This window comes from Ictalurus punctatus, chromosome 26 (assembly GCF_001660625.3).
Source record: "Ictalurus punctatus breed USDA103 chromosome 26, Coco_2.0, whole genome shotgun sequence".
Taxonomy (NCBI): Eukaryota; Metazoa; Chordata; class Actinopteri; order Siluriformes; family Ictaluridae; genus Ictalurus; species Ictalurus punctatus.
In genome coordinates this window covers 14107926-14180014 of record NC_030441.2, presented here as the reverse complement: position 1 = coordinate 14180014, position 72089 = coordinate 14107926, and the positions used below count along the sequence as shown (strand labels likewise).

General features: G+C 38.7%; 1 protein-coding gene across 1 annotated transcript; it reads right to left on the bottom strand.

Annotated features, from left to right (window-relative positions):
* Positions 1–22658: 22658 nt before the first annotated feature.
* c26h3orf70 (chromosome 26 C3orf70 homolog) lies at positions 22659–52174 on the bottom strand. The gene is made up of 2 exons (XM_017458156.3): positions 51423–52174; positions 22659–25217 (listed from the first exon to the last, which is right to left on the bottom strand). The coding sequence occupies exons 1-2, from the start codon at positions 51595–51597 to the stop codon at positions 24589–24591; spliced, it is 804 nt and encodes a 267-aa protein (XP_017313645.1). The 5' UTR covers positions 51598–52174; the 3' UTR covers positions 22659–24588.
* Between the last annotated feature and the right edge of the window lie 19915 nt (positions 52175–72089).

The window sequence follows — 72089 nt, the reverse complement described above, 5'->3', positions numbered from 1 at the left end:
CCATACATCCCATACATCCATACATCCCATACATACATCCATCCATCCCATTAATCCATCCATCCATCCCATCCATACATCCCATTAATCCATCCATCTGTCCGTCCATCTGACCGTTCATCCATCCATCCATCCCATCCATCCAATTTCAGTACCGCTTATCCAACACAGGGTCACGGCGAGCCTGGAGCCTTTCCCAAGGAACTCGGGGCATGAAACGCCGGACACCCATCACACAGCACAATCACGGACACATTCACACACTACGGACAATTTGGAAATGCCAGTCAGCCTACAACGCATGTCTTTGGACTGGGTGAGGAAACCAGAGTACCTGGAGGAACTATAGAATTATATACTGTGAATTTTTCATGCCTAAGAACCTAATACAAAATCCTTGAACCATGTGAAACTATTAAAATGCCAGGAACTATGTAAGGAATTAAACACATAAGGGTGTGCTGTTATGGGAAAATAATCGACCCACAGGGTAGTGTGATGAGTTATTGTTACCACCATGGAATTGATTTATTTTCCAATAACAGCAAGTCCCAAAGTGTTATACTCCTCTTCTACTACAGCAATTTGTCAACAATTAGACGTTTTATTCTAATTATTAATGATACATCAAGATTTTTTAACCATTTATGGTTACATTTAATGTTGTGGAATGCCCACAAAGCAAGTTCTTGTTATGACATGAATTATAACAGCTACAAACAGTCATTCTCTCACGAGTCTCTCTTTTTTCTCTCTTTTACTTACGTTAATGACACACACACACACACACACACACACACACACACACACACACACACACACACACACACACAAAAAAAAAAAAACCTCATCATGTAACCCACTAAAGGGCAAACTATTCAGTCCTGAAAACTTTCCCATGGTGGATAACTTGCTGTTACAAAGTGCTGACACTAGAGACCCCTTACATAAATGTTAAATCTTTATCATTTAATCATAAATTGAATCTGTTTTTTATTAGTCTTAGATTCTGTGGAGTGTCATCCAAGTCCCTGCGAATGAGCTGTTCATTAATATAAACCTGTGATATGAATTACAGCTGGTACTACTGTCACAGCTGCTGTTTCCAGTCAGGATTTGCATTTTCATATCCTCAGCAGTTTATTTAACAGCTGTTAAGAAAATATAACAATTATTATTTTGATCACTAACCTGCTCAGATATTGCACCGAGCATATTATTTTTCCTGTGGTTAAGTCTCCAGGCAGGTCGTAATTCTCTAATATTTTTTCAATAATTACACATGATAGGTCGAAGCCATTACATTTGTGTAATATAATGTGATTTAACCGAATCACCAATGCGAATCACCGATCCACGAAGAGTTGATCATTTAAAAATCCTGTTTTTAAAGTCATGAATACTTTGGTCACGTGTTAAACCAAACCAAAGAGCTACATAAAGTTCAGTTCGTTTAAGTTCATTGTTTTCATTTTTCACTTTCTAGCATATTTCACTAGCTAGCTAGTGGCTTAGCAAGACATGCTGTAATGTTGCAAATATACTTCTGGAAACAAGGCTGTTGGACAAGCTAGCAGTTGCTATCATGGAAATGAAGGTGAACAAAGTGGTCAATAAAATAGCTGCTCTGAGGAGACACTCTGGTTTATATGTTGGACCAATGATGTGGACCAACAGCATCCAGCCAATCATCAATCATGTTGCCAGATCATTCAGAATGCTCCACATGTTACACTAGTATGTAAGTGTTCCAGGCTAGGGGGTGTAGCTTTGGTGGGGCTCCATTAGTCGGAGAATCAAAGCAGCTAACCAGTTGGAAATGAAAAGTTTCATGGACCTCAAAATGATCAACCGGCCTTCGTTTTCCATAGTTGATTGCGATTTTGTGCAGAAATAAATACCTCCTGCTGAACTGCAAGAGGTGTGCCGGGGGATAACTCATGATTAACAGCCTGTAATTTCAGTGGCTGTGTTAATACATTTGCAAGTGGCGTGGCATGAGTAGGATATTAGTGGAGGTTGTTTAAAAAGGGAATGTGAAAGTGAGAATAAATTTTTCGCATGAACAACCTCGCACCTTTTTAGCTAATAAGCCCTCAAATTTGGGAGACATTCAATAATAGCAAATACAGAGTGAGAATATCAGATATCTCCTGCAGTATGGCATTTCAGCTCCTGGAAGAAAGGATCCGCGTGCATTTCTGAGGAAATATTGTGCAGAGTCAAAACTGAGACTGTGTATGCACTTTTTCATTGGGGAGTCACTGGAGTGAAGGATCTGGGACACTCATGGAACATTCTAGAGTCTCAGAAATGGAAGAGGTCTCTGAAGCGCTGAGGCAAGCTGGGTGTGAGGCAGCCGTCAGGATCGTTTGCTGTGCTATAAATGTCTGTAGAAGTACTGGTTCTGCAGTGTGAAGAACATCAGCTTCTAATAACCTTGTGCATGGTTTTATTGTAGTGAGAAGCTCTCTCTCTGCCCTGTCAATCTCAGTGAGCCCATGTATTCGGAAGATAGCGGACGACTCTTTCCTCCACGTGTAGTATGCTGCTTTGGGACGTAGCATGACCAGCAGTTCAAAGAAATGCATTTGACTGGCTTCATGTGTCTCGGTGGAAGCACATGTTCGCCTTCACGCTCCTGTTGCTAGCTGTCATATGATAGTGGAGAGTTGGCCGGTGGGTGGTAACTGGCAGGTGACCAAAATTGGGGCAGAAAAGGGGTTGAAGTGTGGTCCAAGATGATCCTGAGACAACCATCTGACTAGCCATAGTGACACCATCCCTTAGCTGTAACTTGACTTCAAAAGTCAAATGATTGATTTGTGAGAATTATGGGGTGTAAAGAAGGTTCTTTCATTTTGATCACATCAGATTTTCAGGTCCAGTTAAGTCTGGCTAAGACATTAACTGTGCTGTAAAAGCTCTACAGTAGGAGCTTCAGCACCGAGTTCCAGAGGGAAGTACAACTTTTCTCATCGGAGACAAATGTCTCGGGCAGCTCGGAGGGATTTTGCTGCTTTTCATCTGTAGGCGGTTTCAGAGGGCAATTTTCTTCAATACTCTGAGGCTTAAGGGATCTTTTAGAAAGAGCAAATCACCACTACAAAAAGGGAAGCTCATCGCTCAAGGACAGCTCATGCTTGTTCCCATACAAAGTGTTTCAGTTCTGTTATTCTATTCATCTCTGGCCTTTTTCTTTCAAAATGCCTGGAATCATGTAATGATTTTGACGCCGAATTATCCTTAATAAGGACAGTCTTGAGTGCTAATAATCAAGATCTCAAGATGATGCATTTACTAATCTGACAAAGATGTAGTAGTTACGTCCGCTGTTTCAACACCTTTCTTTATGGGCCCTTTCTATTTCCCTTTGTCAGATTTGTCAGCTATTCCAAGCTCCCCCACCTGCAATTTTCATGTCATGTAAAGGGTTTATCACTATCCACTGAGATTTTAGGGTAACTCGCAATGTGGGTGGTCTCATAAATAGTTTTGATGGAAAAAAGAATAAATAACACCACCAGGGTGCATGAGTGTGCATGAGTGTGAAGTGTAATTTACAAAAGACAAAAGACTGCATTCTTTCATTTTATAGAAGAAAACCATAGAAACACATAGTGCTAATGCTAATAATATTATTACTATTAATCAGGCAGTCATGTTACAGCATGACGATTCATAAAATCGTACAAATACCGGTCATGAAGTTCACATCAAACATCAGAATTGGAAAGTAATTTGTCAACTCTAGGTGATTTTGACCATGGCATGATTGTCGCTACCAAACATGCCGGTTTAAGTATTTCCGAAACTGCTGATCTCCTGAGATTTTCATACGACACAACAGTGTCTAGAGTTTACCCCGAATGGTGTCGAAAAACATCCAGTGAAAGTAATTCTACAGGTGGAAATGCCTTGTTGATGAGAGAAGTCAGAGGAGAATGGCCAGACTGGTTTGAGCTGACAGGAAGGCTACAGTACCTCAAATAACCGCTCTTTACACACGTGGTGAGCAGAAAAGCATCTCGGAACGCACAGCACATCAAACCTTGAGGTGGATGGGCTTTAACAGCAGAAGATCACATCAGGTTCCACTCCTGTCAGCCAAGAACTGTGCACACAGCTTCACTGAAACTGGACAGGAAAACTTCCCAGATGTGAATATTAAACGAAGCTCTTGACCTGTAGCTTCATGATTTTATGCATTGCACTGCTGCTACATGATTGGCTGACTGGATAATGACATGAATGAGCTCATGAAATTTTTAAAGTGTCCCGTGAGTGTAAATATAAATGTTAAAATAGAGTTTTCAGTTACACACAAGAACACAATAGACAGTTGTGTATACTCAGAAATGGTCTAGAACGGTATAACAGTGTAAGTCTTGAGCAAGTAGGCCAGAAGAATTTTAGTAAAGTCTAACAGCATTCAAACAGAACGCTGAAAGGTAATTCTTTCTTAGCAAAAGCTCGTTTCAAAGAAAATCTATTAGCTAGGCTATTCCTTGCAGCTTTTCTTTTCTTTACCTGCCCTGGTTTTCTCGCCCCGACTAATTTCTGCCTTTTATCACTTCATAAGCACAGTGGCCGTGGCACACACGGGGGTCAACCGCTCCGCAGAACAGGAACAGAAAATCATGAGCTCCCAAAGGAAACAAAAGCTGCATTTCTGCCTCTTTTGATCTGATCAAAAGTAGTAGGTTGGCGTATATGGCAGTTCATAATCTTGTGATCCACAGCCAGTCGACTATTACACTTATAAAACACGCTTCACTCAGCGAGGCCTGTGTTTAATACTGGCATAGTGCACATTCACGGACCTTCGATTTTCGTCGCCTGTGCCTGATGGACTCCCAGGTTCAAACGTTCAGGATTAAGAGGATGAAAGTTTTAATTGTGTTGCTGTTGTTATTTTGATCTGCCCTGTGAAGCCATAGCCAGATACTAACCAAATGATGGAGGGGGAAAAAAGAAAAACTCTTTTGGGCTGGTGCTCTCGAAGAGGTTTTGTTTAGTGGTCATCAGATTTTCTAAACAGAGAATAGAATAGACTTTTATCAGAATAGAAAATAATAGATCATAACATTTCTTATAAGTGTTTGGACAGCACAACTTACTATTTACGTCTTTACAAAACACAGCATTTCTATCAAGAACAAGAATGTTTTCTTGTTGGGCACAATGGTGAACAGTGATTGATGGGTTGTTGAGAACATGTGTGTGGTGTAGCTACTCAAGACTGTGGCAGGATGAAGACAGACGCGTGGGAGGCAAAAGTTGGACAAAAAAAGTACTCTTTTAAATTTAATTAAAGTGGGGAAGGGGATGGTGAGGGAGTGTGGAATAAAGGTGAAGATGGGTGTCATCACGGTCGTCCCAGCGTGGGGAGCAGCATCGAGGCTGGACCCAGGAGGCTTGCAGCTGAACATGGGCGCGGGCTCAGGGAGCAGTGCTGCTAGGAAGCGTCATCTTCTTCGGGGGTAATATCTTGCCAAGCCTAAATTCAGCCCAAGAGCCGACCGTCTGATGCAAAAAGAAGTCTCCAAGAACCCCAAAATTTCATCATAGGCTCCGCTAGTAAGTCTTGTAACTGTTGGTGTCAAAATGCATGCTTCTCCAATCAGAAAGAAATTGCACAAATTTGGCCTGCATGGGAAGCATGCCAGGAAAAAGCCTTTCGGTTGGCCAATGAGCATATAGGCAAAGACCAGACCTTTTGGAATAATTTGTCTTGAACAGATGGATCAACAATAGAGTTGTTTGACCACAGTAACAGCAGACACTTTAGTGCAGACCAAAGATAGCTTTTCAGGAGAAGCACCTGATACCATTTGTGAAGCACGGTGGTGGAAATGTTAGGGTTTGGGGTGCCTTAGCCGCCTCAGGGACTGGACAGGTTGGATTAATTGATTTAACTATGAATTCTGCATCTTATCAAAGAGTGCTTGAAGATAATGTGAGGCCACCTGTCCAAAAGTTGAAGTTGAACCGAAAGTGGACCTTTCATCATGATAATGATCCTAAGCACACTGGCAAAACCCATGAAAGAATGGCTCTAAAAGAAGAGATGGAGGGGTATGGAATGGCCTAGTCAAAAGCCGGATTTGAATCCCATTGTAATGTTGTAGGTGGATTTGAAAGGGGCAGTACATGCAAGAAAACCCTCAAACATCTAGCAGCTGAAAGAATATTGCATGGAAGAGTATTTTAAAAAATCCAGCAAGTCTGGTGGACAATTCTGCAAAACACCTACAAGAAGTTGTTTCAGCTAAAGGGGGCAATACTAGCTTCTGAGGCCAAGGGTGTACTTACTTTTTCCACAGAAGAATATCACATCTATTGATATTTCTGTTGAATAAATGATTGAAAAATAGATATTTTTCCTTATGGTTTTGTTCAAGTATATCACCTTCATTAATAGGCACAAATATGATCAAATGTTTGTTCGTCCAAATATGCCAAAAATGCCAACCATTTTCATGGGGTGTTCTTGTTTTTTACATGATTGTAGGTGGTCTGACCAAGTGGAGGTGTGAATAATCACATCGTCCAGGTAGGTGGCTGTGAACTGTTGATGTGATCTCAGGACGATGTCCGTCAGGCGTTGGAAGGTTGCTGGAGATCCATGTAACTCAAAGGGGAGAACCCGGGAGAACCCGGTTCCCACTGCCAGTGGCCATTAGAATAAAAATTATAATATTTATTTTTTAAGTATGTATACTTACAATTCTAGTATGCCTACTTGTTTTTTAAGTTCAAGCTAAAAATTAACTAGCTTACCCTATGAATTAATTTACTAAGTAACATTGACCTAATTTACTAGTACATAGAAGTTTTAAGCAAAGAAATATGAAAGTAGAAATCTGTACAAATACTAAACAATAAGTATGCAAAATATGTAAGCTTTTTTTTAAAAAAAAATTGTACACAAATTAAGTATGGACACAAAGTTTATATGCATACTTAACAAATAAGCATGCATTCTAGAATTTTGAGTATGCATACTTAAAAAATAATTATGCCTTTGGTTGAAGGTTTTCATCCAAAAACTAGTTATTGTTTAGGTTCATTGGTTGAACCTTAGATTTTTACTATTACTTACATGTCAGTTTGAGCATCAGAATCATGCTGAAACAATTCATTCAATCATCTACATATTCGTCCTGGTCAGAGTCTCAGTCGTCTCACAAGTCAGACTTTTAGCTAAAGCATTAAATGCCATGTTTTGACTTGGTGGGCGAAAACTGGAGAACCTGTAGGAAACCCACACTGGCCCAGGAGCAAGCATGAAACTCTGCAAACATGACCCCAGTTGAGCTTTGAACCAGCAACCCTTGGAACACAAAGCAGTAACACTACTCACTACACTAACTCACAACTGCAGGAACAAGCTAAAGTTTAACTAGCTTACCGTATGCATTGTTACAACCCGCTATCTGGGACAGGAAGGTTTCTTTTTGTGTGCAGTGCCATATTTTGTGTGCAGGTCCGAACTCCCTCCCAGAGTTTCCAGCCTGCCTTGCTTCCACCTCCCAGGATGATGTCACTAAATGGCGGCCATGTTTAAAGAGGAAGAGGAGTGAGAATGGCGTGGGATGTTGGAGGTGGTTACATGTGTTTCTGTTAAGAGAGTGTGTTTGGTTGTGCTGCTTGTATGCTATTTTCTGACTGCTGTTCTGGTTTTTGGACTTTGAGTTTATTTGTACCTGTTTATGTGCATTCTATTCAGCATTGTATATATGATTCACTTGGTTCACCTGCAGTAGGGGTGTGGCTGCCATTTCTTTTGGGAGAGGGTCCTTTGTCTCTGTTTTTGGCTTAGGTAGTTAGGGAAGTACTTGTATTTTCTTTATGTTCCTTTTAGTTAAGCTAGGTACCTAACAAGAGAATTCTTTTGTCTATTATTTTGGCCTTGGCCCACCCTGAAGTTACTTCTGGTTTGGTTCCTTGTACAGTTATGTGTTTTTTTTATAATTTTGTGTTTTACAATATACCACAACCTTTTTGAACAACCCTGTTTGTGTTGTTATTCCTGGCTTCCCTTATTTAAAGGTCAAATTCCACTGAATTCTGAGCTGGTTACTCTGTGCGGCCTAACCTAGACTGGGCCGTAACAGCATTAATTTACCAAGCAACATTTACCTAATTTACTGATACATAGAAGTCTTTAAGAAATGTATACATTCAAGGCTATATAATGTATATGTACAAATACTAAACAATAGTATGCTAAATAAGTATGCTTTAAAAAAAAGGTTGTACACAAACTAACTATATACACAAAGTTTATATGCATACGTAAAAAATAAGTATGCATACTAAAGTTTTAGAGGTGGGAGAAAATTAGAGAACCTGTAGGAAACCCACACTGGCCCTGGAGGAAGCACAAAACTCTGAACCCATGACCCAAGTTGAGCTTTGAACCAGCAACCCTTGGAACACAAAGCAGTAACACTATCCACTATGCCAACTCACAACTGCTGGAGCAAGCTAAAGTATGCAAATAAGCATGCATACTAGAATTTAAAAAGAAGTATGCATAGTTAAAAAAATAAGCATGCAAATTAGAATTTTAAGCATGCATACTTAAAAAATAATTATGCCTTTGGTTGGCATTAAATGCCATGTTTTGAATCGGTGGGAGAAAACTGGAGAACCTGTAGGAAACCCAAACTGGCCCAGGAGGAAGCATGAAACTCTGCAAACGTGTCCACAGTCGAGCTTTGAACCAGCAACCCTTGGAACACGAAGCGGTAATGCTACCCACTGTGCCAACTCACAGCTGCAAGAGAAAGCTAAAGTTTAACTAGCTTACCGTAGGCAAATAACGTATACTAGAATTTATAAATAAGTATGCATAGTTTAAAAAAAAATAAGCACGCATATTAGAATTTTAAGCATGCATACTTATTTTTTAAGTATGCATACTTATTTCTTAAGTATGCATACTTAAAATTCTTGTATGCACACTTATTTGCATACTTTAGCATGCTCCAGCAGTTGTGAGTTGGCATAGTGTGTAGTATTACTGCTTTGTGTTCCAAGGGTTGCTGGTTCAAAGCTCAACTGTGGAATTTTAAAATTTGTAGAATTACTTAAAATAAGTATGCATACTTAAAATTCTAGTATGCATACTTAAAAAATAAGTATGCATACTTAAAAATCTAGTATGCATACTTAAAATTCTAGTATGCATACTTAAAAAATAAGTATGCATACTTAATCTAGTATGCATACTTAAAAAATAAGTATGCATGCTTAAAAATCTAGTATGCATACAAATCTAGTATGCATACTTAAAATTCTAGTATGCATACTTAAAAAATAAGTATGCATACTTAAAAATCTAGTATGCATACTTAAAAAATAAGTATGCATACTTATTTTTTAAGTATGCATACTAGATTTTTAAGTATGCATACTAGATTTGTAAGTATGCATACTTATTTTTTAAGTATGCATACTAGAATTTTAAGTATGCATACTTATTTTTTAAGTATGCATACTAGAATTTTAAGTATGCATACTAGATTTTTAAGTATGCATACTAGATTTTTAAGTATGCATACTTATTTTAAGTAATTCTACAAATTTTAAAATTCCACAGTTGAGCTTTGAACCAGCAACCCTTGGAACACAAGTAATACTACACACTATGCCAACTCACAACTGCTGGCACATGCTAAAGTATGCAAATAAGTGTGCATACAAGAATTTTAAGTATGCATACTTAAGAAATAAGTATGCATACTTAAGTATGCATACTTAAAAAATAAGTATGCATACTTAAAAATCTAGTATGCATACTTAAAAATCTAGTATGCATACTTAAAAAATAAGTATGCATACTTAAAAATCTAGTATGCATACTTAAAAAATAAGTATGCATACTTAAAAATCTAGTATGCATACTTAAAAATCTAGTATGCATACTTAAAATTCTAGTATGCATACTTAAAAAATAAGTATGCATACTAAAAATCTAGTATGCATACTTAAAAATGCATATTAAAAATCTAGTATGCATACTTAAAAATCTAGTATGCATACTTAAAATTCTAGTATGCATACTTAAAAAATAAGTATGCATACTTAAAAATCTAGTATGCATACTTAAAAAATAAGTATGCATACTTAAAAATCTAGTATGCATACTTATTTTTTAAGTATGCATACTAGATTTTTAAGTATGCATACTTATTTTTTAAGTATGCATACTAGATTTTTAAGTATGCATACTTATTTTTTAAGTATGCATACTAGATTTTTAAGTATGCATACTAGATTTTTAGTATGCATACTTATTTTTTAAGTATGCATACTAGAATTTTAAGTATGCATACTAGATTTTTAAGTATGCATACTTATTTTTTAAGTATGCATACTAGATTTTTAAGTATGCATACTTATTTCTTAAGTATGCATACTTAAAATTCTTGTATGCACACTTATTTGCATACTTTAGCATGTGCCAGCAGTTGTGAGTTGGCATAGTGTGTAGTATTACTTGTGTTCCAAGGGTTGCTGGTTCAAAGCTCAACTGTGGAATTTTAAAATTTGTAGAATTACTTAAAATAAGTATGCATACTTAAAAATCTAGTATGCATACTTAAAATTCTAGTATGCATACTTAAAAAATAAGTATGCATACTTAAAATTCTAGTATGCATACTTAAAAAATAAGTATGCATACTTAAAAATCTAGTATGCATACTTAAAATTCTAGTATGCATACTTAAAAAATAAGTATGCATACTAAAAATCTAGTATGCATACTTAAAAATCTAGTATGCATACTTAAAAAATAAGTATGCATACTTAAAAATCTAGTATGCATACTTAAAAAATAAGTATGCATACTTAAAAATCTAGTATGCATACTTATTTTTTAAGTATGCATACTAGATTTTTAAGTATGCATACTTATTTTTTAAGTATGCATACTAGATTTTTAAGTATGCATACTTATTTTTTAAGTATGCATACTAGATTTTTAAGTATGCATACTAGATTTTTAAGTATGCATACTTATTTTTTAAGTATGCATACTAGATTTTTAAGTATGTATACTTATTTTTTAAGTATGCATACTAGATTTTTAAGTATGCATACTTATTTTTTAAGTATGCATACTAGAATTTTAAGTATGCATACTAGATTTTTAGTATGCATACTTATTTTTTAAGTATGCATACTAGAATTTTAAGTATGCATACTAGATTTTTAAGTATGCATACTTATTTTTTAAGTATGCATACTAGAATTTTAAGTATGCATACTAGATTTTTAAGTATGCATACTTATTTTAAGTAATTCTACAAATTTTAAAATTCCACAGTTGAGCTTTGAACCAGCAACCCTTGGAACACAAGTAATACTACACACTATGCCAACTCACAACTGCTGGCACATGCTAAAGTATGCAAATAAGTGTGCATACAAGAATTTTAAGTATGCATACTTAAGAAATATGCATACTTAAAAAATAAGTATGCATACTTAAAAATCTAGTATGCATACTTAAAAAATAAGTATGCATACTTAAAAAATAAGTATGCATACTTAAAAATCTAGTATGCATACTTAAAAAATAAGTATGCATACTTAAAAATCTAGTATGCATACTTAAAAAATAAGTATGCATACTTAAAAAATAAGTATGCATACTTAAAAATCTAGTATGCATACTTAAAAAATAAGTATGCATACTTAAAAAATAAGTATGCATACTTAAAAATCTAGTATGCATACTTAAAAAATAAGTATGCATACTTAAAAAATAAGTATGCATATTTTTTAAGTATGCATACTAGATTTTTAAGTATGCATACTAGATTTTTAAGTATGCATACTTATTTTTTAAGTATGCATACTAGATTTTTAAGTATGCATACTTATTTTTTAAGTATGCATACTAGAATTTTAAGTATGCATACTAGATTTTTAAGTATGCATACTTATTTTTTAAGTATGCATACTAGATTTTTAAGTATGCATACTAGAATTTTAAGTATGCATACTAGATTTTTAAGTATGCATACTTATTTTTTAAGTATGCATACTTATTTTTTAAGTATGCATACTAGAATTTTAAGTATGCTTAGCTTGCTCCTGCAGCTGTGAGTTGGCACAGTGGTTAGTGTTACTGCTTCGTGTTCCAAGGGTTGCTGGTTTAAAGCTTAACTGTGGTCACGTTTGCAGTTTTATGCTTCCTCCTGGGCCAGTGTGGGTTCTCCAGTTTTCTCCCACCGATTCAAAACATGGCATTTAATGCCGACCAAAGGCATAATTATTTTTTAAGTATGCATGCTTAAAATTCTAATATGCATGCTTATTGTTTAACGATTCAAAGCTCAACTGTGGTCATGTTTTCAGAGTTTCATGCTTCCTCTCTGGCTAGTGTGGGTTTCCTACAGGTTCTCTAGTTTTCTTCAACCTCTAAAATTTTATAATATTTAAACTTTGTGTATATACTTAGTTTGTGTACAACCTTTTTTATTTTTTTTTTAAAAAAAGCATACTTATTTAGCATACTTATTGTTTAGTGTTTGTACATTACTAGTACATTATATACCGTTTAACATATGCATTTCTTTGCATGAAGTATCAGTATTTACGCAAATTAATCCATGGGGTTTAATATTCGTCCTGGTCAGAGTCTCAGTCGTCTCACAAGTCAGACTTTTAGCTAAAGCATTAAATGCCATGTTTTGAATCGGTGGGAGAAAACTGGAGAACCTGTAGGAAACCCACACTGGCCCAGGAGGAAGCATGAAACTCTGCAAACGTGTCCACAGTCGAGCTTTGAACCAGCAACCCTTGGAACACGAAGCGGTAATGCTACCCACTGTGCCAACTCACAGCTGCAGGAGAAAGCTAAAGTTTAACTAGCTTACCGTAGGCAAATAACATGTATACTAGAATTTATAAATAAGTATGCATAGTTAAAAAAATAAGCACGCATATTAGAATTTTAAGCATGCATACTTATTTTTTAAGTATGCATACTTATTTCTTAAGTATGCATACTTAAAATTCTTGTATGCACACTTATTTGCATACTTTAGCATGCTCCAGCATGCTCCAGCAGTTGTGAGTTGGCATAGTGTGTAGTATTACTGCTTTGTGTTCCAAAGGTTGCTGGTTCAAAGCTCAACTGTGGAATTTTAAAATTTGTAGAATTACTTAAAATAAGTATGCATACTTAAAATTCTAGTATGCATACTTAAAAAATAAGTATGCATACTTAAAATTCTAGTATGCATACTTAAAAAATAAGTATGCATACTTAAAAAATAAGTATGCATACTTAAAAAATAAGTATGCATACTTAAAAATCTAGTATGCATCTATCTAGAAGCAGTAACACTACACACTGTGCTAACTCCAACTGCAGGAGCAAGCTAAAATTTAATTAGCTTACCGTAGGCAAATAAGCATGCATACTAGAAGTTTAAGTATGATGCATATTAGAATTTTAAGTATGCATACTTAAAAAATAAGTATGCATGCTTATTTAAGTATGCATACTTAAAATTCTAGTAGTCTGACTTGTGAGACGACTGAGACTCTGACCAGGACAAATATGTAGATTGAATGAATTGCTTCAGCATGATTCTGATGCTCAAACTGACATGTAAGTAATAGTAAAAATTTAAGGTTTGACCAATGACTAGTTGTCACACATCGTAGCAGAGATGAGGCGGATGCAAGTGCAGGACAACAGTTGTTTATTTGTAGAGACAGGCAGGCAGACAAATCCAAAACGTGATCCATAAACATGCAAGAGGTCAGGCGATTGGTAAACTGACTATGACTATGACTATGACTATGACTATGACTATGACTATGACTATGACTATGACTATGACTATGACTATGACTATGACTATGACTATGACTATGACTATGACTTAATCCTCCGCGTTGTGTGCTGGGAAGCGCGCGGTATATATGCGGACCTGATTAGCGTGTAAACTGCTATCAGCTGGGAGCAATACAGACCCACGTGAATTCCCAGCCAATGACGGAACAGGGAGGAGACATGACAAACATAAACAAAACACACGTGTCCCAATGTCACTACGGTCAACAGCGGAAAAGCAGGTGCTCGCGCATTCGCGCTTAGAGCACGCTGCTTCAAGGGGGAATCGTGACACTAGTTTTTGGATGAAAACCTTCAACCAAAGGCATAATTATTTTTTAAGTATGCATACTTAAAATTATAGTATGCATACTTAAAAAATAAGTATGCATACTTAAAAAATAAGTATGCATACTTAAAATTCTAGTAAAAATATACTTAAAATATACTTATTTTTAAAGTATGCATACTAGAATTTTAAGTATGCATACTTATTTTTTAAGTATGCATATTAGAATTTTAAGTATGCATACTAGAATTTTAAGTATGCATACTTAAAAAATAATTATGCGTTTGGTTGAAGGTTTTCATCCAAAAACTAGTTATTGTTTAGGTTCATTGGTCAAACCTTGGATTTTTACTATTCCTTATAATGTCAGTTTGAGCATCAGAATCATGCTGAAACAATTCATTCAATCATCTACATATTCGTCCTGGTCAGAGTCTCAGTCGTCTCACAACTTTTAGCTAAAGCATTAAATGCCATGTTTGACTCGGTGGGAGAAAACTGGAGAACCTGTAGGAAACCCACACTGGCCCAGGAGGAAGCATGAAACTCTGCAAATGTGACCACAGTTGAGCTTTGAAAAAGTTTTGTAAAAGTATTGTAAAAGTTGCCACTTTGGCAATACTGGTAATTTCTCTGTCAAATCAAGCAGCTATATTGCCACTAAACTGGATGTAAGTTACATCAAATCTGACCAAAACAGTATAATGACCTAATGTTCACTTATGAAGGAATCAGAATAATGTATAATAAAGTATATAATATATAATATATAATAAAGTATAATACTGTTTATAGTTATTTACAGGACACTTCGGTGCAATGGAAGTTCTCGTGATATATATAATTCATTGGCTATATTCAGATTTTATCAAAAATGAACACTGCATTTTCCAACAATAGTGGAATTTCCCCCAATACTGACAAGCACAAAATGCTTCTTATCTGTACATTTATTTACGCTGATAGTTCTCCTGTTGACATCCCTTTGGAAATCCATTTCACACCCTGAGATAGCTTAGAATTTTTACAAAGGAAACACCTGCAGCTTATGTAAAGGACATTTGACACATTAAAAGCCACATTGCATGCCTCACCAATGCCTGGCCATGAGTCACCCCACAGAGTGCGAGCTGTATCACCAGCCCTTGTGCAGTCTTGCATAATTTTTCCATTGATTGGAGTGAGCCGAGTTTCCTTCAGTCATATGCAGCTGCACAGCTGGCTAGCTTCAACACTACAGAAAGACTTGTGCAAGGTTACTGACACTGTACGCAATGCATTCCACACACCAATAGTTGCCAATCAGGAGCGAAAACCCTGAGCGACAGACGGGTCACAGAACAAGACATGGGCCTCGAACATTTGTCCGTAGGAATTTGTCTGTAGGATCTGTTGTAATAGGGTGAGGTAGCGTGTTTCTAGCCTCAATGATGTCAGATGTAATCCACTTTTTACCCTCACTGTTGATAAAAGAATGAAAACGTCAACACTTCATATTGTACTGTCAGAAGGTGCTGATTAATTTTCACAGCTCTGCCAATAGTTATGGTTGTTACTTGGGGTGGGGGTGGCAGGGGATAGGCTACAGTCTTATTAAGTGTAAGGAGAATGTTTACTAGCACTGATTGTTGTGTATTATTCCTTACTTATTGCTTTCTTATTGGTCACGTTTTGCTATTAAAAAATGTAAAATGCATTTGCTAAACATATTACATTATGTTTTGGTGCATAAAAAGTTACCATAAAGCCATAATAAAAGTCTAAAAAAAACAAAAATAAAAATTTGTGCTTTCTATATAAGGACCCCCAGACCGCCCTACTTGAGCCTGGAAATTTTCCTAGTTACAGAGCTACAGAGATGTAGGTTGCCAAATATGAGCCTGCTGGTGATAAAGATGATTCACCAGTAAGTCATTAACGCCTACAGAAATGAAATGCACAGGCTGTCTGCAAAGGTTGCCTAGGAGTACACTGTTGCCAGATTGAGCGATTTCCCTGTTTTTAATCACACTGGCCTGGGAAAATGGCCTAGGGCTAGTAAAAAGAATTTATGCTGCATATAATCTAGCTCCAATTTTAGTTTGGTTTATCATCATCTTTGTGTGTTTTAGACAGAGATTGTGGTGGAGGCACTCAGTCTGATTTGGCAAGGGAGGAGAAAAAGCAGTTAAGTGAAAGCAATTAAGGAGTGTTCAGATGTCATAAAGCTGACAGTGAAAATCTGCATAATTTCTCAGCAGAGGCTTTTGTAGGACTCTGATCATAATGTCATGCTAATTCCGAAATCTGTTCAGTTCACTTGAATTTGATGTTTAAATCCCTCCAGAGTTTATGCGTAATGAGCCTATACGGCATAGCGTGAATAGGAACGTGTGATTGCACAAATTGTGATTCTTGGGAGAGACTTTATCTTTCACCAGTCTATAGACTGGTAAATCCAGCTAGCGCAGTTCTAACTGTGTTTTTCTGAACTGGTGGAAGGTGTGATGCCATGATAAGAGCAGAGAAAGTCTTAAGTTAGCAATAATCAGTCCTAAAATCTCTTTATTCCTCAGACTGCTGGCGTTAATACCATCGCATGTCTGTGATGTGAATGTACGCTTCCAAGGACCTCACAGTTTGTCTTTGTATTTATAGCACTGTTAACACTCCATGTTCTACTCGTGAGAACCAAAGAAATGGAGTAGTGAGATTTGCACGATCATGCAATGTCTTTTGACTTTCCATTGACAAAGGGTGTTGTATTCTAACCAGGGCCCTTCCTCTCTTCATAGAAAAAATACATAAAGTGCTGTAAAAATCTTGTTTGCTCTTAGCAATTTACACAAAGGGACAGACATACCATCTTTAATGGTGCGTTCTATCTCCATCTGTCCTTCAGTGATCGGGTTCCTGTGTGTATGGGTTTCACGTATACATATGAACTATCATGGCTTCATAATAATAACACAAAGTTACTGATAGGTAGAATTTATCCTTCACATTCACTGATTCTAACATTATTTAAGAACAAGAAAACCTTCTGTTTTATTAAGCTTGTTTGTCTTTCTGTCCATACACGAGTCTTTTTGTGATCGTTGCAGCCAAAAATGCTTGATTTCGCTGCGAGTTTTATTCAAAATGTGCGATGTAACTTGCAGAGTTCTTTGTGCTTTACTTTTGGAATTACATGACATTGTTTTGCACGGTCTTTCACGGTGATGTTTGTTGGTAAATGAGACATTTTAGCTGTTCGATACACAGGAATCTAAGAGGGCTTTGGCTCAATGCATGTTGTGATGACATCACATGACACATCTTGGTCCAAATCTGTGGAAAAACTGCAGTAATTTTGAAAAATTGCAAGCTCCTTTTTGCGGCGGTGCTTGATTTTGCATTAATTTCTGTGACCGCAAAATCGAGAAATCCTGGAGGGACTCTTTAAATGATGTACAATATGGTTGCACATCTCTGCACATGCATGTGCTTTTAAAAAAAAGTTTTTGATATGGAATGAAGTTTAAAATGAGTAGAAGGAAATCAGGGTTATGGTAAGTGTAAGATATTGCCAAATTCAAAGATATTGGTCTAGTTCAATATGTATATACCTGTACAGTAGTAAACTAACCAAGGCTAACCAACTAACCAATATGTAGAATGGGCTATGGACATATTCATCCCTTAAATACATCCCATAATGTACCTAAAAAATTACACCAACCAGCAAGAAAATATTTGCAGTAATGGGGTCACCTGCACTTATTAGTAATTAGTAATTACTAAGTTATTACTAGTACCTAACGTTTTATGAACATTATAAATGAATTTTATTCATTATGAATCATTATGAATTTTTCAGAATGAATACGAGTATGTGGTTCTTGGTACTAGTTGATACAAATACTGCTACCGAATTAAGTAACCTACTTAGAAATAATCAATCAGGCATGTCACAGAACATAGGCTACAGTTCTTGTTCTTTATAATGTTAGCTAGATTATTTGAATTGAATTGCATAAGCTGGCTACATTAGTTACCTTGTATGCAGAAGGGTTGCGAGTTTGGAGTGCGTTTTGTTCCACTTTGTAAAAGTGTTTCTGTACAGTTATAAGAAAAGTACGTTTTTATTTTCACTCCTTTATAATCATTCGTTGAGAAGGACCAACGAATAGTTGATAGTCACGAACAACAATCTAGGTACGACTGCATTGGTATCATTGCATCCCTAATATTGTGTCTGCCTTGTGCTTAAAAAAAACAACAACAAAAAAACAGTATGTAAAAGTAATCAAATTAGTGCTCATCAACAAACAGTAGCACATTAGCGTTTCTGAATGTAGTACAGTTGGCCCAGTATTCTGTAATCTCGTAGCTTAATATATGAATACAATCAGTTGCACTATTACTCAATTTAAATACAAGGAACTTCCTCCAAGCACTGAGGGCAAAAACATTATCCAGGCCTTTTTGCAGCTCACAGTGCTTAACATATGTTCTAGTGTCTGCTTTTTAATGATCTGTTGGGAGGGAAAGAGGGAGGGGGGAGGGAGAGAAAGAGGGAGGGAGAAAGCGTTTTCTAATTAATCCATTGGGGCCTGGGATGTGCTTCTCTGGGCCAGTGGAAAAATCTGCCGCACTTAGCTGAGAATAGACTACAACAAAGAGATGAGGAAACTCGCACTGACATGCAACACACACACACACACACACACACACACACACACACAAATGCATATACCGTTTAACCTCTACAGCACTAGTCTATTATTGAACATAAATTCTTATTGGAAGTGTGTGTAAGCATTCGTGTGTGTGTGTTGTGTCATAGTCAGTAATTATCACTGGATTATATGTATTATCATAATTTTGTACATTTGTAAATTGTAAAGCCAGCCCTGGTATGAGAATATAAGCATTTCCTCCTCAAAACAACCCCCCCCCCCCCCCCCCCCCCCCAACACACACACACACACACCCTCACACACCTCTATTCCAATGAAATTAAACTTACACAGACTCCCCCCGCACCTTAAATGTTGGCCATGTTAGTTTGTGACGTGTGCTAAGTGTTTTGAAGTAGCTAATGAGAAAAGGAAGCTAATACTTGCCTCAGACTTTGCGTTGTGGTTTTTAATATGGTAATAAACTTGTTTATGTGTTTTCTAACACTGTTTGACACTGTTATTTAGAATAATGCATCAAAATGACATCACAGAGCTAAAAACAGCAGCAACAGCGGCCATCTTGAAGACAAATCACTTTTTACCTCAGCATACAGGTTGGTATCAAAGCACCAGATTCAGGTGGGGGGAGGAGGAGTCTTAAGGTAGAGTTTTAAGGTGGAATTATATATAAAAATTGTGCAGTTTTTGTACAAATGGTATTGCTGAGCCAAACTATATTAATGCGTGTTAATGAAATTTATGCAGTTCATTTATTAGCTTCCCTTTCTTGTTTGCTACATTAGCTATGGATGTCCAGTTAATAAAAAGGAAAGAAGCAAACTTTCACCAATACTATTATCATACAGTATCAGTGCCGTGGTTTATTATTAATTTTTTTATTGGCATTAATGTATCTAACATGTATAAGAAGCTTATAGTTAGTAGTGTAACACTGTTCAAACTGCAATATTATAAGACATTTTAAATATAAATCACATGCAATTTTAGTCACATGGGTAATCACTAATCACAGCCTTATTCAGTCAGAGCTTTTACTCCCGTTTACACAACCTAATAAATGTTCTACTTGTCACGACAGGTCTTCAGCTGTACCTTCTGATCCACCGGTTTTCTTCTCGGTTTGTGAAAAGTCAAGCTGTTGACACGTAGATGATGAAAAATGTTTGGCTAAAAACCGCCGTGGCTGTGAATCACCTGGTGACATTTTGATCTTAGTAAAATGCTAAATCGTTTATGTAATATCTGCTTTTCAGATCCTTCCTGTATTGCATAATCATTGTCAGTAGCTGGCAAGTTATTTTATTGAGTTTTTTTAAGGTCTAGGAGTAAAAAAAAGGTCCTGTTCTGCTCAGCATTTTTATTGCGAGTTGGCTGGCACTACTCCTCCAGTGCTAATCCAGGTTGGAAATGCTGTTTGGCTCATACAGTCATATGCTGCTAAAATGAAACACATTTATTTTATAATTCATTCGGCAGTGTATTTAACGTTCAACCCGTCACAGCTGCTGCTGGTGGGATGTTTTGCTGTTTTCATTACATTTTATTGACGCATTTAATCCGAAGTGACATACAAATAAGATGGAGACAATCCAATCATACAGCTGAATTGTCGAAGATTACAGGCCAAAGACCAAAAAGAGGTTCTCTGCTAATGCATGGATTTGAACTTTGCATTTTCTGATCGTTAGCAGAGAAACCCTGATAGGCTGCGCTTCCAATTTACAAACAGAAATTTCAAAATACATTTTTGAAGTCATTTAGAGGGCTTTTAGCTTGGGTAGTTCGGTTCATTCAATCATCATTTTCTTTCACATAGTCTGCATGATTGTCGTGGTGAAATGCAATCCTGTCCAACAGCAAATGGCAGAAATATTTCATCTATGATTTGTTAAAAAGCTAATGAGGTGGAGAAAATAAATGCTTTTGGCATTGTTATATATCCATGGAGATGGCCCATGTAAAGTAGTTGAGGAATCATGAAAACAAGAATGAGTGAGATTCCTCTGTCGATGGCTATGGGCTGCGTTCGTGTTTATAACGTTCACTTTTCCGCCTCACGAGGCATCTGTCTCCTTGACAACCTGGAATGCTCCATGTCCTCATGAGTAAATAGAGACAGAAGAAAATACAGGAGTGTGAGGCTTAACATCTGTCTTAGTATGGATCCTTATTGCTGTAGGGCTTAGAGCTGTGTACAGAGCAGGCAGAATGAAAATCCTCTCACACATGGAGATTAACGGTTATATAACATACCACAACACTTGACACACAATATTATAAATGTGAACCCGTCTGAATATTGACAATATTCCTGCATTCCATTTGAGAGGAGGTTGTTTGAGAAGCATGCTATGGAGATAAACTATGGAGATATACTGCTTTTTATCACTGAATTTTTCATTCTCGCTTGTACAGCACAGCTACCATGTGTATGAAAACTGTCTTTTGCTTGGAGTTGGTATGAAATACTTACATAAAGGTATGACTGCCGTAGCATCTTGTCACAATCTGCAGAAGGTATGTTTTAAATAGAGCCTTGTGTGTGTGTGTGTGTGTGTGTCGTATTATAAGTGCATCTGTCACATATCTCCACCACAGTTTAGTACAATATCAATACAGTGCCGTGTAATTATTGAAAATATCACTTCACATTGCTCAGCGGATAATATCCTGCTCTCATCTATTTAGTAGTGACTCCAGAGTGCCAGGATTTTGCTCAAAAGGGTGATTTGGGACATGATATGTGGCACAGGTTATAAACGTTGGGATGGGCTAATGATATTAAAATGTATTCCATGGCAACAGCAGGGGCTGTCCTCTTTTTCGAAGTTCGAAATCGCTCTAAGGTTCCATCTGGTTGTCTGCTGACTATGCTAAATGACAATTTCACACAAGCCATTTCTACATTAGCAGGTTGGCTTTTATTATTCTGGCAATCTGTAACATCCTTTCCTGATGATACAACCAGTATGGCCGTCGTCATTCAGAGATAAATAGACATCAATGTAAGATCATTTTTGGCATCCACATGAGATTACCTGCTGTTAACAAATGTCTTAAAGTGAATTCTAGCTCCAGAACTAAAGCTGGGGCTGATTTCTTTCTACCCCAGGCTGTAGATTGATGCAAACTATCAGTGACATGTCAGGTGATTACACATAGTGAAAGGCCTCTAGAGTCCATGTCTATTGGGGATAATATTTCAAAGTCTGCTTCGCTGACACATCCATAACACGTCATGATAAATACAGTGGCGGGTGTAAAGAATGTGAACGAGGCAGTTTATTTACTTTATCATGCTTTATCCCCCCAAAATGCTATTGGAGGACAAAGTAAAAGTTGATAGATTGAGCACATTTTCCAGTTCAAATTCCAGTTCAAACTGCTTGCCCTTGAGCAAGGCCCTTAAACTGCTCAGATGTATAAATGTCAATTATAATGTCCTTTAACTCCTGTATGCCACTCTGGATAAGGACCTCTGCCAAATTCCATAAACATAAATGAATGGTGCTGTCTATCTGTCTTTTAAGTGTGTGTGTGTGTGTGTAATAACCCCATATCATTCTTTTTATTTTATTATCCTCTTTCTGGTGTATAACTGAAGGTCATTTTTATCAGAAAAAGATAAGATCTCTGTGGAACCTCCACTGCCATTGATTAGACCTTGTGATATAATGCATTAATAGTTTCACTGTCGAGCTATTGGTAGATATTAGATTTTCGCTCTCCCATCACTGCATACAATAGTGTAAATGGAATAATTTGAACATAAGCAACACCAGCAACACTATTTTTGGATTTGTTGAAGAGAAGAAAATACGACCTAAAAAACAGCAACTGATATAAGAAAGGGGTTTATTTAAAGGCGAGATAAACATTTGTGTATCTACAGTACATGTTTATAGCTACAGTATTATTTCCCTGATAGAAAACTGCAGAGATACAGGGACACCCATTTATTTAATCCACCAGAAGGAGAGGTAATCATACAAATAATTGAGTGTGGGGTTCCTCAAGGCTCCATGACAGGTCCATTAGGTTTTCTACTTAAGCAGCTTCAAAATGGACTCTTCTGCTCAGGCAGTGACAAAGTTCTGTGCTTATAAACAGAGACGCTATTATCACAGTCTGGAGCCATCAGGAGACACAGACAGGAGTGGACTGTCAACAGAAGTTTAGTGTCCACTACGGGGAGGACAGCGACAGTGATCCTTAACAGTCTCTTTCTTAATGCAGTTGCACAACTGTTTCGAATGTGATTTAAATACATTTATAATCCCACAGCAGGGCTTTCTGAACGCAAAATGAAAGTACTGTACAGTTACTTAATGCATGTATAATGCAGGGAAAGGGATGGCTAGGTCACTTTGTCCTGGGCATCATTTTAATCTCATTTACATCCGAGTCTAGCTAAATCATCACGATTATATTAGACTGTAGCAATTTCATGCACTTGCATTAATAATCAGTAGTTGTCGGCTGGGCTGCAGCGATTTTTAATGCATGGTATTAAATTCTGTTGGCTCGTAGCTCTCAGGTCCACGTAGGCTGTGCTTTTACGTGTGGGCTGCCAGCTTCAAAGCACTCTAAAATGCGTCTCTTAAAGATGACCTCTGTAAATATGACCTCTGCCCACGGTAGTATAAAATAGATAATCACTTCCATCCAACGACAGTAGAGTTAGTTCATCATGCGCTTAGGTCATACATCATTGGTTATTAAATAGGCTGTTAGTATTTTGTTGGGGGAAAAAGGAGCACTGCCAATAAATATCCTTGTAGAAATAACTGTTGCTCTCTGAACTAGAGCTCTGATTTGGTTTCAGTGATGACAGCCGCGTGGTAGCTTTCATACTGCTACACAAATGGATCAAAGTATCCACGCTGTGCTTTAAGAAGGACATAACTCACCATCTCACCCCTTGAAGTTCTGCTGATAATCAACTCTTTGAAACTACCCCTAGATCTATATCATTAAATGATTGTCAAGACATTGGAATTCATTCTGCTAAATCTTCTTAAAGCTTCAGGGCTCTTCACCGTTGTGGAAGGAAAAATTGAAAGGAAGATGTAAGCTGATACTCTGTGGAGACTTCAGAATATGTGGTCTTTCTTCACATCGTGTCCTTACAGTCTTCCCAACTCATATATGATTTAGTCACACTTCAAATGGTGCCTGCTTAAAAGAGACTGAAGAGCCTCTCACCCTGTTCTGCCCTTCTCTCTCAATTTCTTCCACTCCTTTCTCTCTTCTACAGAAGATAACATTTCATAGCCTCACGCTATTGCCTCCTTTTATTGCCTATCATATTCTCCTCCATTCATTTGTGATGTACTGAATATTCAGGTCCTTGGAGAGAGAATATCCATACAAGGTTATTCCTGTAGATTAAGCACGAGTTCCTTCTTGTTTACTAAGGAAACTTGTGCTTGTGTATGTATCACAATTCATTTTAAACTCGCTCTTTTATCCTGTGCAGAAAACCTGGGCAACAGCTTCATTTGGCCATACGTGGTACTACATACATGCATGAATGTATTTTTGAAATCTACTGTGTATAATCCATAGCAGGGTCACCATGCAAAGAGGAGACTCGTGTATAAAGGACATGAAGGGTGTAGGAGCTGACTGTGAGGAGAACCAATGAGAAAGTTTCCATGTAATTATCACTATGTAACCAGGTGGCCAACCAACTTGCATCCTCAAGTTGAAGACTGGTAATGCATGTGTTGTCAAAAAAACATTTAAACACAATTTGTCTTGATGTGTTAGACAGTCGTCTCAATATTCTCAATTATCTCCACAGTCGACTTGGATGGCGAGAGTAGAGTGCATTCATCCTGCTCCCAGAGGCTCCCGGGACTGGAGTTGCCATCTGTGCTCAATTCATCGTCCTCCTCCTCATCGTCCTCCTCATCATCCTCACAGGAGTCATCCTCGCACGACTCCACGTAGTGAAGACCCAAGGCGTTGATCCCAGAGTCCTCTGAGCTGGATGGTGAGGAACAGTGGTCCATTTTGGGACCCTTTTGGCCTTGTGTGTTTGGAGTTTGGGCTACTTGGGATGGCTGATTTTGAGCGTGCTGACTCGGCGGCTGGGCTGGTGAGGCCTGCGCCCTCTCTCGAGGAACAGACACTGCTGCTGGAGGCCTCTGAACGTAGCACATCTTGCCGTTGATCCGTTTTACAATGTAGTCGTCGACAAAAAGGTCAGAGATGATGCAGAATCTGGGGGACTCTGGGCAGGGTGGAGCTCTGAATTTGGGGGCGGTCCTGAGGAGACGCTCGGTCAGTGAGATTGACAGGTTTATGGTGTCGGTATTATCTGAGGGCGAGGCAGGGACTGGTGTTGTGGGCAGCTGGCACACACTGGTCATAGGCTGGTAGACATATTTACCTACAGAGAGAGAGAGAGAGAGAGAGAGAGAAACAGTAGGATCAGAATATTATACTGGGATGAATTATAAAATATTAACATACAAAATGCCCTTTAATAGACATCAGAATGTGAGCAAGGTGCTGGAGCAAAAAAGCCTGCAGCAGAAAAAAAAAAATGCATACACAGAAGAGTCAAAAAGCCTTCAGAAGGCTCCCAAGTGGTACAACGCTCTAAGCATTCATCATAATGTCAAGAGTTCAGATCCCAAGAATGTGACATGTTCAAGAGAGCGTGATTGGCTGTGCTTTCTGGGTAGGAATAATAGCGTTGCTCTCCCAACACTACCCAATTTTGGGTGTCTGTCAGCTCATGTATACAAAGTAAAGTAGCAGTAAGTGCTCTCCTCCAAGCGTGTTAAGCCATCTTATAACTTCACGTGAGCAGAAAAGAAAAGATAGTGTGTCTGGCTTTATGAGTCTCCAAAGAAGCCAATTCTACCTTCTAAGTTGGTTATACAACAGGGAGAACTAGCTAGTGGGTGGGAAATTAGTACGACTATACAGTATTTAGAGAACTTCAGTTAAAAATATAATTAGCACAGAGATAAGCACCAAGTAAATGGATACTAATTCCAATTAACATACATTGTCAAAAACTATGTCCAACTTCAGGAAGCGTGTGCTAAAAACAGAAAACGCACATCAGATTCAGGAACACATTCACATTCTGTAGCAAAGAAATTAGTATTCTTGGTTTGTTAATCTGTATTTCTTATCTGTCGTTATGAAAATGTGTACACTACAGGACATTTTTGAAGTTCAGCAAATTCATAAAAGAATAACTTAGGGTTGTAATCCCAGCTCTGTGCATTCGCCATGTATTCATCTTTCCTTGTTTATCCACAGTGCATGAGTGCAAAAATAACCATTTTGAACTCAAGTGCCAATACTTCTGGCAAAAGTAGTGAACAAGTCCAGACATGTTCTGAATTTAAAAACCAGACATTCTTAGTGTAGCTGTGGTAACAGACCTCTAGAGAAGTCCTAATATAACATATACTAATAATTCACATGCCTGCTATGAACATAACTTGTGTCAATGTCTTTCATCATCCTCTAGTGAAGCAGAGAATTAAAACTAAAAGCACAGTGGTTTTATTGCATATACCGTATATCCGCTGTGTAGGACGTGAAAAGTATTCTGGATTTTCCACTTTCCTTTACTTTTACTTTTTGTACCAATAACAAGACACTACATGGAGAAACAATACGAGGGTTACTTTTGGCAGGTTTTGCTGCACGCATCACAAATTTAGCACAACAAACGGACCAAAAGCAATTCTCAGCCATTTTCAGATCTCTGTGATGCCAGAATATGAATGTGGCTACACAGCGTTTCCTGCAGGGAACAAACGGGCTGCTCACTTTAGAGCGCTTGAGAAGGCGACAAAGCCGATGCCAGGTGAAAAAAATTATTTCTACACTTTGTTACTGCCCCCATTTACACACCCTGTATAATAAAAAAACAAAAAAGCCAAACACTGACAGTAATATTGATCATATTTTCTACAGAATGATACAAACATGTTTTCAAGCTTCCTCTAACAAAAATTCTATGCTTGCTGACCATGAATGGCTAGCTTTGCTCATTTGCTTATACGGCAATTGCTAATTATCTAATCAAGTTAGAATATCTAATCCTGTCAGAAAAAAAAGCTCACAGAGACCATTTAATGACACATTTAAAAAAATTAATTTATATGAATCAGTCTTTCTTTTACAACGTCCATTTTGACAATATGTGAAATGATCTATAAACAGTGAAGCTACTCATTTGTACCTAACATTAGCAATGTACGCTAAGCTGATCCTATATCTGTGTTCCTTCAATTGTCCACACAACAAACAACAATAAAAAAAAATAAAAGCCTTGTTATTCAAAAAAGAATCTTTCTAGCATTATGCAGACGATGCTAGTCCTCCTTTCCGCATACCTAGCTAGTCCTCACTAGCTTCCACTGTGAGCTACATTTCTGAGGTAAACTCTGCACTTAAACATGAGAAAGCTTGACCTGGTTGAAAAGGATGATGTTTTCTGCCATAATACATTAATACCCATTTCTATTAGCATTTTTGTATTTTTTTAAAACACTTTGGAGTGCGTATGGTCATTTGGCTCTCTGCAGTCATGCGGTACACAATTACACACTTACACGCACGCACACATGCGCGCACACACACACACCACTTCAGCTTTGCTGATAAAAATGCATGTTTTTGTGTATAGGATCATTATCTAAATAACAATAGCTTTTACATGATTACAGCTCAGAGATATGACAGTGCTTTCTAATTCAGGGGAAGAAAATATGAGCTGCCTGTATGGCTTTCTAGCTAGGAACAAAATTATAGAACAAAAAAAAAAACAATAATCTCCTCAAGCTTTTCTCTCTCGGTCTCCCACTTCTTCTCAGGCGAGGTTTTCTTCTTCAATAATCAACGATGCTGTTGATTCTAAAACCGTTTCTTCCTCGTGTGTAATCTCCGCAGCCTATTTTTGTCCCTGATCCCCAGAGAATAAGGGCATGAACAGCCAGATCTGCCTATTTGATTAACACCAGCTGTGGAAAGTCCATTGAGAATTTCCTTTTTTTCTTTAGAGAAAAGATAAACAAAGGGATATTTGCAAAGGAAGACCTGAGCTAGTGAGGTTCCTGTGCAGGATGTGAGGCTGTTCTGTATCATGCATTATATTGGCTTAATGCAGGGACAAAATTTCTGAGTCTTGTGCAAATTCAGTCTCTGCAGACTCCTTTCCCATCTTTTGAAAATGGAAACTTTTTAGTCCAGGCCTCTCGAGGATCCCCCCCTGCTGTGATACCCCTACACAGTGAAACACGCTAATAGATATTAGCATATGAATAGGTTAGAAAGATGTTTCAGTTTGGGAAATTACATTTTAAAATAAATAAACAAACAAATAAATAAATAATAGCAACACTAATATCGGAAGACATTTTTACGATACATAATATGCCTGACCTTATTAAACAGAGTGCCAGAAAAACACTAGCGCAGCATTTTAACAAGAAAGTAACAGGGTTTTAATGACATTTTTATAGCACCTCTATGGTAAGTTGGTAGGGATACATGACAGGGAGGTTAGAGGTTTTGTAGACTGTTCTGAAAAACCACTCAACCTATTCATCTGTTTAATATGCGATTTCAATATGAACAGGATCCAACTGTATGTTTGCTAAAAGTCAGCCACCACATGCATAAGCAGAATAGTGTGCAACACACATGCACACATACTCTACATATAAAACGAAAAAGAACAAATAAAGAAAAGTACAATAACGTGGAAGCTACAGTTAATAACAAACCTAATAAGAATAAAGAACAAGCTCATTTACAGGAGTCACACCTAGAAAACGTTGAGGCTAGCTAGCTAAAAAATGGGAGCATATCTATGTTCCCAGTGTCTTATGTTCCTCAGCTCTATATAGCACATAACAGGAACCTGAAAAACATGTTCCCAGCTCTGTATTTGCTTAATATGACACGGGTTATTGTGGGAACTTGTCGAAGGGGTTTCCTGTTCCCCAGCCCTGCCGTACGGTTCTCGGTATAATAGGCCTAGACTTGAGGGAAGTAAACAAATGGTTGAAGAGGTCGTAGCTTCCTTAGGTGAAAACTAGCCTAGTATGTTTTTGAGTCTAACTCTCATGACATCATGACTTGTATCTAATTTAATCCTGTTTGTTTTTGTTTCTTAAAATTAAGTTAATTAAGCTGAAATGTCAAAACACCCATGCAGTGATATTGTTACATTATGTAGGATATAATTCTGGCCAATATAGGACTCTGGGAACATAGGAATGACCCTGCTAAAATGTAGGTACACAGATGCAGTACTAATAGCTATCTAGTTCTTAACCAGCTAAGCTAATTCACTTAGCTAGTTACTTACACTTCACCCATAACCAATTACCATTACCATAACCCATACCATTATTGGTATTCCCACCCCCAACTTATCAGACTGTGTCAGTTCATATACACTCCGGAAGGCACATAAAATTTTGAATGACCCAAACCATCCACTATATCAATATTTCAACCCCCTTCCTTCTGGCCACAGGTATAGACTACCCATGTGCAAAAAGGCCAGCTATGGTAGGAGTTTTGTTCCTATGGCTATACGAGCATTACACACATAGGTACTCAGCCATTGTGATGCCAGATGCATTTGTTGTATGATGATCCTGATGTTTTTCTTTTTGTCCCCTTCTCCCCTCTATGCCTGTGATTGTTTATGAAGGTTTATATCTATGATGTTGTTATGTTTTTGTTTTTCTACGCACCCACGGTGGAAACAAATTTCCTCTTGGAGGACCAGTTCATTATCTATCTATCTATCTATCTATCTATAACTTCTTTTCCTTTCCTGATCAGGTAACGACAATGTTCAAACCAGCTTCTATTCTAGAGGCTGGGTCTGACTGAAGATTGTGAACGACAATAAAAGAAAATGTTGTATGTTTTACTTTCCATTAAAAGCCCAGATGGTATGACAAGATTCAGTGTGCAGTTCCCCATCAAGATTCATATTCATGTAGCTGTGACATATTAAATAATCATGCTACATATCATGCAAGTTAAAAACACAAATGTACACCTACGCTTTTACTGTACGAACATATTTGTTGTGTGTCAGTACATCGGTTTAGTTATTCTAAAATATATTTATGAAAATATATAACAAAATGTAGTTTTAATATTATGGTGAAAGAACCGTTTAGGAAAAATGCTTCATAAAATGTTTTGCTTTTGGCACTGACTGTAATGATACTGGAAATGAGTGGAATTTTGATATCAGGCCACCTTCGTCAACAGACCTGACTGGCAGTAACAGTGGTGTCATTTGGTGTCTTAACAGTTCCAATGATATATAAATGTAATATTCTCCAAAAAAAAAATCGTATAGTGAATCGTGATATAACTTATCACCTTTTGTTTTTGGTTGTACTCCAACATTGAATTGAATTGAATTATCTGACGAGTTGAATCACGAGCAGGCACATCTCCAAACTGTGTTGGCGTGTGACTGGAGTTGGGCCCCTGCATTAGCGCTAACATGGCTAAGTTGTCACTGCATCAGATAAAAGCCACTTTCAGTGCATTGATAAGAGTGCAATTGGATTTACAGGCTGCTGAGTGCTGACTGCTGACTCCCCTTAAACCCCCTGCTGGGATATTAACAAGAACATTCATAATGCACTCAGCCGCTCAGCCATTCAAGGTCCTGAGCAGCTGATTTGTCTTTCCTTTTTTTTTTTCTTTTTTTTTTTAAATTCTGGCCTTTTTTTAAACACACTAGATGATGATGAAAGCCTCTGACATGACCTCCTTCAGGTATATTAGTAGTAATTAGACCAAAATGTCTAGAGGGCCATCAGCATGTGACTGATCAGCTGCCTTAAGAACTCCTGGCACACTACTCTTGGATGTCCTGGAACAGTGAAGCTTAGTCAAGCTTATTTTTAAGGTGCACCATGAAAGCACCATAAAAAGGTGAGTAAGAGGTAAATGTACTGAACTGAAATTATAGTCTTGTGCTATTCTGTTTTTGAGTCCACTTGAAGACATATTGGTGCTGTCTATGTATGCATGTGTATGTACAAAACGTACACTCCAGTTACGTGCCCATGTTCTCTGGGTGTGCCTTGGAAAAAGGAAACAAGGCTAACCCATTTCCTGTGGCCTTTTTCCCGAATACACAGCCAGACTGAACAAAACTTAACCTCATTCGTGACTACAGGATACAAGAATGATTGAGTTTCTATTTGAGTTCATGACATATCAGCCAACTAATCAACACTGTGGTCAGAAATTGTGTAGAAATTGCAGGTGCTGTGTACAATGAAATGTTGTTTTTTAATTAAGAAAAAAGAAACGTAAAATGAAAAGTGGAAAAAAAAAAAACATTAACCACTCTTTCAGTTTGAGCAAATGTAAGAGTGGATTGTGCCAAGAAGCATTCCATGAGTGGCCGACACAGCCAATTTTATATCACGATATTTCCATGATCTTATTAGCATAAACTAATAACAGTATAAAACATGGCACAAAAGTGGAATTTTCTCAATTGCGTGGGTTTAAATTGGTATTGGTATCAATACTTTCATAGAGTATTCTCAAAAACAATAGACCTAGTCTGTGCAATTCTGAAGTTTCACCATTTGGACAGGAATGTGACACAGAGTTGACAGTGAAATCAAGCTAGTTAGCAACAAACAAGAATGTTTATTTTTTTCAGGATTCTGTCTATATACAGTATGTTTATTAGGAAATGTATTAAAGAAAGGTTATAAGGGTGAATAAAGAATGGTGGTGAATAAGGGTGAAGACAGGGTGAATCTCTACTGTGAATAAGTGGGATTAATGCGGTGTTCTGAACCAGATCATTAACCATACTTTGAAACACCTTTCTAGATGCAACTCAATTCAATTTTATTTGTATAGCGCTTTTAACAATGGACATTGTCCCATTGTCCCAAAGTAGCTTTGCAGCAGAAATCTGGATATAAATTTCGATCCCAAATGAGGAAGACAGAGTTGGCAGTGGCAAGGAAAAACTCCCTGAGACAACATCAGGAAGAAACCTTGAAAGGTACCAGATTCATTTACATTTATTCAGTTAGCAGACACGTTTATCAAAAGCAACTAACAAATGAGGATATACAGCAAAATAAATATTCAAAGGGGAAACTTTCCCAGATAGTGAAATTCTGAATTATTAAAGATTATAGTTGTAGAAGAGAAAAGCCAAACACTACTAACTGTGTTGAAAGGATGTTCAGTATGAGTAGCATAATCGTTATGATTACAGCAGCACCAGTAGTTCTTAGGCACAAATCTACAGCATCTAGGTGAGATTGTCCACTGAAGAAAGAGTAAGACTTGGATATAAATGTTTTTTTTTTTGGAAGTGCAGAACTTTAGGGCATCCATTTGGGAACATCAAGAGCAGCAAAAGGACTAGCTAGCGAATTAGCTAACATGAAAGATTTTAGCCAGTGAGTTTCAGCCAGCTGCTTGTGTACCACATTCACAGTGTCAGCTAGCTAACCTGGGTAGTTAGCTAAATGCTTGAAATGGTTAAATCCCTATAAACACTTCTGTTTCCCTCCTTTTAAGTGATGGTTGTCAGTCACATCCTACAACAGACTCAAAACGTTAGGACTTATACAACCTGCCTTTGTAGATTTATCAGTATACCAATCATTTCAAATCCATTCATATATAGAAGATTTCAATGAAAGCGAAAGGAAGTGATATTTTAAAGCACTAAAAACAATAGCAGGGTAGTTCAAAGATGGCGAATGCGTGGGCCGGGCTGGATCTCTGACAAACAGCCTAAGCTGGATTTAACAGCTCTGTTCCTTATTGACCCCAAACAGGGCTTTATTGAAGCAAGACAAAATGATTCCAGACGGATTATAACTGTAGGCCATGGATTATGATTGAGCAGAAGACGACACATGAATAAGCAAACTAGGAAGTCCCATTCCTATTATCTAGCCCACAGTTTTGAATCTACTCGTCACAGTTTCTAGTGTTGGCGACGGGGAATAGGTCTAGATGGAAATCATTCGGAGAGGAAGTGCAGCTGTGATTGTGCTGAGTTTGCTCATCTTCAGCATATTTTTGTGACTTGAATCAAATAAAAACTAAGGAAAGGATTGCGGGGGGGGAGTGAAGAATGTGTGTGTGTTGATATGTGTGTGGCTGTGATAACAGGAGGAGAGGAGTGACTGATTAGACGAGTGGAGTTCGAGATGAGCAGGAGGCAGGAGGCCATAGGGATGTTGCGCTCCACTCCATTTCCTATCTCTCAATCTCTCTCTGTTGCTCTCACTTTCCATCATCTTCCTTCATTTGCTATCTCATGTCTTCCCTTTCTGCCCTTCATACCTTGCCCCTTAATATTCTCTCTTTTATTCTTTCTCAGGATCTCTATTTCTCTCTCTCTCTCTCTCTCTCTCTGTCTCTCTCTCCAGCTCTCTTCTCGTTTATAATTACACACCGCACTGCTGATGTCTCAGGTCAGGTGTGCATGAGGAATTATGAGAGGCTGTAGAAAGGCCTGGTGTGGATCATTTGTCAAGATTAGAAAGACAAGGCCAAGCTCACTCCACACACCCAGCTCTCCTCACCTCAGATACACGCTTCTTAAAGGCATAGTTGATCCAGAATTTCAACATGATCTGACACTCGAGCCTTTTGAAAAGTCGCCAAAAATAAAGCTATGGTTAGATAGACCTTTCTAGACCTTATCTTAGAAAGACATTGAACCATTGCTTTGTTTGTTCAAATTTGTACAACTTTCTCATAAGACCAGGTTTCTATCATTTTCTACTTACCATTAACATACTGATCAGCCAGAATAAGTCTGATGGCTGAAGTTTACGTTATTATTTGAAGCTGCAAGTGCGACGCTTCAGAGGTAATTAATCAGTAATGGGGTAAACATGAATGCAAGCCAAAATCCTACAAATAATTGAAGCAGCAATCAGCTGGGATCTGACTAAGTACAATTCCCGTCAAATTGTCATCACGGCTTATACACCATCAGGAAAGTGGACCACGTCTTGATGACTATCTATACTGATTACAGTAGCAACAACAGAAGTGTTTTAAGTCAGGAAGAAAGGAAGAAGTTTATAAATAAACAAGCTGATGGCCAATAAATGCTGAGGAGGACTTTGTTTGTCAAATAAATGGCACAGTAGTTTAAGGGATGTGTTATTTATGAACAACACATCCCTTATCAGAACGACAAATGGAAAAACACTTCACCAGATGGATTTATCATTATAGATGACATAATTTTCAACTACTTGTTACCTGAGCTTCAGTAGAAAACTAAAAGAATCAAGCATGTCTTGGTTGAACGAGTACATTCGGAGTAAAAGAACGGTCTAAAGGTCACTTTTGGTTAAACTATTCTATTTAACCACCTCTGTATTTCTGAACGGTGTTTCGCTTTCGGTGTTTTAAAACATTTATGGTGTTTTCTGTGAAACCGTGTCAGAACAAACAGTGCTGTACTGGCACACAGAATATTACTCCTTCCTTAATGCTGCTACATTGTTCCTTCAGGCCCTTAAATGTACCTTAAATCAGTTTTAAAGGCACACAACATCCTCTAGGTTCTCTAACCAAAGGTACAATCATGTGTATGCCCGTCAATCTTCTTCTCAACTGTTTGGTAGAGCACATTTTGAGTCATTACATCTTATTGAAAAACATGCTGATCTTAACTCATCCTGACTGAGCCATCTACCACTCGGTTGAGGAATGTTATGTTAAAAACATTCACGAAATGTTGCAGTCGTGAAACAGTGTGCCTTTTCAGTTTTCCTCCTTACAGGAACTTGGCACCAAGAAAGGCACTCCAGACATCTCCCTCTGTGTTTTATTTGACATTTTCTAAAAGTTTTTGGTATTTGGTAAATGTATTTATACCTTTACCATGAAGTGACCTTATGGGGGGGGGGGGGGGGGGGGGGGGTTGTTCTGTTAAAAAATTAAATATTGATTGTTCTTGTTATTGCCCCAAGGACATAAAAAAATGAAAAGAAAATAATTTTCCATTGATTTTTTCTTAGTGAGGATGTTCAAGGGTTAAAATAATGTTCATTGTGAGTGCCACAATGAACTCCTACAGGCATTGTGAAGCAGAGTTACTGTTACCACCATGTAGTTGATTATTTTCCTATAACAGCACATCCCCAAGTGATTTACTCGTCTTATACAATGCTAATGTATAGTTAATGTTATAGTTATATTCATGCACGTTAGTTCCTTTTATAACCCCCAATTTGGCAAATTTCCACCCACCAGCCAGCTCTCCGCTATCACATGACAGCTACCAACCACAAAGCTTGAGGGATGGCACATGGTTCCTCTGAGAAATGTGAAGCCACTACAATTTTTTGAGTTCACAGACGCCCATATTTGGCTAGTGCTGCTCGGACTGACAGAGAAGAGAGACTAATGTCATCTCTGCCACCCAATGAGCATGGCCAGTCTTGCTGTGGCATCATCGGGTGAAGGCTTTTCCACCGTGTTGTCTAGGAGACCCCATCATTTACAGTATAACAGCTATAAATTCTCTTGAAGTTAATGAAAAATAAATGCATCTTGTCATGTTATGGAAAGACCAGAAAGCACAATGTCCTCTGACCTTAGTCCTGTTGACTTTAACATGTAAGGAAAAGGGTTAGGGTTAGAGTTAGCTGACTGTTACAAATTGCTGATGCTGTAGACTCCTTGCAAAAGTTTTATAGATACGTCTCCTTACAGAAAACGTCACAATATATATAGTTACACAAATTTTTAATCCATTAATGGATTATAATAATGTTACGATAATGTATTCGCAGCAATAACATTAAAATACACAGCCACTACTGCCAAATCAGAGCGAGAATTCAGTTGTGCGCTGTGCTTAACTAGGATTTTAACCACATGCACTTACACTTAATCAAACATGTCTCCAGTTAGCCAGATTGTTTTTTTTATGATTGTTGCACTCAAAAATTCTCGATTTTGTCGTCGCTTTTTTCTTTCTTTCAAAATTTGCTGGTTTTTTTTTTTGTCGTTTTTATGCGTTAAACTACTTAAATTGGCAAAATTGCAATTGCACGAAATTGTTCTGTGCGGTCTTTCACAGTGATGTCTGTTGGTAACGAGGCCTTTTACCTGTACTCATGTTCGATGCACGTGAATCGAAGATACTGTGACTGAATACGTGTTGTGATGACATCACATGCGCACCTTGACCCAAATCTGCGGAAAATCTTCGGTAATTTCGACACATTTCAAGCTCCTCCGAATATTGCAGAGTTTGCTCGATTTGGCGTTCATTTCTGCGATCGCAAAATCACGAAATCCTAGAAGGACTGCTGTGCTGTATCTTGAATGATATGCAAATCAGCTCATAATGAAACAACTATGTTTCAGCCAATCGGAAGACACACGGCTTCACTGTAATGCTCCAACCAGGGACACATACACTCATATACATTAGACGTTAAAATAAGACAACCTGATTGGCAGGTGTGCGATGCCAGGAAGAAAGGAAAACTACTTCACCATGAAGAAGGGCAAACGATCAGTTTTTCAACAAATTTACACAGAAAGGAAATTATCCACAGTGGCAAACTGACTAAAAAAAAATATGTATCTCGTTTTGCCTGAGAAATCTGCAATGCTCTGAGTGGATTTTCGTTGCCATTCTGACGGTTAAAAAGCTGTTCATACATTCTTTCCCGAGGAAAAGAAAATTGGTTCATTCTTTCCATTAACGCTTTCCCCCCAGACAAACACAGACGGACAAAATCTGCATTTTACTACATCATGCAGTTGAGATCACATTAGAATGACTTCCTGAACGTGAAGAACAGTTGTCCTTTAATTACTAAAAAATATATATATAAATCTTACAGTGTGCCTTGAGCTTAGGAGAAAGCCGTCAGTGAAATGGAAAGCACGTTCAAGGTTAATTTATTCAAATCAGACACCCGCTGGCCCTGAAATATAAGCCTCTTTTAAAACGAAACTACATTCAAACCTTTTACCTTGGAGATTATTAGAGAGAAGTGACACTCTGTATAGTTAAGGCAGATGGAATGTTAAAAAAAGGAACCTGTGAGAGACTACTGAGACCAGAGGAAGATGGGAAAATTCCAGAAAAAGTATGTATTGTGCATTTCACCTGGTGCAATTTTATATCATAAAGGTCTTGATTTTCTCTCCTAGTGAAGTAAACAAGGCTTCAAAGCAAAGAATCAAAGACAGACAGAGAGAGAGACCGAAAGAGAGATTGAGAGAGAGAGGTGACAGAAGATAAACAACACTGTATTCACATGGGTTTGCATAAAACTCATCTTACAAAGGAGCCTCCTGAATTAAAAGCCCAATCAGTATTAATTTATTCCTGCACTGTAACTGTGTGTGTCCACATGTGTGCTCAGGAAGCCTTTATTACAATTTCAATGCTGTATTCTGAATATGAAGGGCTGCATATTAGTCATCATATGCAGATGTCTCGTAATGTAGTTACCCCGATTCCCTATTCCTCTGTATAGTTTGCTCTCTCTCTCTCTCTCTCTCTCTCTCTCTCTCTCTCTCTTTGAGGTGTAACACAATGCCACTGTCTGCATCTGTTTAGTGCTCTAAATATTCGCATCTGTATCTGAATTTAAACCCGATTTGGCCCCGGCCTAAACTGGAATGGTTTCTGTTTGTTTGTTTTAATAAAACCTGCCACTATGGCTCCAGTAATACTGGAAATCAATTGAAAAATAATAAAATAAATACCAGAAGTAGAAATGCTTGCACTGTCAGCAGGGTCTGACTCTGACAGATCCTCAACCTTAGCTACTTCCCTCGAGTTCAAAACTGGTCTCAAATACAGATGTCAGGGACTTTTTTTTTTTTTTTTTTTTTTTTTTTTTTAAACTTCACTCACTCCGTTTTTATTTTTGTTCGCGCCTGCCTACGATGTTTTCGACCAAATTTAGTTGGCTCCCAAAATATAATATAATCAAAACGTATAGCCTAAATTAATCCACCACGACCCTGACCAGGCAGTTACTAAGGATGAAAAATGAACGCTGTAAATGCTTGTGGTCCCACAGATATCGATGCAGACCTCTAGTCTCAGCCAGATGCCCTGTGAGCCTTTCTGAGAAGCTTTAAAAGCAAAACATTATTTGTAACTCTTCAGAACACATGATCTGTTCACCATGACTAGTGCACTTGCATTCGGTTATATCCCTACTCTGTATCTACATCACTGCATGCGTGGTTCTTGCACCACCCACACTAGAGACTCCCAGCATGACTTCCTGGTAGCTCCTCCATTTAACTGAAATTATGAGTAATGTACAGAAACAACATTTCTAAATTTAGTCAGAGAATTTCTGTTATACCTGTGCACCGGCAGTAAATGTAAGAGTAGGTACTACAGTGCAAGTATTCTGTGGAGATGCGGCTTCAGTTATCATCAAATACTAGTGATCCTCCAAAAATGAAAATCCCTGACTGAAACTGCTGAAAATCCTCGCTGTCCATTTCAGGTAGACATGTATCTGAAAAGGTTTCTGCTCAGAAGTGTACAATGAGGCTCAATATCAATACTACATCCTCAACAACAGAAATTGGACGGACATCCAAGGCAATGGATTCTATAGTCTTTTAGCTGTACTACAGCACTTGGGCATTGTTGTCTGTTATTTTAATTTTTTTCAAAAAACTGTGGCTGTGGGCTTGCAGCAGAATCTTTCCCTTTTGCTTCTGTTTCACTGTATTGAGCAGCACACTGTGCTATATTTTCAATGGGGTCTCAAATCCCTTCTGACTGTACACTGTTCCTCCAAATGATATTCCCACATTTGGTCTATTGATGCTGGTGGTGGATGGGTTTTCAGCTCGGTTTGGCTGTTACAGACGAAAAACCCACATTGTAAAAGAATTCTTTGATTGTGAGTTGAGATTGGCAGTGTTAGAACACATCATGTGATGTACTCACCAGTGGCCAGTTTAGTGCCACTGCGAACAAAGACAGCTAACAGATTTTGTGCAGTTCTTGCCGGTGGAAGCGGTGTGATGCTCTGGGTTGGGAATGTTCTGCTGGGAAACCTTGGGTCCTGGCATTCATGTGGATGTTACTTTAACACGTACCAACTACCTAAACATTGCTGCAGTCCAAGTACACCCCTTCATGGCACTGGTATTCCCTAATAGCAGTGGCCACTTTTAGCAGGATAGTGTGCCCTGCCACACTGGAAAAATTGCTCAAGGTGTTGACTTGGCCTCCAAATTCCCCAGATCTCAAACCGATCGAGCATTTGTGGGACGTGCTGGACAGACAAGTCCATGGAGGCCCCACCTCACAACTTACAGGACTTAAAGCATCTGCTGCTACCATCTTGGTGCCAGATACCACAGCACACCTTTAGAGGTCTTGTGGAGTCCATGCCTCGACGGGTCACAGCTGTTCTGGCAGCACAAGGGGGGGCCTACACAATATTAGGCAGGTGGTTTTAATGTTAAAGGTGATCAGTAGATGGATGGCACAGGATGATGGGAAATTCTTGGGACAGACACAAATACGGTAGTGGCAAGGGCGTAAATGAAATATGCTAACTGACAAAAAAAATGACCTCACACTCAGTTTTAAAGATGTTTCTGTGTACGCAACAACATTTCCTGCAGGAGCCCAGCTCACACTGATTAATGACGTAAGCAGAATGTAATTATCTTCATCGTATATACTCTGACATGGTGAACGCGTGCTGTTGTACAGTCTGGTACAGAATTCGACACAGATTTTATTGGGATCATCTTATACAACGTGACAAGTAATAATCTTACAAGACAACTGAAATCGCTCCGAACTCTCCAACAGGTGTTCAGCTGGTGTACATCATTGAACCACTCAGTGAACTGGTAGTTAAATAAAGACATAGACTGGCTCAATAACGCACAGAATAACACTAACAAGACAAACACAAACTGACAGAGGAGTGTGTTTAAGCAGCGCAGGTAATGAAACACAGATGAAAGACGAAGCGGATTTGGAAAACCCATTCTGTAGGCTGCAGGATGTGACAGTTACACTGTGAACTGAACCCGTTTTCCCAGTCGGCTTCACACCTTCACTATTGTAGTGAGGTTATTAATACCTATATGTCATTTGTACAAAGTGATGACAGCAGCAGTCGAATAAACATCCTGTCAGCTCTATGGGGCAGAGCCACTTGATAGCTGGAGCAGCTTAGCTTCTGACCGTCGAGCTATTATAGGAGTCTTTTTTCCCTGTGCACTGACCTTGGGTCTTGGACATTTGTCAATAGTAATAAAAGAATCAAGAGATTTATTGTCATGTGCACAGTAAAAACACCACGGTTTAGACCACACAATGACATTCTTGCTTTGCAAGTCTCCCTTACACAAAAATATACAATATAGTATATACACAGACTAAATATGCAAAAATTTGTAAATATGTACAAAATAAGCAAATATATGTTGTGCAACAATCAGGATAACGGTCCGTGAGGGTAATGTGGAGTGAGGTAGATAGTGTTTAATGTACTGTCTTGCTGATCTGTCTATAGGAGGACGTGGGTAAAGCGGCTAAAAAAGCTTAAGAGTACAAAATAATGACGAAATGTAGAAATAGCCGCCCAAATAAATGCCTTGAGTAAGTGTCTAGGGGGAAAGATGTGACTATGTACAAGATTTAAAATTCGAATATATGTAATATGGTGATGTCTCTATATGATGCATTTTTCAAAAACAATCAGTGCCTGAATATGTGCCTTAGGCTTCCATTTTCAATTATAACATTCAATAACATAACATTCAATATTATAAAAGTACCATTCAGCCGGGCAATGCTGCCTGAATGCAGCAGAGAGACTACTTTGTGTGTGTGTGTGTGTGTGTGTGTGTGTGTGTGTGTGTGTGTGTGTGTGTGTGTTCATCTAGTTCCACTCACAATGACAAAAGGATGAAGGGTATTTGGCCCCCATGCACCGGACCTTAAGGATTTGAGGAATTTTTCAATACAGTAATTTTCCAATTGCTGCTGTAGTCATTGCCCCATAAGGTAATAAATTACACCTGTAGACTAGCCATTCACCCAACAGCATGCTTAAGCGAAGTGTTTTTAAAACCCCTGTAGCCTCTGAGATTCAAGATACACAGAAAGATAGGGGGTGTGTCTTTGATTAAGTTTAAATGTTTAATGCACCTCGTGTAATATATGAGCAGTATGATTTTGTCTACTGAGTGTACTGTATTGTTCGATACGCAGTTGTATCTTTAACCCCTTCGAGTTAGACTAAGGGCGTTTTCACACCTGGATTGTTTGGAGCATTTGTTTCGGGACCTGGTGTGTTTTCTCCCTTGGTTTGGTTTGTTCTATATATGAATACTGCAATCTCTCTCGGATCCGCACCTAAACAATCCGTCACCTGAAGCACCTGCACGAGGTGGTCTCAGCCTGACTGCAAACGGACTCTGGAGCGGTTCGCTTGCGGTGAGAAAGGCGATCCGACCCAACAGACCAACGAACCAACCTGTATAGCAATGCATGATGGGAACCATGTTACGTAAAAAGCTTGTTTATTTTGCTAACGGTGCGCAACATGAATCGCGGTTTAACTTGGACCAAAGACGAGGTAAAAGGAGGTAAAACTCAGTGAAATTTGGTCTGACGAACATATTTCTGAACAACTTTCAAAAACGCACAAAAACACAGAGATTTACAAGGTGTTTGGCGAGCGTCTCAAGAAGCTGGGTTTTAATCGCTCCATGGAACATATAAATTGGATAAATTATTATAACTACAGATAAAAAGAAAGCCACAATAAGCTCACGGAGTTGCTGTCTATCTTGATGGAAGACCGCTATGAGCAGAACCCTGTAGCAAACAGGCACACTCTGACCAATCAGACGACAGTTTACTCACACGTGACTTGCATAAACACATTTTGCTACGCTTTGAAAGGTTGCCTCGTGAAAGCGAACCGAGCCGAGGAGAAAATACAACACTGTAATAACGTAAGCCCCTGTTTCAGAACAAAGCGCAGATCTGCAGGTCTGAAAACGCCCTAACATTAGCCGCTTGCATTATAATAGACATAACAAATGACCTGATTACAATATTTTTACATGTGATGTGTTCTTGTAAGCTTGTGTTCTAGGGCAAGAACAAAGTATCGAGAGATAAAAGTATGCAAAATCACCATAAATTCAACATAAATTCATCTGACTCAGCCTTTTTATGACATTAACATGACAGCATTGGGTTAGTAAAACATGTCAACTATAGTGCGTCCCAAATCGCACACTCATACACTATTCTACACCGTTTTGTAGAATAAATAGTGTGATGAGTGTGTTCACACTGAAAAACCCCAAAAGACAAAGTGCACTTTAAGTTCCCGGATGATACACTCGTTCAACCGAAAAAAAACGACGTGTGGAATGATGGACACTTCATGCACTCAACGGTCGCAGCTTTCCTTAAGTAGCGGATGGGGAGGGGCTACGTATATCAGGCTCAGATGCTGAACTTAAATGTTTACATTGCCAGCAGCCACAACCACAACTTACTATGTTGATTTTAAATTGTGCAAGCAAAATTCGCCTGCGGAGACGATTACACGGTGTCTGACGGTGGCTGAGGTCTTTTTGGGCATAAAAGGAAACATTAACATAAAGAGTAAAATGTACCAATTCATTTTTGCTATCTGTTTGGCTATTTTGCAAATGCTAGCGCCATCGCATTACGTGCGTTTGACGTGATTTGTCCTCGACCTGGAACCAACATATACTTCCGGTTCGCACAATACCGAAATGTGCCATTTGAGACGATACGACCCTTCTAAAATTCATACACTAGATGGCAGAGTGTATAGTGCATAGTATAAGTGTACAGTATGTCATTTGGAACACACTAATAGTGTTGATGAATGTGAAAAACCCAGCAAGTGCTTGTGTGTGGAATTGAAAAAGGATAAAAGACTGTTCTTTGCGATTTTGTCTGAACGGAAAGGTCGGACTCGAAAGGCTACACCTGAATGTCCTGGGTTAAATGGTTTTTGCGACAGCACGCACCGACCTTTGTGAAGCGAAACGAGGCCGAGCGTGACTTCACGCCGCTGACACAGCTGTCTGAACTTCCTGCAGTTTATTGTGCAACTTTTTTCCCTCAGACATTCCTCCAGCAGACAGTGTTCAATGCAAAGTGAAACGGTTTAAACTTACAGGCCTGATCACATTGTCTGCTTTACTGTGTAATGTGTAATGTTTATAGACACGCAATAATAAAACCGTGATATAACCGGACCTTCCAGGTTTTAGGTGAATGTATAGTTTTTCTATTTAAGACCAGATCCAAGTCACTGTGAGATATAAATGTTAAAAAAATAAGGCAAGGAGGTGAGTTTCATTAACTGTTTCAGAGCTGTGTTTTGGCAGTTTATCATTTCTTCTGGACCTGAGGCATTGCTCACGCTCACGCTCATGTGTCTGGAACATTCTTTCTCCTGCTCCACCTGGAGCTCATTAACATATTCTTCATTCTGTTGTAGTCTGTTGTATTTTTAACATTGCCTGAACAGTCCAAAATAGCAATAACAGAAAGAAAAAAAATCACAGAAATCTTTTGTCCCCCCCCACAGTGTTACAACCATGTTACAGTGTGACACGAAATGTGTGGAAAAAACGTGATGAAATTTCTCCTTGCACCAGCTGAAGGTAAGTTTGATTGTACGGTAGGTCTGGGTGTAACGTCAGTCCTGACGTATGACCCATATGATGAACTACACAGGATTTAGTTTCAAACTAGCATGGCGTAGTAAGAACGTCATAACTAGTAGTGTGTAAACTGATCATAGAGCAATCCGTAAAGGATTTCGCAGATTTTTTGTATTTTTATTTACCTCAATTTAGCTGCGTATTTTTATTTTTTTTTCAAAATTAAGATGCAATATTTTTTGGGTGCTTTTTTTGCGGAAAACTACTAATCGCATAAAATTGTTTTGCTCAGTCTTTCGTAGTCATGTTTGTCGGTAAATGAGACCTTTTTATCTATACTCATGTTCGACACGCGGGAATCGAAGGGGGTTTTGGCTGAATGCGCATTGCGATGACGTCAGATGATGCGTCCTGGCCGAGATATGCGGAAAACCTGCGGTAATTTTGAAAAATTGCAGGCTCCTGTGAATATTGCAGAGTTTCCTTCATTTTGCATCCATTTATACGATCGCAAAATCCTGGAGGGACTGATAGAGTAAAATGTAGCTACACAGAATGATGGTATTTCACCATCACCAGCAAGTCAGAAACACATTAACAATAAAAATAACAATACGAATAATAAGTAATGTATAAGTAACAACATACAATGAACAATACGATATTCCAAGACGAATGACCAAGACGGTCTGTCTTTTTTTAAGCGTCATTTATTTATTTCAAATAAATGAATGATTGCATTACGATAAATAAGTAAACAAAATAAAAGGATTGTGCTTCGTTTGTATTTTAAATATTAAATATTGTATTTTAAACTCGTATTTTATAGCCTTTTAGTATTGAACTACAGCAACGAGAAATATCTAACGCCGGCTAACTTAATCCGAATTTGAATATGGTGAACAACAACATATTACATTTATGATCATCTTTTAATCTTGGGATGAAACTGTCAAGTTAATTTTTTTTGGCAATTTATGCTCAAACTACACTCCTACAACAGAGCTTATGTTCAGCCTGTGTGACCGGTGCCTCCTTATTCTGGTACATAATAAACTCATGTTGATGCATAGACAATAAGTCAGCGGTTTCCAATTCCAGTCCTGGCACATTAGTGATTCACTGGCTGATTACCAAAGCTTTAATGAGCTGAATCAGGTGTGTTAGAGCCAGGAAAGCTTAAAAATGTACAGCTAATAGGTTTTTCAGGGCTGCATTCCCGTAGTGTTTTAACCACGGCCTAGTCTGTTTCCCATAACCGTTTCCCCTTGGGGCAAATCGCTCTCGCCATCTTAAGGGCTAGTCTGACACTTTATTAGCTCCAGTGTAGCTTCTTTCTTGAGGCTTTGGAGGCCTAAAGGATAGAGTCAACATCAGTGTAGACTTATCCACAAGGCTTTGCAATCTGATGCAATAGCTGCTTTAAAAAAAAAAAACAAACAAAAAAAAAACAAAGCATGAAGACAAAAACATGCTTAATATTTCAGAAATACAGCATTCTCTTTTCTTGTAATGGGAAAACAAAGATCAGGGTGAGTTCAGGTCATTTTAAAATTCCTCCAATTTATTGTGTAACTTCCTTTCCACTGTCTGAAGTCAGAACTCACTGAGAAAAGCAAACGCTGTCGAATGCGGCGGCTTTGAGAAAGTGAGTCACAGACAGTGGCAGAATTCTTGCATTATAACTTGATGAAATATTAAAACAGAATGAATGCATCTTAACAGCAGTGTAGGTGTGGAGAGTTACAGCGTGGTGAGAAAGTCTAAAGAGAAAGAACTAGAAAATGCCTTTTTGTTGAAGTAACTGCATTGGCTTCTGCTAGTTTCTGCCACATAAAGGAACAATGTTGATGAACAGATAGTGAGGTCTTACAGGGTTAGAGGAATAACTGCAGAAGAATTTTACTGAATAACTGAAGAGAAATTAAATAACTGGAAGAGAAGGAGAACGCTAGCTAGCTTGCAAACTAGGACACTGCGTCTATCAAAAGAGTTAGATGGTGTGTTAGCTAGTTAGCTAGATGCTTGCGTCCAATGAAAAGAAGTCATGAAAATAAATTGAAAGGTGTCTCAAAAAACACCCACAGAATTTTTAGCTATTAGCATTTTCCTCAGAACAGAAGCTATTTTGATTCATTTGGCCAGGCAATCAATCAAAAAACAAAGCAAACTACTCCTGTCCTCAAGCTAACGTTAGCTAGCGACACTTCATGGTAATGTGTTATAATGTTTAGTAGGCTATATATCTAGCTGGATAAAGGAATAGAATGGCTAGCTAGCGAGCGCCAAAACTAGAATACTCTGTATTAGCTTGAATACGGATATGTGGAAACAATTATGTGTAAAACATTTGCTCGCTACGTTCACTTCATGCTAATTTTATCAAGTAATTTGATTTGAGGATGTTCTACAGCATTAAATTAATAACTAATGAATAACTGTTAAAATAATCATTATAAATGTTGACAAACTGCTGCGGTATAAGAAGATTAAGACATGTCACTGGAAAATAATCAAGTTCAGGGGTGGTTCGGCTTCACTTGAAAATTTCAAACCTTGTGATTTTTAAGTGGCCAGGTGACTGAGCCAAACGTAGACAATAACTAAAACAGGAGAGAGAGAGAGAGAGAGAGAGAGAGAGAGAGAGAGAGAGAGAGAGAGAGAGAGAGAGGTTAGCATGTTTCCTACACAATTTAACTGCAATTCCTCGGTGTAATAAGTGTAGGAGTAATGGCAGCACATGGGGCTGAGCTGAAACAGTGGATGGGAAGTGCTTTACTGCAGGAACACTGCCCTAACTCCTCATCAAAGCATTACCGGCAATGTGGACTGTTACAGCACAGAAAAAAAGCCCTGCTGAGTGACCCGATTTTTCATTGCCACTCCCCCAGAGGATTGCGCATCTCCATATTACAGTTTCTTGTTTACACATCCGACTCAGTCGTTCTCTCTGTCACAAATCTACACACCCTCGGAGATGTTTACAAGAATCTGAGAATCCACTTCCTCTCTCCCAGCCACATGACCCGCATTCTCCTTGGTGACGGGCGCCATTTAACAGAAGCCTGTTGTTTATAAAGCAGATGGGTTGCGATCCTGACACCGCCTTCCCCGAGTTTAATCAACTCTCAGTCGTGTCACACTTCTGTAAAAATTAGTTCTCAGTCCAAAACAGCTCAATAGGTCACTGCTTAGACTGGTGGATTTCGGTCCCAGTATGTGGATCGGCTGCACGCACACACTCAGCTCATGAAAGATTTAACAACTGCCTGATGACCTGCGTGTTATCATGCAAAATCTAAAAAACGAACAGGACACTGGGTACTAAGAAATGAGATTAAGATGCAGTGAAATGTGATGTTAAAGCAGTTAGTTCAGGCCTGAGGGAGACATCTGGATTTGGTCCAGATTTCATTTGTACCTTCCTTGATGTACGCAAGATCTAGCTGTTAATTCCCAGTTGCCCAGTTTAATGAAAATGTTTCTGTTTAACAAAATTTGCCAACCTTCCTGTACTTGCTGAACGAAAAATGTCCTTCTGCTTTTCTTTCTTTTCTTTTTTTTAGCAACAAGCTAAAAGCTAAGCTTGGAGTTTGGCAACTACTACTTTAAAAAAGAAGACCTTGAACATGAGAACAAAGAGTGCTTTCCGGTTTGTGTGGACATTTAGCCTTGTTTTTCTTCGTAACGTCTCTGTACACGTTTAACGAGAGGTTGTATCTGACAGGAGGAGATGAAGCTAAGGCTACAATTGCAGCTAAACACCTAACAAAAGTTGTGAGTGGGGATCTGAAGAAACATTGGACCACTTGCAATAGGACTGGTGTGAGGAATCGCATCAGACCTAATCTGCATAGAATTGAAAATCTCCATAAGTTACACTGTCACATTGTCTCTTCTCGCTGAAATGATGTCTCACACGTACGTTGAAAATGAACAGCTTCCTGTTGCTTGCTTGCCTGCTTTCGTGAACGTTTGTGAATGCTCGTACTAAAAGTGGTAGAAGATTGATCACGTTGTTGTAGAGATTCACGACATGCGATGATACAAAATACAATTCTGCCAGAAAAGAAGAGCTGATACTTAGTTATGAAACCTACGTTAAATAATACTACATAACATGACATGTTAAATGCTAATCACATTTGTTTTGTAATGCTCCTTTAAATGTGCTTTTTTTATTTACATTTTTTTTTATTATTCCTTACTTGTACAAATAACCTGGAAGATATGTAGAATATCCATCCATCCATCCTTCCATCCATCTTCTATACCGCTTATCCTACAGGGTCACGGGGAACCTGGAGCCTATCCCAGGGAGCATGGGGCACAAGGCAGGGGACACCCTGGACGGGGTGCCAATCCATCGCAGGGCACATATGTACAATATGATTTTAAAAAATAAAACGATGGGTTAAGCCCTGGACGAAGCAAACGTTTGGAAAACTAATCTGCGGTCCGGAATGCTTGTTTGTGTTTGGATGCACCTCTTGTCAGTCATTATCAGACACCATATGGGCCATCTAAGTTCTTGGGGGCGAAGTCTAGCGAACATGGACGGGAATCATTCAAATGTTTAATCCACCTAACCATTAGTCTGTCATCATTAGTCAGGCCAGAAATGCTTGATTTTGCTACGATTGTTTTGCGATCACACAAAATTGCTGTGATGTTTGTTGCTAAATGAGACCTTTGAGCTGTACTCATGTTCGATGCACGTGAATTCGAAGAGGGCTTTGACTGAATGCTTGTTGTGACGACGTCACATGATGCGTCTCGGTCCAAATCTGCGGTATTTAGAAAAATTGCAAGCCCCTATGAATATCACAGCGTTTGCATGATTTTGTATTCATATCTGCGATCGCAAAAACCTGGAGGGACTGGTTAGAGAACTAATCTTAAATATTAAAGGGCTAATCTTACCTAATCCACCTTTTAAGGAGTCTTTTAGCTCACTTAGCTCTTTTTTCTTTAACAGTGAGACAAAGCATTTATACCTGGATCTGTAAAAAAAAAAAATATATATATATATATATATATATATATATATATATATATATATATATATATTCTTATCTTGAACAGTTAGAACGTCTAAATGGACAACAATAATCCCATATTAACCTGATTAAGACGATACTCTGATTAAGAAACTAGCATGTAAACAGCAATTTTTTATTACTTTAATCCGGCTAAAGTCATACTCGAAGTAAACACAAATGGAATTAAGACGTGGAGTATTCCTGTTTTAGTCGCGTTATCGACGTGTATTACAGACATGTACACACCTTAATCACACTATTAACCTCGTATGAGAGTTTTCACCGCATTTTGCGACAGGACACGATCACACACGGCAGCGCTCAAACGTTTGATGGCAAACAAGAGAGTACGGCTGCGTCCCAAACCGCGTACTTATCTCCTATATAGTAGGTGAGATACATGTATTTCAGCTACTATATATAGCAGGTAAGTACACGGTTTGGGACGGCGCCCATGTCGCCGAGCAGTCGTCTATCTGCACGTATAGCACGACAAATAATTAAAATAATATTAAATAATTAATAATTATCTGCACTTGAAGCTTTCGTACAATTAAAAATAAAAACACCCAAAACTGTATACGGTCCCATAACGAAGACGGACTGTATGTCGATACGTGAAATTCTGGAGGAACGTCGGACGGCGTGGCGTGGGGACGTAATGACGTGTGCTGTTAATCGATCTATGATCTATAACACGTCAAACGGGAACATGAAAGGGATATTCTAAAAGCGACTCATGTAAACACCTTAATCAGAATATTGTCTTATTCAGAATAAGGTTAATAATTAGATTACTGCTGTCCGTGTAAACGTGGTCACTGAGAGCAGAATACTGACAGCCCTAATGAGAACTTATCAAGCTATAGACACCTTATCTCACTGTCTTATTACCTATTCATTACCAGTAGAAAACACCTCTGTAACTACATCACATGCTGATTCCATCGTGCTTATTAAACATCTGATTGGCTTCAGATGAGCCTGCTTGTATTGATTAGATGAGAAATGTCCTCCTAGCAAAACAGCAATCAGTAAGCAATTACCAGCATCATGACTCATTAATTATTTCATCATGAACTAATTTGTTGTTTGGATGGAAAACAGATTACGGCTTGTTTGAAATGAATCCTTGATGGTTTGGAAGGAGTACGTCGAAATAGAAAAGGATTTTAACAAGATTTCAGATTGGTAGAATGGAGTCTGTTTGACAAGGATCCACTATAATCCTCCGACAGTCATAGCAGCCGTCTGTAGCCTGGAATAAGAATATTTTCAGTAACGCGTTCAGCAATTTGGCAACAAATAAAGGACTTCGCTTTCATCACGTGGCTTAAAACTAAATCAGAAGACTCCCTGGCCTACATGCCGGCCTGCCATAATGTTATGAGGACTATAACTTTTAAACCCGGGTTTGTGGTAAGTGCTGTCCCAGTGGGCTCAATGATGAATGAGATGGAAAATGATTTTTAAATATCCTTGGCAGGCATTAAAGGAAAACTCCACCTTGAAACGCAATAAAGGCTTTTATATTGAAATATTTTTTTGTGTTTATCGATTCTGGTGTTGATTAGTGCTGTATTCTTGTTATTCCTGTGAGAAATCTGAGCTTGTCTGCCAGTCTGATATTTCTGGTGCAGTTTACAATGGTTTTAATAGGATTTTTAAAAAAAAAAAATTTATCTAAAGTCTAACAGCTTGAACTAAAAACTGCATCAAAGAAGGAATATCGCAGTGGATGAGAAACGTCCAGAAAAAAAAGGGGGCCGGTCAAGATTTGTTATCCTATCACACATTTATCCTCCACCTAAAAAAAAAAGTTGGCTTTTGGTCCGAGAAGCACGTTCATACCTCACAAATCATACAGAATCTATTAGTGTAAATGTTGCTTGATCTGGAATTCAATGCGTTTGCATGTTAGGTATGAGGATACTGGAGAACCGTGGAGGAAACCCCACACTGACATGGTAGAACTTGCAAAATTCAGGGTTGAATCAGAAACCCTGGAGTTGTAAAGTGGCAACCCTACCCATTATACTACCATACCTATTTTTGTATGTAAAACCACTGTGTGGCCAAAAGTATGTGGACACCTGACCATCACACCCGTATGTGTGGGCCTTCCCCAAACTGTTACTATAAAGTTGGAAGTACACAACTATATGCAATTTCCCTTTACTGGAACTAACAGGCCTAAACATGTTCCAGCATGACAGTGCCCCTGCACACATAGCGAGCTCCATGGTTTGCCGAGTTTGTAGTGGAAGAACTCGAGTGTCCTCCACAGAGCCCTGACCTCAACCCCACTGAACACCTTTGGGATGAACTGGAACGCCGACTGCACCCCAGACCTCCTCTTCCGACATCAGTGTCTGACCTCACTAATGCTCCTGTAGCGGAATGAGCACAAATCCCCACGGCCACGACCCAAACTTTAGTGGAAATCCTTCCTAGAACACTGGAGGTTATTATAACCGCAAACGGGGGCTGAATCTGGAATGAGATGTTCAACAAGCACATATTGCTGTGATGCTATAGTGTATTTTGACAAACACTAGCCAAGTACACAGTAATACAAATGGCCCCTGTAGAGGTGTTTCAACCGGTTCTAAAGTGCCTCCAGGATAATAACCTTGTTGGGAAGGTTGTTGAAAAACGAATGGGTTCTAGTGACCTAATGTCAATAAGGAACCCCTACAGGTTCCTAGTGGAGCCTTCATTTTCAGAGTGTACAACAATGGGATTTTTTTCCTCCGGTTGTATTGTGCTGCCGGGTTGTGAGTTGAGGTGTATTTCGGGTGGAGTACCGGTGAGGTGACGGTGTAATAACTTACAGTGGCACCAGCCCAGGTGGCAGCACCAGTGCAGCTTGAAGCACTTCCCGTGGCTGTGCGTGGCGCAGATGGAGAGTCCGTCGCACGGCAGGAAGTCGGGTCTCCCCGCGCAGCTCCGCGCCAGCGCCTGCGCCTCGTCCAGCTTCCCGCTCTTCGCTCCTCCCGACGCGGCCATATCAACCCGCGCGCGCGCGGCGCCCCCGCCGATCACAGCCCCGGTTCCCGAGAACGCATGCGCTCCGAGGAACACGAGTGCGCCCCGAGTGCGTACACGATACTCGCGTCGACGGAAAAGTCCAAATACAGGCGAGAATTGTGTGCGGGTTCTACTGGAAATAAAAAATATCCAAAGTAACTCCTAATGGAGCTTAGTGAAGCAAAGCATCCCGTGCGCGCGCGCGCTCGCCGCCTCTGTATGTAATGGAACTGTTTTTCTATAAACATTCACATCATTTCCTGCGGTGGAGCTTTTACAGCGTCTCTCCCGAGCAGCTGCTACAAATCCACTCAGTAACGATGGCGGCTGCTGATGTGGAAGTGTCAATGTCGAGAAGCAGACTTCGGTATTGTTCTTCCTTCACCGCCGGTCGGTGTTTCCGCTCCCGCTTTCCGTCTCCGTCTCTTCCCTCAACTTTCTACCAAACCCGAGCGCCGAGAGTCACAGAGTCCGGTTACCGTCGACGTAGACCGCTATAATCTCTCTCTCTCTCTCTCCTCTCTCTCTCACTGGCGCTACGAGAGCCACCGAGATCACACCCTGCACGCGCTCCTCTCTCTCTCTCTCTCTCTCTCTCTCTCTCTCTCTCTCTCTCTCAATTATCAGTTTTCATGTGTTTTATTATCATGACAAATAATCGTACATTCGTATTGCCAAAGCAAGTACAAAGGAAGGACGGTGTAAAAACAAGAGAAACAAAAGAAAATCAAATTGAATAAAATACGTATATATATATATATATTTTTTTTTTTAATGTGCAAACAGTCTCTCTCTCTCTCTCTCTCTCTCTCTCTCTCTCTCTCTCTCTCTCTCTCTCATGTAAGTAATACTGAGGTCTCAGCTTTATACAAGCACGAGAAACTGATTTGTGGGGATATCATTTGTTGTAATAATTTTTTAAAATGTAATTAATTGATTAAATGTACTAAGTTCTTGCAGAGTGATGGTGAAATAAAAAAAGAAGGAAGGATGAAGAGAAAGAGGGGTAGGTGAGAGGAAGAGAACCTCTCACAAACTTCCATTGTGAATAATCCTATGATTTAAAGGTGAATCTGTTTTTCACTTGACTTTTTTTTTTTTTTTTTTTTTTTTACACATTATCTGTTGATTTTCACCACTGATTTTACAAGTTCTTGATTTTCACGGGTGATTTTTACACCTGATTTTTTTACGTGTGATTTAAAAAAAAATTTCACGTGATTTTTACATATGATTTTTTTTTATGTTCACGTGCGATTTTTACACGATTTGTTGATTTTCACGTGTGATTTTTACACCCAAGTTGTTGATTTTCACGTGTGATTTTTCCCCATTTAATTTTTCACAATTAACTGATTTTCACAATGTATTTATTTCCGTGTGTTTTTTTTTTTTTTTTTCATATTTTTCATTTTGTCCTATCCCTTATGAAAAATCATACATTTTCATATACGATCATAGGTTTGTCTCATGTGATTATGTAAATATGATCGAATGTCAAAAACATTCCACCATATGGAAGTAAACACTCAAGTAATTACACGTGAATAATACGTGAGAAAAATCACATGATTCATGTATGCATTTTCATAAGGCACAGGACAAAATGAAGAGAAATGAAGAAGAGAACAAAAAAACAGGATGTTGGTGAGAAACGAAGAAAAAATGCAGAGGGACAGAAAGAAACATAGAAAGAAATGGTGGGTGGGCTATATATGAGTTTCATTTATAGAGTATCTGATTTGATAGCAACAATGTCTACTGTGTTGGCTTCACAGTTGCTCTGTAGTTCCTTATAAAATTGGGAGAATTAGTCAAAATATATCATCATGTATGCAACATTACAGTGATGATATAAGGCTGGATATGACTCGTCATATCCATAAACCTCTCAGTGATGTGATTTGAGATTAGCACTGGGATGACAATAAGAATGCCACGGCTTATTTCAAGTGTTTCAGCTGTTATTCAAGGGGCCGTGCCACAGAATTCAACGTTATATGTGCAATTCAGCACTTGAGTGAATCAACACTGTAGGAGATGAATTACCGCAGGAGATTTTGTTGTGTATGACAAATTGTTCTGCCGATACAGTTTTTTTTTTTTTTACCCCATTTTCTCCCAGTTTGGTCATTTGCCAAAACCAAATCACTAGCTAGCTCTCCCCTATCACACAGCAGCTAATAACCAGGGATGGTGAAGGCCAGCACATGGTACATCTAGCATACATGAGCTCATGATTGACAGGAAAAAGATTAACACCATCCTTCCCACCCAGAGAGCATGGCTAATTTTGGACTCCCAGCCACAGATGGCTGTGGCATTTTTGGGAATTGAACTCAATCTCCCAAAGATAGAGCAAACACTGCGCCACTCGAGAGCTGCGGACACAAATAATAACTTTTTCATTGCTAATTTCCACCCACTAGCTAGTTTTCCTCTGACAGTTATGAACCGAGTGAGGGGGAGGACTAACACTTTTCACATATGCAGCTCTGCCAATGCAATTTTTCAAATTGGTGCTCATGGTAGTTCACAGGCCAGCTGAACACTCTTAGAGGAAAGTGCTAATTGCCCTCTTCTGTGAAAATTAGCTCACATATGTCCGCAGACATTTGGCAATTGCATTCCCCAAGTGGGCCTCTGTTAGCACTTTGTTAGTTGCAGTTCCAATTTTGGCCACTAGTTACAAAAATAATGCTGCGGTTGAGGCGGAGTTCTACTTGTCATTCCCCGCCTACAACCAGTAAAAACCACGGAAAATGCCCTCTCAGCTTGCCATTTCAACTCATCATCTGGGGTAGTGGGGTAGTCTTCTCAACTACCAGTTCCTTCCCTGTTTATGGCGTGAAATCAAAACAACATGGCCGCTCACATTGAACAATGTAAATTCCCCCTTCTTTATATTATTAGTTTATAGCAGTATTGGCTTTAGATCAGTTAATATACAGACGCAATACTTGGTTAAACCTGTAACATTGGCCATATTGATCACTCTTTTGAGAAGCTAATCATCAACGTTGTAGTTATCACTAAAGTTAGTCGTTTATGCTACTTGCTTTTATCCACTGTTGTTGCGCTGCAATATCAGTCAAAAATGTAAAAAAGTAGTAGAACAGAACCAGTAGTCTCTCAAGCCTGTAACTGTAAAAGTGCATTTAAAGGAGCTTTTATGAGCTCTAAAAACACTCTTTCCTGGAGGCATCTCACACTTTGAATGTCCCAACGTGGGAAATGACATTATTACAACTTGCAATTACGACTTACAAGGCACCACAAACACAGCAATAACTCAATGGAGCTAAATTTGGCAGCAAATCAATGGAACATCAGCGTATATCTGTCCCATAGCAACATTTCAAATCGTTGGTCACTCAAAATTGGTGATTAGTATTTCAGTGAAATTCCAAATATATGGAGTTGTGAAAAGGACTTCATAATAATGAGCATTTGTGTAATGGTGGATATAATGTTTCTGGAGAGACTCTTCCCACTTGCTGCTATGGACGATCCACCACTAGACTCGAGTTCTGAAATGAAAGCAATGCAGTTCCTGTACAGGTCTGTGTTCCTCAAAAGCTTTTCTGGGGAGTTTAGCTATGCTAGTCATGCAATATTATTTATGTTAGCGAAAAGTACAAGGCTAAAATAAAACACCTAATACTTCAGGGTTCCTGCAAAGGCTCCTGTACTAACGTAGAAATCTGCTTATGAATAATGGGAACTCACTGTCCTGAACTTTTCCCCTGCTCTACTATAACTAAACAATTTCTACACTTCTGTAATGATCAAGGCCTTCAGGAGCACTGGTATTTCTCAGTTCTGCAAACAAGAAAAAAAAAACTGTACTAGACAATGAGAAAAAGCTTTCCACATCCAGCCATTCGCTGCTGATTCCACATGACGGGTTCAGGATCAGGTCACCTTCTCTGTAATTCATAGCCATTTTGAGTAGGCAGTGAAAACCGACCCCAGAACATACACAGCTACGCTTCTGAGAGCATCTAGAGTAGCAGAAAGCTGGTCCATTAACGGGCACGAGGGAGACCGAGAGCAGGCTACGGATGGAATGGGAACTCCAGAGCAACCAGAGATGAGATTTTTCACGAAGGTGTAGAAAATTAGAGCAAAGAAACTGCAGGGTGGCGGGGAATACATGAAAACCATTATGCCTTGTTTTTGTTTACAGATTCGTAAGAAAGAGAAGTGTGATTTCACCGATAACTGCCTGTGTGTGTGTGTGTGTGTGTGTTAGAAAAAAATAGGAAGCACACGTCCAAGCAGTTTATTTTTCACTTTGCACCGTTCATGTGTTTTCCCATTGTTGTCATTCAGTTCATGTTAGCTACCACAGCGCTTCTCAATTCCTGTCCTATAATCACTCTGAACTGCACATTTGTTCATTTTTGTGCCGTCCCTGCTCTAACACACCTGACACAGCTTATGAAGTGCTTAATAATGACCTTATAAGCAGAATCAGTTGTGTTTTGGCGTACATTAAAGGAAGTGAGAATGCTGAGCTAAAGAATACGTCAAATCCACTCCACTCGATGACGGAGAACAATCAATATCACTTTCCATTATCGTCATCATAACTAGTAGGGCGCCGTCAGTGATCAGACACTGTAGTATCTAGCAGAAATGTGCTGAAATGTAACCTTTTCACTGATTTTACATCGCAGGAGTCTGCGTTAACATTAGCTTAAATGGCTGTGAGTATTCGTTCCGTTCTCTCTTTCATTCTTATTTTCATGCGGTGTGTTGTTATGTCTTGTCTGCTTCGTTGACTTAGAATGCGATTTCTCTCGTTTGTGTTGTGCTCTAGCCCTGCCTCAATGAAACGTTTCAATAGCAGAAAAGACTCGTATAAAATTTATACATCGATTTGACCTCCCTAGACGGGATGCACTCATATCTAATATGAAAAATCATTCTGAGGTAATTCTCACCAAGTCGCTAACATTAACTGACTAAATTTAACACAGTTAGCTGTTTTTCTTTGCTAATGCCAGGTTTGACTAGCATAGATTCCAGTAGCTAATGTAACTAGCTAGGCAGCAAGTCAGAATGTAGCTGATGATAAACATTTGTTATTCGCAGGATGTTTTGCTTCTGATTAATTCATTAGCAAATGATGTAGTCAGTCATTCATATGACTAGCAAATGTTTTTTTATGGAAAAATGGCAGAGCTGTTTTCAATAAGTAATAAAAGTTTTTTTTCACGTAAAAACATGACATTTAAATTAATTTCATTAGTTAAAAACATTTAGTTTTTTTAAAATAATTGAGTACATTTTTGGCTGGATGTGTTTAACTGTATAAGATTTTTCACTCATCTTTGCTTTCACTTAAGTCCCACCCCTGTTTATGATTCCTGACTTGCTTGGGCCACTATTTCGTTGTGTCCATCTGAGCCTTTTGTCTATTTGTGTTATTCAGCCGTTAATAATACTGTATCTTGCTAATTACTTCACTTGAAAAGATATTTAGCATGACAAGTACTAGTTTAGATACCTTTTTTTAACATTTATTTTTAGCAAAGCAGATGACAAGTATAATAACATATCAAACTGACAGTGAGAATGACACAATGGAAAATGTTCTTAAAGGGATTTTTAAAAAAAATTATTATTATTAATAGATCTTTCTTGAAAGATTTTCTAAAAGGGAACGCCTCTGTTGTAGGGTTCTACATGAAACATGTTTAGGTTTCCCCAAAGGGATAAACTGAAGGACTATTTACTAAGAGCGTAGGTCGATCGATATGAAAAAACACTGCAGAAATTGACCGTGAGTAATATGCATGCCCGTGATGACAGCAAACTCAGAAGAAAGATCGATGCTTCTGTTTTGCTCACGTGACATTATGTGTGACCTTTCTGTACATTAATTGCTTTTTATTCCATTTCACCTTTCCACTGAAATGCCAAGAGCATCTCCCAGTTAGTTAGGCGTGATTTGCCATGCAGAGGTTGTTTGTCAGCTGCTCTCATTTGGTTTTATCCTCTTGTCAGACAGAGGATCTCCATCACAGTGATATAAATGGGTAAAGTCATACACGTTTCATTTAACCTTTAGTGAATTGTCCAGTCCTCGTCCTAAGCCATAAGCACAAACACAAGCAAACGTGTAGAGGATAAATACTTGAGAGATGCCACATAGCTAACAGAGAGCATGGAGTCGATGAGTACTGCATCTGGTACTTACAGGAGACTAAAGGCAAAACATTTCCTCAGGTGCAGGTCTTATTTTCGGAGGATGTTGTCCAAGTCGACCTCCTCTTTTGCCTGGGATTAGCAGGAGGTTGAATATGGGTTTATGGGTTATGGTTCCAGGTCTTACCCACAATGGAGATTACGGCTTTCACTTTAGATTGCACTGATTGCACTTAACTCTGGAGGAAGTTTGGTTACTTTATAATGAATTAAACTTTTTTCAATTTAACTCTCTCCACTGCATCTGGAGCACATGCGTGATTACTGTGGGCAAGAATGTCGACATGTTTGCCTGTATTGACAAAAACCAAAAAAAAAAAAAACGTCTTTACTTAACAGTCAAGTCTAAGAGCATTTGTTGGAGAGCCGTGTGCTTGTGTTTGTTTTGCTTTGGTCTTAGTCCAGTGATTGGTTTGTTATCTTATAATGTTCGTCTCTGCTGTGTTAAGTCTTTGATTTGTTTGCCTAGCTGTCATGTCTGAATATCTTTGCGAAGTTGTCATGTCACAGCAAACCAGTGACCTTTCCCATCCTGCACCGTGGCCTACAAACATGGCTGCCATGGACTGCAATTCCCAGAAACACTCACGTTCATTCTAATCACGCACGCCTGCATCCAATCTCACACGCACTCACGACCACAGTAGTTATACAAGAGACTGTTCAAACACTTAGTCTTTGCGAAGTATTACGCTCAGTTGCTTAGTCACTGTCGTTATTCCAAGCCTTATATCGTGTTTGCTTTTCTGGTTCTTGACTTTGTTTACTCTGTTGACCTCGATTCTCTGCCTTGCCTAGTTTAGCCTGTTTGCCTGATCGTTTGACTCTTGCCTGCCTAAATACATTGGTTTCTACCTGATCCTTTGTACTTCTTGTTGATTGATTAAACTGCCATACCTGCACTTGCTTCCGTCTCAGCCTACAATTCTTGACAATCATGCTTTTTGGTTGTTAAGTCTAAGCAGAATATAACTTTATGCTTCCTGTTTTTAACCCTTGCCTGTTTTTATTGTTTTCGGATTATGGACTGCTCTGTGTTAACCATATGACTGTAATTCATGTATTTCCTTGAATAATGCATTATGCACTTAAACATAATTTAAAACTGCAAACATAAAACTATAACAATAAAGGTATTGAGATGAGAAGAGCATGAGAGAAAGACATACCAAAGCTGTTCTAATGGGATTAGATATGTTACCAATACACAAACACAGATCTTCCCTCTAAAAACAGTAGTCCCACCTCTAGAACCAAGAATAGCGAATCAGTATATCGGGTACATGAGTTCGGGCACTAGAAGGACCTTGGCTCACTACACATTGGGACACTGATAACTTGATTTCCGGCAACATGAGTACGTACTCGCGTTGTAAATCTTCACCAGAAGTTAAAAACTTAAAAATATAAGTCTCATATGTCATATAAATTCGTTAGCTTAATCACATGCATTTCTGTCATGGTACGTCAAGCAGGATTGTAGATTAGCTTGTGGATTTTTTTTTTTTAAATTGTGAAACACTTAAAAGTCATTAGACACAAACAATGTCAAATATATGTAAAAATCGCAAACGTTAGTAATCATTTGAGCGCTACAACAACAATAAGAAGCGACTTACCTTTGTAGATGAAGTTGGCTGAGAGTTCGTCCCCCATTTTTTTCGAGCCGAGAGACTTCAGAAAACACGTCATTTCCTGTAAGGGAATATACTGAGCATTGAAACTCCCTGGTTTTTGTGGTGCATTGTGGGATTTTTTTAGGGAGCGAATATGTGCAATAAGTGTACTGGAAGGATTCCGCGATTAAGACAGCCCTTGAAATGGCCGACTCCCTTATCAGTGCCCTAACTAGTGAACTAGGGAGCCGATTGAGACACACCCCATGCGTTTGATATGATTACTGAAGGAATTCAACAGCTGCCCTTTGATATCTAATATAAATGAATTGATGTTGAATCAAATAGATGATGACGAAATTCTTGTTTCTGTCTCTCTCCCTCCCCCTTTCTACATCTCAATATATTTCCACACTGATGCTTGTGCTTCTCAGCCTGTGCTATTTGCAAAAGAAAGCCTGCGCCGGAGGACTGAAGGGAAGATATTGTCTCGGATTCATGTGGACAGCGTCTGGGCCCTCAGGATTCAGTTGTCTATGAAACATTCTTGTGTGAGACACAAACAGCCAAGCGAAAGCTCCATGTACAGTCACGGTGAAGCCAGTGCCTGAGTGTTTGTAAAGGGAAAGCCAATGCCATGCTGCTAGGCCATTCACTTACAGTAGCATTTCTTGATGGTTTAGGTGTCTGTGTTTTGTTTTTGTCTTCCCGCTCCACATTTTCCTTAATAGTGTTGAATTTTAAATAGAACATTTTCCTGGCTTTGCCATTTGTATCTTCATCTAATCGTTCAGTTTGTCTAAAGCTGCCTCTAATGCTAGAGCCAGCACTCATGCAGACAGAAGTTAGTTGTAAGCAATTAGCATGAACAATCCTGTATGAACATTACAGTGAACACAGAGTGCAGGGTCAGGGAGTTTCACTTAAATGAAATGCAAATAAATCACCCCCTGTCTTTAAGAGCTTCCTGTGAGTATTTGCGTTGTTAGCCATGAGTCGACTCTCACAGCCAGATCCCAGTGTCACCTCCACCATTGGACGGGTCACCGCCAAGCCACATTTTTGAAATTCTTCCTTTGGTTCTGGGTCACTTCCTGTGTTTGTGCACACTTCTTTTGTGTTCTCCTGATTGGTTCCCCTATAAAAGCACTATGTTTCTCCTGCTTATTTGCTGAACATTTGCTGCTGTTAGTAGTTAGTATTTCCATTGACTTTTCCTTGCCTTGCCTTTGTCTTGTTCTGTGCTGTTGTTTTGGTTCTTGTCCTGCCTTTTGTTGGTTTTGTTGGTGTTTTGTTTAAATAAAAGGTTGTCTGCATTTCCGTCCGCCTTCAAAACATTTCACCCAGACACCAAAACGTTCTGTAAACATTTGCGTTGTTATCCATGAGCCAGCTCTCACATAGTCAGACCCCAGAATGTTTTGGTGTCTGGGATCTTCTGTCTTGTAAATATACAAATCCCACAGTATCACTGGCCAACTGTCACTTCTTCAAAATCCGTGCATCAGCAGCCGAAGGACTGTTGGGCCGAACTGATCATCTCTGATTGTACACAAATATGTGTGCATATGTGTGCAGTATCTCAAGCTACAGACAAGTTAGCAATTCAGCTATGACTCAGCATTACAGATATCAATATTGTGGTGAGAATGAGGTGCTTTTGTTGTCTTTGTGAATGCAGTGTAACTTTCATATTTTAAGTGTACTACAGAGTGTCCCAAAAGTCTCCATACACAGAGGAAATTAACACTGTTTAACAAAAAGTCTTCCAATATCTTTCAAACGCCTTTTTGACAAAAGAAGAACGTATTGAAATCATTCTCACGGCTGGATCGAGAAGCTGTCGCAAGGTTGCGATGGACTTTAACGGGAAACATGTGTCGTGTCAAAAACGACTAGTGGTGCTAATGTTCTTTTTCCATAAGTGGTCATACTCAAAAGCACACTCTAGAGCACGTTGGATGAGAGAAGCAAAAATCCAGTTTATTGTTCAAAAAACAACATGAGATCCAATCAGTGAGACTTCCCAAAGTGAAGCACAGACTCAATGCCCTATTTATACAGTCTTATCTTTAGGTTACGCCCAATTATCTCATTCTCCTTCTCACACACAACATTGGTGACAAACTTATTAACAAGTAAAAAAAATACTGACATGTTGCGGACCAATCGAGAAGAAATGCACGTCCTCTGACGAAGGCACAACCGACGTGGTGCTGCCAAACACACTGCCCGGTGCTGCCAAACACACTGCCCGGTGTATGGAGACTTTTGGGACACTGTATATAAAATATGTTTTTTTTATGCTAATTAATGAGAGTTATCAATTTCTTGCTTGCCAGCATGTCTGCATTGGTTTACTTACTAAACAAACCTCACAGTTATACCAACTCATCCTCCCTCCTGACTGACTACTATGCTGCCTCTTTTAATGGAATAATTTATACTTGGGTTGAACAGCCAAAGCTCTTGTACACTGCACTGAAATTTTTTTCCAGTTCCTAATGCTTATTCCTTGCATGGTCATAAATATACAAATACAGTTTACGTATACGGACATCATTATAGAGTAATCACTGCACAAAAATGTCCAAGTAACGTTCTCTTTCTGTTTAATCACATTTTACTGGCTACCAGCTGCTATGGTGAGAAACAGGATTAACTAATTGGAATCATGCATTTTTTTTCCCCTGTTTCTGTTTGAAACCCAGCACTTTGAGCACAGAGATAGCATGTAGTACTGGGGAAAATTGGGGGGAAAAGAAGTATAGATCTGGTTTTATGAAATGTCATTTAGAACTGTCATAATGGTATTTTATGGTAACGTTATCAATATAGCAAGATTGGTTGTTGGTACATTGTGCCTTAAATGGTAAAATAACAATTGTGCACGATGTGCACAACTTCTACTACCGTCCATGCAGAAAATGCATGAGCATGTCTCACTTATTAATATAATTGTACAGATCATGCAGTGATTTTATTTAATATATTTGCTTAACCTCCCCCCTGAAATGAATTCCTGGGTATGTCACTGATTTCAGGGGGAAGCCTACAATGCAAAAAAACAGACACCGGTTTTTGTGTCGCAGACTTCTATTTTGAAATGGACATAATTTCACTTGCAGAATTTTGCTGTCAAAAGTGTGACTGCAATTAAAATTGCACTGCAGATCCAGGTGCAAATGAGTGCAGGGGTGGAGAGGTGAGGAGTGCAGAGAGGGGAGGAGATGGGTGGCCTGCTGTTTGTGTTCTGCAGTCCTGCATATGCTTCTGCCAGAGTCAATCTGCACACCAGCAACTCCAAGCACAGGCCACTGCTGTCAAAACCCCTATTCACATTTTTCTCCCACTCTCTCTCTACACACACACACACACACACACACACACACACACACACACACACACACACACACACCTCTGTCTGGCACTGACAGCATGCTGTGTGCTTCTGTGGTTTTGTGCTGACTAGAAAAGTGATGCTCTCTGACAGAGGGCATACACACACACACACACACACACACACACACACACACACACACGCGCGCACGCTATATATACACATCTACTTCAGCTCACTGGTTCAGAAACATCAAAATTTACACAAAATGCACATTTCTGACTTGACCTGAGACCACACTGCACTAGCAAAAATCTTTTTAAATAGTGGTGAATGTAGCTAATATTTCTCATTATGAAATTATGATATAATAATATAATATAATAAAATTTTAACCTACCATTGTTTACAGCACTTTCTAACATAATACTACTACTACTACTACTACTACTACTAATAATAATAATAATAATAATAATAATAATATATTAACAGAGGAATTGACATTTATAATTTGCTTTTTGTTTACATGTTTATTACCAACTCAGCTGATAGAAACACACACCGTTCGCCACTGCCATGAGTTTACTAATCAGCTTATTAACCCGAGTTTAAAAAATTACACACACCAAAGACGAGTAAAAGCCATGATCGCTTTATGTCTCTGAAGGTAACCAAGTTTGAAATGCATCAAGTACAGAAAATTTAAACAAACAAATGAATAAATAAATGTAATCTCACAACAATATTGTAAAAGAGAAATATCACAGATATCGCCTACACTGAAGAAGTTTTCACTTTGCTAGGCCATCAATTTAGCAGTTCAAGATAGAGTAGTAGTATTTTTTTCTCCGGTTGTCTGGTACTTAGTTAGACGTTCTCTCTCTCTCTCTCTCTCTCTCTCTCTCTCTCTCTCTTCTCCTTTTCTCTTTCCCTCTGTTTTCTCTCTTCTGCCTCTCAGCTTCTCCTTCCTGGTCCTGCAGTAAAACACTTCTTCAGATCTCCCTAAGGGCTGCACCACTCTTTCCATATTTTTTCCACTTCTTGGCTTGGACTGAACAAACCCCCCCCCCCCCCACCCCCCCTCCCTCCACCGCCACACACACACACACACACACACACAGACTCTGTATAGGATGTAAAAAATGAAATAAGGTCAGAGACTGAAATGTTCTCCCAGATCAGGGGTCCGGATAAACAGCCAACATGACTGAATGGCAACAATGTTATATTTTAATACTTAACTTTTAATGATTACTTCATGACAAGTGAAGTGGTTATGTTTCGTTTCACAGTGGTGCCGCATGTAAACGTTTTTGACTCTGAAATAGAGGTGTGTGTGTGTGTGTGTGTGAGACTATTTTACCCCGACTCACTCGTTCCTGTATTTGTTTATTTATTTATTTATCTATTTTCTGTACTTACCCATGATATTTTATAACAAACTTATTTGGCTTAGTGAAAACCCTTAGCAGCATTGCGTGAGCAACCTGTAATTTCCTGAGCGAATGAATGTGGCCTTTCTTTGTCCTGCAAGCTTCATATCTGACCGACTGTATTAAGGAAAAATGTAAGAAAAAATTATGGATGCACACCTCTACTCTGAACTGTGAACAGATAATAATAATAATAATAATAATAATAATAATAATAATAATAATAATAATAACAATAATAATAATTGTTATTATTATTGTTATTATTAATAATAATAATAATGCTGCAAGTAGCATTTTCAGGGGCCAAGCACTCACTACTACTACTACTACTACTAATAATAATAATAATAATAATAAATGCTGCAAGTAGCATTTTCAGGGGCCAAGCACTCACTAATAATAATAATAATAATAATAATAATAATAATAATAAATGCTGCAAGTAACATTTTCATGAGTCAAGCACTCAATAATAATAATAATAATAATAATAATAATAATAATAATAATAATAAATGCTGCAAGTAACATTTTCATGAGTCAAGCACTCACTACGACTACTACTACTACTACTACTAATAATAATAATAATAATAATAGTAATAAACACAGTAATATAAAACACATTCTTTAAACATTCAACTTTTTTAACAAGCTATCACTTCATTATCACTTGATCACTTCAGACCAGATAGTGTAAATATATCAAACTGATTTCTGACCTCTCTCTCTGTCCTACTAGTTACCTTCCGTTAAATAATTTACATAAATGTCTGTGGATGTATCAGCTGAAACAGAGGATCTTCTACAGAAGCATCAAAGGTTCATGTTTAGATAACTGGCGTCTCTGACCTACAGCCATTTTGTTTCATACATGTATAAACAAGCAATACACACACACTCAATAACACAGCCTGACACACAATTGAATGACAAGATTGACTTTGACTTGAATATTGACTTATATGACTTGAACATTCAGATTTACAAATGAAACTAGAGTGTTTACTGAGTTTGGTTACATCAGTGTCTAAAGCTATTACTAGGTTGGGGTGGAAAGAAACACAGTGTTTTTCATTAAGCACCTGGTTCCTCCTCCGCAAAGTTGTGTAGAGATTTAAATGCTGATTTATATGACATTTAAACACCACTCTTGCCATCAGCCCACGCAAGCCAACACACACACACACACACACTGTAGGATGTGCACTAAAGAGACCCTCAGCAGAAAAACAGGAGTGGTAATAGGTGTATTAAAGGGCCGGCATGACTTCCTCTGAGAAGAAGTGCACACAAACCATATTCAAGACATGACAGTACTGTACTGTAGGCAGCAGACAAATTCTATATGAAAGGAACATGGTGGGCTCAAATGACGGAAAACTAGTCTGCCTTATCCCAGTAATCTAACACCTTACAAACCAGTTATTATCCTGCCTCCACCTTATGTGTGTGGAGTTTGCATGTTCTCCCCATGTATTGGGGTTTCCTCTGGGTTCTCTGGTTTCCTCCCCAAGTCCAAAGACATGCATTGTAGGTTGATTGGCATTTCCAAATTGTTTGTCGTTTCGCACCCTGTCCAGAGGACAGGCTCCTGGGAGAGGCTCTAGGTTTCCCTGCAACTCTGTGTAGGATGTGGTATGGAAAATGGATGGATGGATGGATGGATGGATAGATATAGAGTGGGCATCATGGTGTCTGATAGATTGTGTACAAATGGAGGAAATTCAAGACCGTTGTTACCCTCCCCAGGAGTGGTCAAACAACAAAGATCACTCCAAGAGCAAGTTGTGTAATAATCTGTGAGGTCACAAAGGAGCCAGGGTAACTTCTAAGCAACTAAAGACATTGGCTAATGAGTCCACCATCAGGAGAGCACTGAACAATGTGCATGGCAGGGTTGCAATTCTCCTTAAGGAGAAAGCCACTGCTCTTCAAAAAGAACATTGCTGCCCATCTGCAGTTTACTAAAGATCATGTGAACAAATCAAAGTCCTGACTTTAATCCAGTAGAAATGTTGTGGAAGGACCTGAAGCAAGCAGTTCATGTGAGGAAACCCAGCAACATCCCAGAGTTGAAGCTGTTCTGTACTGAGGAACGGGCTAAAATTCCTCCAAGCCCATGTGCAGGACTGATCAACAGTTACCGCAAACGTTTAGTTGCAGTTGTTGCTGCACTAGAGGATCACACCACATACTGAAAACAAAGGTTCACATACAATACCTTTGCCACTCACTTATATGTAATATTGGATCATTTTCCTAAATAAATAAATGACCAAGTATAATATTTTTGTCTCGTTTGTTTAATTTGGTTCTCGTGGTCTACTTTTAGGACTTGTGTGAAAATCGGATGTTTTAGATCCTATTTATGGAGAAATTTTGAAAATTCTAAATGGTTCACAAACTTTCAAGCACCACTGTATATAAATGACTGGACAGTGTAAGAGAAATGTGCCACAATGCTGCTCAGTCTCTGCTGTAATATGCTGTAATATGTATCATGCTACCTTGTCCAGGGTGTGCCCGGCCTTGTGCCCGATGCTCCCTGGGATTGGCTCCAGGTTCCCCGTGACCCTGAAAAGGAGTAAGTGGTAGAAGATGGATGGATGGATGGATGGATGTATCATGCTGTTTGGAGAATTTTTTTTTTTTCATTTCCTCTTCAGTTGCAACTTTCCTTCTTCCAATGCTGGGTAAATTTTGTTATGCATAAGTTTGTTCACTTATAATATTTTTTTTTTTAGCTGTCGGACTGTAATTCTCTGTAGAATGCTGATATATGGAATAACTGACTGATTTTTCTCTGCCGCCTGAACAGAGAAGTATGATACTGTAATTTGGTTCCATTTGAACTTTTGTGCTGATTCAGAAAGATTCAAATGTAAGTATACCTGTGTATGGATTGACTATTCTGATAATGTCAAGGGTGGAACACATTAAATCCTGTGTTAAACCTAACCTTTAAAATATACAGTATATATGTACAGTCACTGAAAGCTGCTTCTGTTTACGTGCACTGAAGGAAATATTTTGACGGACGACCTGACTGGTACATTCTATATGAACAGTGTGTAATATGATTAATATATTCTTTCGGATATGCTCTGAATCAAGTCAGAGGTCGTGAAATCAGAACTGTGCTTCCCAGCTCGCATGTGGCCGGGAGCCAAGGGAGCAAAATTGGCCGTGGTCTCTGGGTGAGAACGATGGCATACTCTCATTACTCTGTCAATCACAGTGACTATAGCCAATCATGGCCATATGCCAGCTCTTGTATGCAGAAGAGGGCGGATAGCACTTTCCTTTGAGTGTGTTACGCTGCCGTGTGACACAGCATCAGCGGCAGTTCGAAAACATGCTGCTGACTGGCTTCACGTGTCTCAGAGGAAGCACATGTTAACCTTCACTCTTCCTGGTTAGTCGCTGTTGTATGATAGCAGCGAACTGGCTAGTAGGTGGGAATTGGCAGGTGATCAAATTGGGGCGAAATGAGGAAAAGTCAATCCATCTATCTATTTTATCACTTATCCTACACAGGATTGTGGGGAGCCTGAGCCTCGGGGCATGAGGCAGAGGACACTCTGGACAGGGGGGCCAGCCCATTGCAGGGCACAATCGCACACACATTTGGACAAAAGCCTTATTATTTCATAACACTGTTCATATTGTGCAACTCATCAATATAATCATCAGAATGTGATGACTATTGTCCACCTGTCTTCTGATGTCCAGAGAGAAATCCATGCATTATGTTCTTCATGAATGTTCTACTTTAATAAAAGTGCATTTGAATTTCCGCGATTTATCTCATTTTATCCCACTCGATGAAGTGGTAAACTTTTAATAAGGTGAGAAATTAGATAGAAAAATTATTAACTTGATTGTAAAATAAGAAATATAATCAATTGTGGATTGACTTCCTGCATCCATACATAAAATATGACTTGCAGCTGTAATTAGATTAGTTCTGGCTCCTTACTCTGTGTACCATTAAAACGGTCTTCTTTTTCCCCCACTTAATCCACATACACACATCAGCTCAGCAATCCCCAAAAAGGGATGTTTAGAGTACATTTCCCTCCATCTAATCAGACATAAGCTGCTTTATCCTCTACGCCATCCCACTCTTCATCCCCACTCACTCTTTTTTAACTCTCTTCCTTTATACATTTTCTCTCACCTCATCGCTCTCTCTCTCTCGCTCCCCCCCCCTCTCAAAACACCAGGAAATTTCCCAGAGTGCTGTGGGGATTTAGCTGCTCTGCTAAATCCTTTTGTCCTGTTCCCTCAGGGCTGAGCAGCATGATGTAACAGTTAGCATTAATGCTTTTCTTATGACATACTGGAGTCTGGCCTTTTCCAAAACCGGTTCTGTTCAAGAAGATAAAAATGTTTTATTTCTGGTATCCACATCAGATTATTGCTCTTATTAAATGATATAAAGCGGATTATTTATTATTTTTGTGGAACCGAGTGTAACAGCACTACCAAAGGAAGTAAGAATAGTATTAACACAAAATGGTATGAAGAAGCGAGGCTTGGGCTGATTACTTTCTAGCCCAGACTGTAGATTCATGCAGTCTATCATGTCATGTGATTACACACACACGCAAAAAATAATAAAGGTAGATCAACTAAGCACATGTGGTTCAGTCAAAATACAAATTACAGAAAAGGAGAGGCAGCAGAACCATCACTTATTCTGGATGCTTTGCTTGAATGAAAGGGTTAAAATTGTCTGTATAACATGTTTGGTACTTGGAGGACAAAGCCAGTATATATTTGAAACACTTAAAAAAACAAAAACAAATAGAAAATATAGCTGCAAGCAGCAATGACGGATTCCTTCTCAAGATTAAGGACCATTTCAAAATGGACATGGTAGAGAAATGTATCCCACAGATACAACATTTCAATGCATTTGGATCAGTGGCAGATTTTGTAGTTTTCTGTCCTCTGCTCACGTGTTTCTGAGTGAGCATATACAGATAGCTAAACACAGTTCAGCTTGTCGAGAGGCTCGAATAAGCACTCTACAAACTGAAAAGAAATACAAAAACGCTTATTTAGCATACATTAGTCAGTGAATACAATTCAGTTTACAATGCAAGCTTTTAAGCAGTATGCACTACAGTGTACTTTGCCTCGAAGACAAACAGCTCCATCTAGTGGACGATAAAGTTATTGTTAAACATAATGTAACAGTATTCTTATTTTTTAAAATCATTGTTTTTTGAGAAATTAGGTTGCCATCACACATGGTAACATACTGTAGTGTCCTCTTTGTGTGTGTCACAGATCAAGTCCACAGGTTAATGTTCCATTGATTTATGCTCACAAGAAATAAGTGCTACAGTTGTCAATTTACCAATATGTAAATAGTTCAGCCGATTTTAATTTGATTCCTTACTGCTTATCACCCTATAGAAAGACATGTATCCCACAGATATGTACCACAGTTCAAGGGAATCAGACCCACGGTTCATGAGGAAAAGATTTTTGAAGTTTTGGAGAAATTGTCAATGTACTGGAAAATCCATCATGGCAGACATTATGGGTCCCAAAGGCTTTTTTGTTCCCCGTGCGAAATAAGGTATGTATACCAGTTTTCAGACATTTTGGACTTACGGGGCGGAGGGAAAATCATGTAGACTTTGGGCATGGCCTGTAGCGCCACCTATGGGCACACGTGGACCATTTGTGGTGTGGCAGTTACGCGTGGCCTGTAGTATCAATGTGCCAAATTTCAAAACTTTTTACCATTCAGAGCTTGAGTTATTGGGCACTTTAGGGAAATATATGTGTGTGTGTGTGTGTGTGTGTGTGTGTGTGTGTGTGTGTGTGTGTGTGTGTGTGTTACATAAGAAATGAATGTCAAAAGATTTTAAACTAAAACCTCAACAAATAGAATTTTGGCTTACATTTTAAAGTCAGAACCATGTTTTAACTTTCATTTAAAAAAAACAAAAACCATGAATGTGGGTTGAACAGAGGAGTTAAACAACGTCATATAATGAAATTTCAGTTTCGAAATGAATAACATGCAAATGTATTGCAAAGCCTGCAATATGAGCTTTTCCATAACTCAAGATAATGTTTCAAAAGTTTATGTATCGTACGCAGTATGGTGGTCAAAACATCCTCGTCTTTGCTTCCTGAAAAATGCACTTAAGATTAAGAGAAACTTTTCTAGCACTTTAATTGGAAATATTATTTCCAATGAAGCTATCCAATTTCCATTTTAAAAAAACAAACCTTTTAGTCCTGAGCTATAGTCATCGTTTTGGACGGAATAACCAAGATTTAGAAAATATTAGTTACATCTTATTGCATAAAGTCTAATATTTTTAAGATCGGCTGAGAAAGAACTGTATCCCATGTTTATATGTTTCTGTAAAGCTGCTTTGAGACAATGTCCATTGTAAAAAGCGCTACACAAATAAAATCGAATGGAATTGAATTGAACTGGAATCTGAGGCTATCTTGGGCACAGACTCACCCAAACTGGACAGTTGAAGATTAGAAGAAAAGAAAAAAAAAATCTTTTTCCAGTCTTCAGCTGTCCAGATTGGGTGAGTCTGTGCCCATGATAGCTTCAGATTGTTGTTCTTGGCTGACAGGAACCTGATGGAACCTGATGTGGCCTTCTGCTGTTGTAGCCCATCCATCTCAAGCTCTGATGTGTTGTGCATTCAGAGATGCTTTTCAGCTCACAACGGTTGTAAAGAATGATTAAATGAGTTACTATAGACTTCCTGTCCGCTCAGACCAGTCTGGTTATTCTCCTCTGATCTCCTTCGGCAACAAGTTGTTTCAGCCTGCAGACACACCACACATAAGATGTTTGTTTTTTGCACAAAAAAACAGACTGTTGTGTGTGAAAATGCCAGGGAATCAGTAGTTTCCGAAGAACTCAAATCAGCCCATCTTGTACCAACAACTATACCACGGTTAAGGTCACAGAGATCACATTTTTCCCCATTCTGATGTTTGATGTGAACATTAACTCAAACTCTTGACCTGTATCTACATGATTTTATACATTGTGCTGCTTCCACATGATTGGCTGATTGGATAGCTGCATAAATGAATGTGTTTCTAATAAAGTGGACGTGGACGGTGAGTGTATATTTACATATATTTATACACTGTTTATACACTCAACGACAAGCATTGTGTGCTCTGTGATCTTCAGACATACATTATTGGCTTGACAAGACACTTGGTTTGATCCTATCTCACTTTTAAGGACGTGATGAAACACTTTACTTATTCACAATAAATCACTGTGATTGTGAATTTATAGATTTGTAGATGGATAAATCTCTTCACGTGCTCCTAAAGGCAAACCCCATTTGGTACATTTCACCTCCCTGTCATCCAATCAATAAATGTTCATCCAACTGGAACTGTTCCAGACAACAGCTTGGAAGAATCAATAGATTGTTATCCAGTCATGTAATATAGCCTACATGGACAGAGTTTTTCCATATGTGTCTAATAGATAACTAGCTCATGGGGGAAAGTGTGTTCCCACAGTGAACACACACACACACATGCCTTTCTCTGACATAGTGTAGGCAGGTCAGGGTCACTTATAACACTGCCATATGTATTGTATGCTTTCAGGCAAGTTCTTCCAGTATGCTAGTATGCCACTATTGGATATGCATCATGTAGCTATGGATGCTAATGTGCAATATGTAAGATTGCTAGCTTTCTCTTTGATAACGTGCTCCAACTCACCTCATGTATTAGAGCCATCATAAAATGCTACTATGCCAGAATGCATCTGTACTACTATAGAAGTTTACAAAGTTAATAATTGTGCAAGTGGGCAGGTATTCAAGTGTGCTA

Bases quoted from the DNA above. Each gene is read 5' to 3' on its own strand.
- c26h3orf70 (XM_017458156.3), bottom strand. From the start codon at position 51,597: ATGGCCGCGTCGGGAGGAGCGAAGAGCGGGAAGCTGGACGAGGCGCAG. The intron at 25,218-51,422 runs GTAAGTTATTAC...CTCTCTCTGTAG, and splicing joins CCACCTGGGCTGGTGCCACT to GTAAATATGTCTACCAGCCT.